Here is a 72,089-nt window from a genome sequence, read left to right on the forward strand (position 1 = left end):
TGGGACCTTCCAACAGCGATTATCAGGCAAGTACGCTCTCAATACGTTCGGTCCATCCTCCAAAAAGAGTCCTGCTTCCAGCCCACGCGCAGCAACGCCTCACTCACCAGAATATCCTCTCGATCGTACACCGGTACGCACATTTGCCCCCAGCCTTGTGGAAGGTCTGGCAGGTGAAGGACCTACCAACAACGAGCATCAAGCAACGAAAACAGTGGTCTGCGTATCTACTATCAGAATGTTCGCGGGCTTCGTACCAAAATCGATGACTTCTTTTGGCGGTATGCGAAGAAGATTACGATGTCGTTGTATTAACCGAAACTTGGCTGGATGACGTCATACATTCAGCACAGCTTTTGGACACCACTACTCGGTGTTCAGAACTGATCGCAATCCTCGGAATAGCCGTAAAACCCGTGGTGGTGGTGTACTCATTGCAGTTTTGGCAAAGTTCAATTGTGTTCGTGAATCTGCTGTCGTCAGTGATACCCTTGAACAGTTGTGGGTTCGTGTCAATATGACCGGTTTCATTATCAGCATTGGGGTTGTGTACTTGCCACCTGATCGTATGAACAATCTTGATGATATTCAACGCCATCTAGATTCTATCGAAACGGTTACTTCTACTCTCAGAGCTAGCGACAAGGTCTTGCTTCTCGGTGACTACAATCAATCTGCTATTCGGTGGTGTTCGGGTGAAAATTCCTACCCATCAGTAGACTTGATACGCTCTCGTCTATCAGAATCCAGTTGCGTATTGTTGGACGGATTCAACTTTCATGGATTGACCCAGATCAATCCCATTGTTAACTCAAATGGTCGTGTACTTGATCTGGTACTGGTTAATGATGCAGTGTTGCCAAGTTGCACAATACACCCTGCTGTTGAGCCGCTGACACCTGTAGATGTCAACCATCCTCCGCTTACCTTGGAGGTGTCGTACGTGCCGCCCATTACCTTTGAGTCTGGACATGATTCGAGCAGTTATAACTTCCGAAAAGCAGATTACTCTGCACTGAATGAAATGCTACTTGCAGTTGATTGGGATTGCATCAATTCTTTCGATAACGTCGACGATGCCGTGGACTTTTTCACCGACAGTATGGTTCGTGCATTTGCTATTCATGTTCCGATTGTAGGACCTGCACGGAAGCCTGCGTGGTCCAACCACAGATTACGAATACTTAAACGTCGCCGTTCTTCTGCACTTCGTAGATACTGCAATTATCGTTCCACGTACAACAAGCAGCAGTTCAATAGTGCCAGCAGTGTATACAGAAGTTATAATCAGTTTTTGTATTCCCAATACATCAGCCGCACACAACGAAATCTGCGTCTAAATCCCAAGCAATTCTGGAAATTTGTTAGGTCCAAACGGAACGAAGATGGTCTTCCTACGTCAATGCAACTGAATGGTGTCTCTGCTGACACTCCCGCTGACAAATGCGAGCTCTTTGCTACACAGTTCAAGACCTCCTTCAACGATTTCTGCAGCTCCGCTCTCTCATGCCGTTGAGGCTTCTCGCGACGCTCCTCGTGATGTACTGGATTTAGACATCTTTCCCATCAGTGAGGAAAATGTGTGCCGGGCGATTCGGAAACTGAAATTTTCTTTCCGTGCTGGGCCGGACGGGATACCCGCTGCTTTGCTGCGCCGGTGTTCAAGTGCTTTTATCAAACCGTTAGCAAAAATCTTCAATCTCTCGCTTCGAACCAGAAAGTTTCCCATGCGCTGGAAATCGTCATACCTTTTCCCAGTACACAAGAAAGGGAACAAATGTGATGTAAGCAACTATCGTGGAATAACCACTCTCTCCGCTTGTTCGAAAGTTTTCGAAATCATAGTGAACGACACGCTCTTCGCTTGCTGCAAGCAGTACATCTCAACGGACCAGCATGGATTTTTCCTAAGAGATCGGTCGCGACCAACTTGACAGAATTCACAACAACTTGCATTGAGGCTCTTGATAACGGGCGGCAAGTGGATGCTGTATATATAGATCTCAAAGCTGCTTTTGACCGTGTTGATCATGGTATTCTACTTAGTAAACTGGAGAAGTTGGGCGTTTCCTCTGCGTGCGTGGATTGGTTTAGATCCTACCTGACGGATAGAAAATTGCGTGTGAAAGTCGGATCATCTTTTCGGATCCTTTCGTTACTCCATCTGGGGTACCACAAGGGAGTAATCTGGGACCATTATTGTTTTCAATATTTGTCAACGATGTGACACTGGTGCTACCACCTGGAGTGAGGCTACTCTATGCTGACGATGCAAAGATATACATTGTCGTCAATAGTCTTGAGGACTGCATTAAACTGCAAATGCTTTTAACCCGTTTAGAGGGTGGTGCGAGCGAAACCATTTGTCACTCAGTATCCATAAATGTCAGACAATAACGTTCAGCAGAAAACGAAAACCTATTATTTACAATTACATGCTGGCTGGGACAGCTCTTGAGCGAGTGCAACAAATCAGGGATCTTGGAGTTATACTTGACGACGCACTAACCTTCCGTTTCCACTACGATTACGTGATTTCTAAGGCAAACCGACAACTTGGCTTCATAATGAAAATCGCCAAAGGATTTCGTGACCCATACTGCCTGCGATCGCTCTATTGTGCGCTTGTACGATCAACACTGGAGTTTGCTGTCACTGTGTGGTGCCCTTATCAAGCCACCTGGATCTCGAGGATCGAATCTGTGCAAAAAAAGTTCGTGCGCTTTGCTTTGCGCAATCTTCCTTGGCGTGATGGCCAACATTTCACTCCATATGAAAACCGCTGTCGGCTGCTTGGGCTGGATACTTTAAATGTTCGACGCCGTGTGGCACAGGCCATGTTCGTAGCGAAAATCCTCAATGGTACTTTTGACTCTCCAGCAATACTTAGTAAGATGAATTTTTACGCTCCTATGCGTCCGCTGAGGAGAAGGGACTTCATTCAGCTTGGTGCTCGAAACAGTCGATATGGTCAGCATGATCCAGTTCGATATATGTCATCCAATTTCAACGCAGTGTTCCACCTCTTTGATTTTAATCTATCGCCAGCAAATCTACAGCGAGTTTTCACAACACACTTTCGAGACACCGTTTGACACAAACGTAGTTTGTTAAGTTCTGTTTTACTGTAGTGATTAATTCTTGTGTATTATGATTATGTATTATGTGTATGCTTGTTAGATTCAGTGATAAGTTTTACCCTTGTAGTCATTGAGACATCAGATGTCAGATGACAATTACTACTAAATAAATAAAAATAAAAATACATGAAATACGATGAAATACTTGAAGGAATTTCTGAAAATATTGCTAAACCCGAGCAGGAGCGACGACCTTGATAACATAAATTGGTATGAAGTAGCCTTACATAAGAGGTAAAATACAAAAACTTATATGCAGAATACTTGAGGCATAACATGCTTAGGTATTTCAATACCAAACGAATAATAAATTGTTATGCATTTTGCATTGAAATAGAATTTTATAGCAGAATATGTTATGCCTGAAGTATTGTGCATATTAATTGTTGGTATTATTCCTTTGGTATTTTACCTCTTATGCAGGGCTGGTTCATAACAGAGTATGGTATCAGTGGCGTAGCCACGGGGTGGTTTTGGACATAAACCCCCCCCCCCCCCCGAGACAAAATTTTTAGAAGAAATTTTTTTTTCGAACATTCTCGAATTAAAAAAATGTTCAGAAAACCCCCCCCCCCAGACCAATTTTCTGGCTACGCCACTGTATGGTATCAATAACAGAATTAGGTATTATTGAGCCAATTCCTCCTGCTCGGGAAGGAATTCGCAAGAAGTTTCTAAAAAAAATCTCCGCAGAGTTTTTGAAGTATTTTTTTAAAACAATTCCTTGAGGATTTTCTAGATTTTTTCTGTAGGATTTTTAAAGAAATTCCTTGAGAAATTTTGTTATGAATCACGGGAGGAATTTCCGATGAATTACTTAGAGTAATTTACGATGTTATTCCTGGTGAAATTTTTGAAGGTGTGCTCGAATGAATTTCTGAATAACTAACCGAAATAACTACTGGAGGTATTTTTTACGAAAAAAAAGGCTGTAGGATTTTCCGACTGAACTTTTGGATGAATTCGTGAAATATCGCCTAATGTTTGACACTTGACAGATGCGACAAATCTGAGCAATGTCAAACTTGTAGCAGGACACCACACATAATCAGAGTCAACATCGAAGAGGGCACACGCATATGGCATCTTTTCAGCAAGAAAACAAAAATCGGCATGTTTTTGTGTTTCAGAATTTTCTCATCTTTCAAGAGCGATAAATCGAAGCAATATATTGAAAAGAGGTGAGTGTTATATATTTCGTAATTTAGTTCGTTAAGTGTATTTCGTGATGTGATATTAAATGAACAAACGAAAAATGTCTATCATTCCCGGTAGTGGGCCAATAAATTACCTAAATGTAGGCCGCTGCAAACTCCACCCTTTGCAGTAGTTGCGATCGTCCCGTGAAAAACCAGCTATTTCACATGCAAGAATAAGGCCGATACTAATATTTAAAACAAATTATGTCTCCCCTCAGATTTTTTTTTAACCAAAAACAATATTTTGAGGCGGCAGCAAAAAAAATTTGGAAAATTTTAAGGTTTTTATAAACATTCTTTAACAATTCCAAGGATTTTTTCAAAAAAAAATTTCAATTTTAATATTTATTTTTTATATCCCCTTGACCTTTCGGAGAGAAGTAGGACATAATTAGAATATAATATTTGTAACGGCCTAATTTACTTTAATTTTGCAATTGAATCCCATTATTTTGTCATTTTTGCCACTGAAGTCTTCTAAAATACCTAAATAAACTTTCTTTTTTCATCAATTCATGGGCAAAAATCAACACTCTATAAAAGTAGCCGCAACTTTTTTCCGTTTGTTCGAAACAACATAGTTACTTTAGAGAAAAGTTAGCTAAGGTCTGTAGCTTTCCATTGGTGCTCATTTTACTGCATAATGTTGACTTGCGAAATACGCTACCGGGCTCACAACCGGAGACACTTCCCTACTTTAGGAAATTTCCGAAACAGCTCTGGAAGTAAATTAACAAGGGATTCGTGGGAGTATCTGAAGAAGAATGATGACGAATCAACTGCAATTCGGAGAATTTCTAGTAAAATTCTACTAGAAAATCTATTCTAATTGTGCTTTAAAATTTGCTTTAAAAATTCATTTGGAATTTCCTCCTGAAATACATTTGGGAATTCCACCAGGAATTTCTTCCAAAAATAATTTAAAAAATCATACAAAAGTTTTTTCTGGAACTCCTCAAGGAATAATTAATGAAATACCTCCAGAAATTTCTTAGTAAAACAACATAAAATTTCTTCCGAAATTCATGCAAGAATTTTGATGAAATTTATTGAAGAATAAAATAGTAAATTTTAAAGGAATTTTCAAAGCAGCTTCAACCGAAAATTACATACAATTTACTAACTGAATTTAAAAAAAAAAGGATTTTTTCTCAGGAACTCCCAAAAGAATTTCCAAATTAAATGAACGAAAGATTTTTGAAAGAATTTCTCAAATGATTCTGAAAAGATTCCCGAAAATATGCTCAAAACAAAATCCGAAGTAATTTCAAAAGAAATCTCCAATGGTCTAACGATTTTCTGGAAGGGTTGCAGAAAAAATCGCAAGGAATGACGGAAGGAATTCCGAAAAAAAAACTCAGAAAATTGAGAGGATGTTCTGAAGAAGGGAAATTTGTAAGAAAATTGAAGAAACTACCAAATTATATTCCGAAGAAATACTTAAACCAATTTCCGAAGAAATACCTAATCCTAATACAATTTTCTTTTGAGAAATGCTTTGAAAATGTCTTTGGAAATATCTATCAAAAATATTTCGGAAACTCCTTTAAGAATACCTACGGAAATTGTTTCAGAAAAATCTCCCGAAATTCTTTTAGCAGAATTCCTTTCATGACTTTCTTTATTTAGGAACTTTTTCCTTTTTTTAAAAATCCCTTCAAAAACTCTAGGAGAAAATTCTTGGAACTCCTTTGAACTTCATCCAGGAATTCTTTATGAAATAATTTATGAATTTTATCAAATTTTAATAAATTCTTTGAAACTTTTGGAAATTCTTCCAGAAATCTCTCCAAAAATACATTCAGAAATTCTTTTAGGAATCATTCGGAAATTACTTCAAGGGTTCCTTCGAAAATTTCATGTTTCAAATGTCCCTTAAAAACTCTTCCGATAATTTCTTCACGGGGGAAAGGACATTGGCAGGTTTTGTTCTATTTTTGTCATGGTTTTTTATGACTGATTGTGCTCAAATTTGGCCTAAACATTATTTTCATATCAAAGAATATTTTGGCCAAATTTCATAAAATTCGGTCGACAAAACCCCTGACAAAAATAGAACAAAACCTGTCAAAGCCGTCTTTTCCCTATTTCAATCTTTAATAATTTTCCAAAAAAAAAATTCCAACAACATTTCCTAAAATCCAAAGGAATGCCTGGAGGGATGTCGAAACGAATTTCCTGGGTATATTATTGTTAGAGAAGTAGAAACAATTTCTAATAGTTTTACTGAAGACATTTTCGAAGAAATTACTGGAATAATTTCAAAAATTGAACGAAAATTTGAAGGATTTTTGAAAAAAGAAAATTGAAGGAATTTCTGAAGAAATTCTTACAGAAATTCGAGGAGTCGAAATATTGCATTAGGTAAAATTGGCAAATTGGAGGAAAATCAGTTTTTTTTAAGAACAATTTGGCGTATTTATAAAATTTCATGGAAAATATTCGATTTGATGGGCCAGTAATTATAAAAATTGGCGGGAATAAGTTTGAAATAAGTGTTCAAGATGGCGGCGAATGTAAAAAACGCCGTTTTTATGCAAATATTAGTTAGACTCTCCGACTACTTTGATTCCGCCCACAGGAATTTTGGTTCAGTCGGGGTAAAGTCGAACCGTCTGTGGCCATGTTGTATGGCTGTTGGACAGTACAACGATACTGGGTCATTAGGCCGAAGGTCATTAGACCGAAGGCCATTAGGCCGAATGGTCCGTGCCGCTGTTGGTAAAACTTGATGGATGTTCGAATAAACGAGAGGTGGAGTCATTGTAGGTCAAACTGCTTGACCGTGTGTACGCTCCATTATACTTGTGACAGATATATGATGCGAAAATCACTGTACAGCATAAAATCATATATCTGTCACCCAGAATCACGGTGGTATTACCCGAGCAATGATGATTCTACGCTGATACGTACCCTGCTCTGCGCCCGTTGTATACAACGTTACAGGTACAGCGCAAAGCAAATCTGAATGCAAGCAATGCTAGTAACGCATACAATGGCGCCATCTAGTTGCGGTCACTACCCATCATTAACGTTAAAGCATATGTTTTTTTTCTTGTTGGATTATGAAAGCGACCAATGAACGTGTTCTTCGGCGATATATTTGTAAATTCCATTTTAATTCAAACTACTTATTTTACAAATTTGTATCCCACATCATTTCACTAAGTTTACTAAATTATTTGTTCAGACGTCTCGGATTATGCAGTACAGTCCCGGATTTGAATTGCCCGGAAAATATTCCGCATTACCACATGATGAATTTGTAAATTTTGGAGAAGCTATGGAATTCGTAAGAAATTGGATTTATAAAATCCGAAAATCAACAAGAAAAAGAAATCTTGGACACTCTAGAGGGTGTACTGAACTTGGAGAATCAACAAAAGATGAAATAATTTGCCAACTCTGAATAACGCAGGAATCTAAGGAATCGGAAGTATTTGATTACCCGGGAAGGTTTAATGATTGTGGGAATATTAAGAATTTGTATGATTTACGGAGTTAAACGTGTCTGTAAAGTTAAGGTCATGACAATGATCCAATAGAAGCTCTAGAATCCAAAAAATGGGATATCAGAAAATGTGAGAAATCTTTTTGGAGTATCCTTAAGCAAAGATCTACAAATCTACAAAGTCAGGAAAACGCCTTCAAAACCGAAGAATGAAAAATTCACAGTGATTGTTCAGATTGAACACTTACCTACCTATTTTGTAAGACAACGGACAATGCACGGTAGACTAGTTAAAAAAAATTTGCACATCGAAGAGTTTCCACGATTGGAGCGGGAACCGAACCCTCAGGCGTTTTTATTGGGATTTTTTTGGGCGTAAATAGGGATTGTGTGTGTCTTGAACAACAATAAAAATGTTTAAAATAATCAGCAAAAGGCCGGATTTTGACGAAGTAGGGTAGAGAACCGTTTGAGCAGCACCCATATTCCCGTCCGCAATGTTCATTACTCGAGCGCATTACAACCGAATTACTTGTTTCTTAGTACGGAACGCGGTTGAGTTATTAACGTTGCGGACGGGAATAAGGGTGCTGCCTAAATAGTCCTGCTCCTATGTATTTACATTTTAATAATATATTTACCGGTCATGTAAAATGGATAATGAATTTTTATTATTTTGTTAGAAAATCTATATGTAACGAGATAATACTATAGTAACGCAGCGAATGGTAAAAAAATATGTGTGTCGTCCTGCTGCTGTACGCCTACTACATGGTACGTGTATCACTGTACCGAAATCATATGTCTGTCGATAGTATTACGTTGTTATGTTGGAGGTGCGGCCGCCCGACCAGTGCCGGCGACCGACCGCCTTCCCCTACCTTTTGGAGTGCCCGGAGTTTAAGGTCACTCCTGACAGAAGCCAAGTTTCAAAGTGCTTACGATACGGAAGCAACGCACAACTGTCATTTTTATTTTTTCACGCATGCTGCGATGCAGCAAAGCTAAATCAACAAAAATGACAGTTGTCCGCCGCCTCCGTATCGAGTGGTGTGCCCCCGAAAACGCGAGCACTGTGAAACTTGGATTCTGTCAGGAGTGACCTTAAAGAAGTTGTGGTAGAGCCAATAAGTAAGTATTGGAGTCAACTGGTAATATTTTTTTGTAACTTTAATTTTTGAAAACATTAAATCCTTACATCACAAACAAAAGGCGCCTTCAAGCATCTCTTATGGTCTTTTGGTATTCATTACTAGCTTTCTGGGGAACTTGCGTTAGATTACAAACTTTTAGATTTTGTTTATGAACTTTTTTCGCAATATAAAATCTTATCTATGACAGTTTTGGGTATTGAATTATTAGTTTATGATTATGGGTTTCGATTTGTGTAAAAGAGCAGTATATTGGTCAAACTTTATGGGGTCAAAATTGTGATAAAACCGAGAATAGATTAATTCGGCAATAAATATAATCCCCAAGCAGCACAAGTCTAATGAAACTGGTTACAGCAACCTAATTGTGACTAAAACGGGTCACACATAAATCACTGTGATCTATGTACAACATGTGTGCTGCTCGAATCGTCACGTGATCGAATCAAATAACTACTAAATAATATAGTTTGAGGTTAATGACATTCCCCCTTGTATAAAATTTTGGTTTTTCGAAATAACTGATACAAGAAATACATCGTTGTGCATATTCGATATCAATAAAACCTTCAAATTTCAGGCTGATTCCAAAAAAAAAGAACATCAAAGGCCAATAAATTCTACTTGTTATTGTTCGACAGTCTCATAAAAATTACACTTGTCCTTTATTTAATTCGAAAAATCTCCTTTCTTCACCCAATTCGTCTCCAGGCTTGGAGGATAAAAAAAACCTTTCCAAAATGATGTAGCGCCGATAAGTGTTATTTATTTTTATGATCCTCTAATACCACACAACTCAACACGTAGTCCATAACCAATAACACCGAAAGGAGACAATAACGAGCGATAGAAAATGGGCTGTAGAATCAAAACAGAATTCTGAAAGGCGCAGCGCGATCAGGCGACGATCTCTCCCGAATTCAGTCGGGGTCTCCGACGACGCTAAGCATGGGACCCAGAGCCTGGGAAGAAGAGTTATGGCAGATCTCGTTTAGATTGGAACATAAATTTCTCGACCGAAACAGGTACCGTCCTACACCTTCGGGAACTCGTTTTGGGAGGGGTGCGGGGGTAAAAAAAACGAGAACGAGCTGAAACAACGAAGGCTCATAAAAGCACAAATTAAAGGAAGAATAGAAACGGTTCCTGCGCTCCTCCCGGTCCTGAAATTGGGTGAAAACGAACCTCGTTCGTCAGTTTTCCGTTCATCGACACATTGTCGTCATTATTTTTTATGTGTTCGCTTTCGCCGTTGATTCATTACGTCGATTCTAGGAAAAACCGTTCCCCTGGCGAAGGGAATCGCGTGATGTTCTTTGAATCACGGGATTCCATCGGATTGGTGCCGTTGCTTAGAATTTGGGCTCCCGTGGAAGAATTTCACGCATGCATACAGTGTGGAATGGTTATTCTTCTTATTGGTAGGATGGGAGACCATCTCAGGGGCCTAATGAGGTAAATACACATAGCATTTGTCTTAGCAAACAGTAGCTCATATTAATTTGTTGATAATCGGATGTACTTTAGTTCTCTTTGGTTATCACTCTGGAAGTGGGATGTTTTTGTTGGTTTAGTACGATTGCCTAGAGGTATTCGTATTAAATTTATTGAAAACTTCACTGCATGAAAATATTCTTTCGGTATTAAAATTTGCTTCCCAGCTACAGAAGTTGAGATTTGAAATAATTTTGCTATCATTAATATCTTGAAAAATAAAAAGAAACTAGTTGATATTTGTTGGAAGATTGTTCCTGATACAAAATTACTACTAAGTGAAATAATTTTGGTTTGCCACACTTGACTACCATGACTAAGAATAGGGATCGGCTGTGAAAAAATGAATCATTCTGGCACCAGCCCGGCACCGAAGCGAATCAAAATCGAGATCAAGATCGATGCAGATCCCTGCTGTTCGTTGAAGTTCCGTGATGTCATTCGCTTTGCGGTCTGCTGGGACCTTCCAAGCAGATAGTGTAGCGATGTTTATGAAGATTCTGCTTGGGGGCGCTCTACATCGCTTGCAACGATCTTGAATGACTGCCGGAGGAACAGCGTTGTATGCGATTTACCGGTTATTGACCCATTCACTGCGAGAGGACGGGTGGGTAATCAGACGGGAAATAGCATGCAATGGTCCGTTCTCCAGAAGCAACTTGCCGTCATCCCGAGGAATGCAGCATTGTTATTAAAAAATGCCTTCAAAGGTCGGGCGGTAACAAGCTGTAAAATGTTTAGCCAATCATGTCGTTGTCATTCGCTGTGAGAAGTGGTGTTGCGTTTTTTGTTCCCTGCCCGCGGTTCGCGTCGTTCCCGAAGTGGTGGCCCTCTGCATAGCGCTCGCCCGTATCCACTCTGGGGCCCAACATCAGCCGTACATAATTCGATGTCATTTCATGCTAGAATCAGCAACACCAAAGGGTAGCTTGACACAGAAAACGGTCTGCTGATGCATTGAAAGAACAATGCTATCTCCCAACGATGGCGATGACGAGGGTAACGAGTTGTAGGAAGAGGTTTCAACATGCGACATAGGGTGAGCAAACAAATTACCGGATTTTTTATATTGCATTACACGTTCAGAAAAGATCTACATGTTACAGTAAAAAATCATTTTCAACTTTTGATTTATGCACATGCACAAAATAAATTGTTCGCCCTATGGTAAAGTGATTCTTTGCTGTATTCACTTTCAACGGCCATTGGTAAACGTTCTAAACGCGCCCTTCAATGCGGTGAATAGTACGTGCTGGTTCACTGTGTTTTTATTGTAGGTTAGAGTGGTAATTGCTGGTAGACTTGAAAATGTGAAATTGAATAAATATAAATTAATCCACATAGTGGTGCAGATATCTATACCTAACCTATGATGGTCATAAACTCCGTGTAGTCCATAGCAAAACCGAATATTATGTCATGGCAGCAAAATAAAATTTCATAAAGAATTAGAAACCTTCCATCAAAAATAGGAAACTTCCAATAAAGAAATCAGGGTATGAGCAAGAAATAAATACATATAAAGTTTTCACAAATAATGCTAAATTTTTATAAACAATTAAGAATTATTCCATTAAAAACAAAAACACAAAATTTCCATAAATAAATTAATATTAGTAATAACCAATTACAAAATTTTCAACAAATAAAAAAATAAAAACTTTTCACGAAATAATTAATAAAAAGCAATAACAAAATTTCCATTAAAAATACATAAAGCAATGAAATTGATTAAATTTTTACATGAACAATAAACGCATTTATACAAGAAGGGGTCATCTAGTTTTATGCTTAGTTTATTTGCTGCTTAGTTTTATTGCTTTTTGCCTTTCGCGTATACAAAGTATACGTAAAGGCTATATGTTCGCTTCAAAAACAAACTTTTTATAGAAGGCCCGGATACCCATGGTGCTAAATATCAATCGACTCAGCTCAACAAATTCAGGTGATGTCTGTGTGTGCGTGTGTGCGCGAAACAATCTCACTCATTTTTCAGGCACTTATCCTCAATCGATTTACTCGCAACCAGTTGCATTCGACGAGGAATCCTGTTCCATTGTTTCCTATTGAAAATTAGCCTCGCAATATGGGCTCAAAAGTTATGGCCAAATTAAAAGTCAAACCCGTGCAAAAAACTCATTCATTTTTAGGGAACTCATCCTTAACCGATTTTCTGGCAACAAGTTTCATTCTACGTGGAATCCTGTCCCATTGTCTCTTATACTCCATTGCATGATGACGTCATGGACCAGTACTTGTCAAATTTGACAGGTAGTGGTAGTTTTTTAATTTTTATCTAATTTAGTGCAATAATCTATTGAAAATCGACCCGATCGCGCTATGCGCTCAAAAGTTATGGCCAAAATACATTTTTTTTATAGTTAAATCAAAGTTAATTTCCTATATTCCGGGGATTAAATTACCCGACTTGAAGATTAATTTACAATTTTCTGAAAATTCATATGTGAATATGTACATTGTGTGGAAGATATTGATTTAAAAATGTATTGAAGGTCACCAACTTTCCCTTCGATGGGACTCGAACCCACGACCCTTTTATAAGAAAAATCCGTGCAAAAAACTCACTCATTCTTAGAGCAACCGATTAACTTGCAACAAATTACGTTCGGCAGCAATTTTTACAATGCGATCATCACCGATAGGTGGAATATATGGGTTTTAATATTTCTTCAGAAAAAAAATAAATATTTTTTATGCTTGATTTTTCGTGGAAAGTTTTAAATTTTTTGTAGAAAAAATATTTATTTTGTGAAAAGTTTTGCAATTATTTACTGCTAATATTGATTTATTTATGGAAATTTTGCAATTTTTGCAATGGAACATTTTGATTTCTTAATGGAACAATTGCATTTTTGCTTTTAAAAGTGCCAATTTATTTTTGTTTTTTGTAAATTTCTTAATTGTCTTTTTTTGTAATTTTGCATTATTAAGAGACATTTTTAATTTTTTTTTATTATTTATACCCTGATTTCTTCATTGGTAACTTCCAATTTTTTTTATGGAAAATTTCTATATTTTTATGGGGAGTTTTTATTTTAGTCATTATGTTATATTGTAGGTGCGAGTTCTTTGGCCACCAATCGCCAGTCTCATTGCACACCGGCCAGTGTGTCTTCTTTCTTCTATTAAACACCATTTTTACTGGTCTCTCTTGCGGCATACGCACTACATGTCCAGCCTACTGTAATCTGCCGTATTTTTTTCAGCCTGTCTGCATTTTTGTACATTTGGTACAACTCGTGATTCATGCATCTGCGCCATTCACCATTTCCCACCACGCCGCCAAGTATTGAAGTAGAAAAATTCGATTCTCTTTAATTATCGTTAACTGAATGCAGAAATTGAACGCGTGGACCATATTAAAGATTTATGGACCCTCCTTAGCCGTGCGGTAAGATGCGCGGCTACAAAGCAAGACCATGCTGAGGGTGGCTGGGTTTGATTCCCGGTGCCGGTCTAGACAATTTTCGGATTGGAAATTGTCTCGACTTCCCTGGGCATAAAAGTATTATCGTGTTAGCCTCATGATATACGAATGGAAAAATGGTAACCTGGCTTAAAAACCTCGCAGTTAATAAATGTGGTAGTGCTTAATGAACACTAAGCTGCGAGGCGGCTCTGTCCCAGTGTGGGGATATAATGCCAATAAGAAGAAGAAGATATTAAGGATTTGGGAATGATCTTGGATACCTATTCCAGTTCGCAAAGCGAACGGTCGTGGGTTTCGCTCGTGTATTATTTCAAGTTTATTAATTTTTCGCTATGAGGTGAACCGGTCAAGGGCCGAAAACCTCATTAATAAAGACAATAAAAAAAAAAAAAAATTTTCGCTCGCTCCAAGCTTCTCTCGAGCAACAAGTTCTCCGCGCTGAAGGACGGAGATGCAGACGCCGGCAATCCGCTTGAAACAAAAAGAGGAAGAAGCGGCAGCCGCTGATTCAATCAAATTCCCCGGAGCTGAAGGAGAAGTGCCTGCCGATTTTGTAAAAGGCGACCCAACGGACGTGCGATCCGGCTTACGAAAGCTTATCGCCCCAAGTACTGGAGTACCTGAATACGAAGTGAATCCAGCACTACACGCGCAATGTTCCTGACAGCGAACCACTCAAAGTCGTGCTGCATGGCTTGGATGATATAGACTTGACTGAACTGAAAGAAGCTCTGGAGGATAGCGGACTAAAGCCTTCAAACTTCCACAAAATCGCCCAGCGTGCCAAATCTCGATCCAACCGGGATCAGATTGTATCTACACAGTTCGAACAAAACCTATAAATTTCCGTTCAAGTAGATGTAACAAATTGACCTCCGTGTTTAACAACATAAAGTTACCGTGGGGGACCGAAATCCGTACAGCACCGAAATCCGTCCACCTCATGAGAAATCAACAAATTATGGGGGGTTGAAGGTAATTAATTTAGAAATAATTTATCTTATCCTGTTCAGATACTTGACAGTAAGCTTTTAGGGCATAGAAATGGAACGAAGGCTTTAAAATTAAAACAACAAAAATCAAAAACAAATCGTCACCCACCAAACGCGGAGTTTCTGCCGCTATTTTGTTTTCGGTAGAGCATAATTGCAGCAAAATTAACTGTGTTTTATTTGATAATTGCGAATCGGAATGATGAGCGGTGAGCGATGAGCGGAATACAAATCGAAGGGATCGCTTCTCAAGGTGCGTATTGAACTATTTACAGTGGTAGTTTAGTGAATCGAACTGCTTCAATTTAAATATTCAGTTGAAAAATAGCTGTACGGAATTTAATCCTTTGATTCGAAATCCGTCCACGGTGGACGGATTTTGAATCATGTTTTTCGTAGTTTTTAACGAGTAAATGTGAATCACTTCAAAAGTAGAAGCCTTCATGCTCCTGTGTCAATGACAAACGTTTTATTTACAATCGATTCATATTTTCTAATAACTTTTTCATATACTAAGGTGCTTACGTGTACGGATTTCGATGCCCGGTTCTATAGGAATAGGTTCTTTTAAATTTAGACGTGCTGTAATTTATTTGTTTATATTTTTATTTTTATTGGGGAATAAAAAACTAGTCAAAACATGAGGAATGGAACTTCGATCCGCAGAGTGAGAGCCTATATCGATAGCCACTCGAGGATTTCCACTTCTTGAAAACGAGCAGATCCAAATAGAACAGGTCAAGTGTATTAGAATATCAAACACGATTTTCTGTTGGTTCTCAGAGTATATTGTTCATTAGTTTCCATCGTCATATTACATTAACAAGTTATTCTACATTATTGATATATAAACATAATTCATAATTCAACTAGTATATCCCAGTGACTCTGGCAACACTTCTACCAATTCTGGTTTGTTTTGATTACTCATAAACATTTGTAGTGCAATCCAATATTGCTAGTGATGTTGCATGCAAGTCCAGGGTGGGGATAATATTCTGACGTTTATTTGACAAGACGTCATTCAGTCTGTTATCCAAATTGTTTGTTGTGATCGCATATTCCGCGACGATCGCGATCACCTCGCGAAAAGTTTATTTTGTTTTATCCGCCGGGATTTTCGCGTATTTTAACACTTCCCCGCAATTTGGATGTTGAGACGTCCCAATAACCTTCGATGTGCGTCTTTCGGGAGGCCCTTGGTGAATGCATCAGCCGGTTGATCCTCGGAACGGATGAATTTTAGTTGTAATCTTCCTTCCTTGATGTGATCCCGTATAAACATGTATTTGATGTCCAGATGTTTCATTCGTTGGTGTGATCGAGGTTCCTCCGCGATACTAATACATGGAACATTATCTTCCATAATAATGAATGGAATGCTACCCACATCCAATTCTTTGAGGAATTTCACAAGCCATATTGCTTCAGTTACAGCTGTGCAAAGTGCAATAAGTTCTGCTTCTGTTGTTGACAAACTGACCGTTTGTTGTCGTTTCGTTGACCATGAAACTAAGCTTCCAAAAATTTCGAAAGCATATCCTGAAACCGATTTTCTATCATCAGGATCATTAGCGAAATCTGCATCCGCATATCCCTTGACAATGTGTGTGTAAGGTCTCTTCTCATATTTTATCATTGTATCCGTAGTCCCTTTCAGGTATCTAAGAATACGTTTCAAACCAACCCAATGAGCATCAGTCGCACAACTCTGATATTTACTTAGCGTATTGACTGCCGCGCTAATGTCAGGTCGAGACGTTAGTGTTAAATATTGCAAACACCCAAGCAGTTCCTTGTAGGGATGAGCAGTTTCTTGCTGATTTGTTTTAGACCATTTTACATTTGAATCGAGCGGTGTCCCCACAGGTTCACAATCAATCATACCGAAACGTTTCAAAATCTTCTCAACGTATCTTGATTGTGATATTTCTATCGTTTGGTTGTCAAAATCTCTTTTAATTTCCATTCCTAGAAAATATTTGACCTCATCAAGGTCCTTCATTTGGAATAACCTTCCAAGTTCTTCTTTTATCCAATCCAAATTTTCCTGATCGTTGGATAATATCAGTATGTCATCCACATACAAAAGCAAAATAATTCCTTTTGCTTTGGATCTATATACACAACAATCACTTTTAAGGGAGAAAATCCCAATTCTTTGACTGCATCGTCAAACTTCTTATTCCAATTTCTGCTTGCTTGTTTCAATCCATACAAGCTTTTATGCAAACGAACAGTCTTCGCTTTACCATTTTCGTCTGCTGGAAGTTTCATAAAATATCTTCATCTAGATCACCGTACAAAATGCCGTTTTTACATCCATTTGGTGAACAAGCATTTTGTATTCATTTGCAAGAGCCAATAATAATCGGACGCTGTCCATTTTTGCTACTGGTGCAAATGTTTCACTGTAGTCAAACCCTGGGCGTTGTGAACATCCCTTTGCTACAAGTCTTGCTTTGTATCTCCCATCTTCTTTCCTTGTGAAGACCCATTTTGATTGTATTGGCTTGATGTTGTTTTTGTAGTTGACCACTTCCCATGTTTTATTATCGTCTAGTGATTTCATTTCATCGTCGATTGCCTCCGCCAGTGCTCCCAGTCTTCCAGTAGTTTTAATTCAGTGATTGATTGCGGAATGCAACCATCAATAACTGGCGCTATTTTTGCAGAGAAATTATGAAACGTAGTCTGTTTTCTGTTTCTCGTGCTTCGACGTAATTCTAGCTGTTTCTCTGTGGGTTGTTCGTAATTATCTGACTCCGATGTATCATTTGCTTGTTCATGATTATCGTTTTCGACGATTTCTGATTCCGATTCTTCGAATATGCCATCATTTTCCACAGAAATCGTTTCTTCAGAATCTTCCCGATCCTCTGATGCAATTTCTTCTGGAATTTTAGTTTCCTCGTTGCCATATTTCTCATCGGTATTCTCTTCACAAGTTTCTCTTGTAATTATTTGAGAGAAAACCAAATCATTTGAACCTGCAGACTCACCGATATATGGTGTTTTCGATTCATCAAATACTACATTCCTGGCAATTTCAATTTTCTTCAAAGCGCCATTCCATAGCCTATAGCCATTATTCGCGTAGCCCACGAATATCAATCTTTTAGATTTGGAATTTAATTTTGTTCTCTTTTCTTTTGGAATGAGTTTGTATGCTGTACATCCAAAAACTCTAAGAGATTTTTAAGTTTGGGAGTTTTCCAAACCATTTTCATATGGCGTCTTATTTTCTTGTAATGCTACCGTAGGGGACCTGTTTGTAAGGTATGTCGCTACATAAACAGCCTCTCCCCTTATTTTCTTAGATAACCCACTATCATGAAGCATTGCGCGTACTTTTTCCATCAATGTTCTATTGAAACGCTCGCTTACTCCATTTTGCTGAGGAGTATACGGTACCGTATATATCATCTGAATTCCTTTACTTTTACAGTAATTCTGGAACTCTCTATTTTGATATTCCCCACCGTTATCTGTACGAAATTTAGACAGTTTCTGACCGAAATGTGCTGTACTAAATTCGTAATATTCCTTAAATTTTTCGAAGACTTCATTCTTTGATTTCAGAAGATAAACCACGGCGAAGTGCGTAAAGTCATCGATAAATGTTACCAAATAACGATAACCATCATGAGTTGCTACCTCCATAGATCCACAAACATCGGAATGAACTAGTTCCAATGGTCTAGTAGACCTTGGCAACTGCAAACTATTAAACTTGTTGCTAACTTGCTTCCCCTGCAAGGCAACTTTCGCAAACATCTGGCAAACTGCCAACACTTTCTTCACCACAGTCGATACCTTCAACCATGCCATTTCTTACTAATTTCAGCATATTACTTTTGCCTAAATGTCCCAATCGTTTATGCCATGTTTCGACATTTATCTGGTCCTTTCCTACTAATGCTGAGGTTACATTGCCCTCCAACTCCAATTGCAAATAATAAAGACCATTCTCCATTATCCCATGGGCGATAACCTCCCCACCATCATGGATTACGACATCCTCATACATAAAAGTAACTTTCTTTCCCATAGAATTCACCCTTCTAACTGAAAGGAGATTCACATCTAGCTCCGGAATAAAAAGCACATTATAGAATTCGAGTTTCTTTATTTTGTTTTCTCCGACAACACTGCTCACTCGTACCTTACCTCTCTTCGTACCCCGAAGAGTTGTTCCTGATTTAGCAGTTGCAATGACGACTGGCTTCTCCAATTCTTCCACATCTTCCAGCATTCGCTCGTCATTCACCATGTGGTCGCTGGCTCCTGAATCGACCACAAATCTCACTTTCCGTGATGTTTCACCGTTGCCGCTGGTTTGAGTCATCAGTGCATGATGGCGACTCTGGCTCTTCCCTGCCATCGGGGATGTTGACATGCTTGTTGACCATTCCATTGTCCTTTCTTCTTCTTTAACGGGCATTTGTTTTTGTAATGGCCAGTTTCTCCACAGCCAAAGCAAACATTCACGTGCTTTTTGTTCGACTTCAGTGCGACGTCATCGAACCCTCTGATCCGCCTTCCACCCATTGTCTCACCATCGATCATTTCTGCATCCAAATACATACGTTTTATCTTGCCTAATGGTTTACGACACAACTCATCGTTTGGTAGCACAGTCAATGCACCCTCGACATGCTTAAATCGGTTTGGCATCGCAATAATTAGAGCATGAATCTTCTCCGCTGGGGTGAGTCCAGCTGGCATTCTGTCCGGCTCTCGAATGATCAGATCGTATTCATCAAACAAACGCTGAAGGCTATCAAAACGTTTATGTTTGAGATTGAATAGACGATCTCGCATCGTGATCATTGCTCCAGTTCCAACTTTCTGGTATGTGCTGACCAACACATCCATCACTTGCTTCGCATAATCTAGGCCAATCAATTGATTTAAAACCTGATTATTCACCATCAGCACTATTTCGTCTAAAGCGTCCATATCTTCTTCCATCCGTTTCTTCATTTTTTCTTTCCTCGCTGCTTCTTCTTCAGGTTTCGCTCCCGGCACCGGGTGGGCATATTCTTCTTCCACGGGAGTCCTCAACAGCGTATGCACCAGACGCATCTTATTGAGATGGTGCTCAATCCGCCATTTCCAAGCAGGGAAATTCGCTTCGTTCCCGTCGAATACGCACGAACGGTCTCCACGATAGAGCGCCGCAACGGACGACGGCCCTCGCTCAAGAGGAATGCGTTCCGTCTTGTTGTTTACTACTGGTTGACCACCAGCTAGTTCCCCATCGGTAACCCCGAGGGCAATATCTTCCTTCTTACCAGGCATCTTCTTCAACTAATCGCTTTAGAATAACTTCACTTGACTCGACTTTCTACCAGTTAACCACTGGGCCCATAACCTATTAGAATATCAAACACGATTTTCTGTTGGTTCTCAGAGTATATTGTTCATTAGTTTCCATCGTCATATTACATTAACAAGTTATTCTACATTATTGATATATAAACATAATTCATAATTCAACTAGTATATCCCAGTGACTCTGGCAACACTTCTACCAATTCTGGTTTGTTTTGATTACTCATAAACATTTGTAGTGCAATCCAATATTGCTAGTGATGTTGCATGCAAGTCCAGGGTGGGGATAATATTCTGACGTTTATTTGACAAGACGTCATTCAGTCTGTTATCCAAATTGTTTGTTGTGATCGCATATTCCGCGACGATCGCGATCACCTCGCGAAAAGTTTATTTTGTTTTATCCGCCGGGATTTTCGCGTATTTTAACAAAGCGTTCTGGTGATTCAACTACTCTCTAGAAGACTAAACGATAGCTTAAATTTACACGACACGGAATCTCTTCCAAAACGGAACTGTTGGAGATTGAGTTGGCTCAAAGCATCACAGATTTCTCGTCGAAATAGGCAACATACAAAGAGTTACAGTGATGAAATGCAGCGCAATAAAGGCTGCTTTGTTTTTATATCTCCAGATATCCATTTTGGTTGATGCTTATATGAATAAAATTGATGCCAGCTGCGGTTTGAATGAAACGCAATGAAGTTTGTTTTGATTTGTTTTGACAGCCACGTGCTGGCTCATCAAGATTTCTGGTAGAATCATGTAAAATTAAGATAAACTGAATTGAAATTTTAATTATTTTATCGTTTCCATCACAGAACTTAAAATTATGGTCTGGTACACATTCTGTTACCGAATTTTACATTCAATTATGAGTTCCGTCGTGTCTAATTTTCATAATATTTTACTGTGTAGTGCACCTGGAACACGGTTCAACGAGCTTCAAAGGACTCAAGAAAATCAAGGTCATTAATAGTACTGTCATCGAGTGGACCAGATACGTTACTCAATGCATGAACTCTCTCCGGTTTGGCCATGGAACTCAGAACTGCTTCATGCACGCTCGATGTACCCGGTGCGGTGGTGACCGCGGAATCGAAGAATACTAGCTGGAAGTGCCCCAACTGTGCGGACAAGCACCGGGCTACCACGAAGGTCTGTCCGGAGCGTGCGGAGTTTTGCAAAATCCGCAAAAGGCATCCACCAAACATTGCCCAAGCCAGAGCTCTGTCCCACCGCTTGACGAGCAACAATTTCCAGTAGTTCCGCCCCCTCCAACCAACCCAGACCAACTCCGGTCCTCCCACCGCTGTAACCACAGAGGAGACTGGCAGCTGCTGATGCTTCGATCCCTTCCCAAATCCCAAATCCAGCAACATCTGGTCCATCCACTAGTGAATGGCAGCCGCTCCCACCCTCTGGATTCCGCCGACATCAAGATGAGTGACCTCCACCCCCGGAGGATTCCGCACCCCTTCTACACGCCGGAGCAGCTGGCTCCGATTTTCTGCCAACTAGCGGTTCGTCTTCGAAGCTTCAAATCCCGTTTTGACCAGATCTACACTCTGGGCATTTTTGTCAATGGCGACTAGGATGGGTCTGGTCAATTGGAACGCTGGCTCTCGAAAGAGCAACATCATCGAACTCAGCGGTTTTCTCGAGGAAAAGGAGATAGACTTCATCAACATCACTTTCATCACTGAAACCATCCTGAAAATGCAGCAATCCTGGATTTCAGGATAGTGAGGTTAGATCGAACAAGCTCCAGAGGGGAAGGATTGGCCATCGCATTACGAAGTAACACCGCCTGCCGCCTGCTGCCGTGCTTTAAACTCAAGTCGACCCAAGTACGAGATACTGAAGACGGCCTCACAGTTGAGGTCGGAATACGTATCTGCAAAGATTACAAAACGTGGTGGAATTAAATGGAACGTGCTAAACTCGTCTTATGACAGTTGTTTTCAAACTAAAGTTTATCGAAGCGGTTGGAGTGGAAGTTACCGTGCGACCACACTCGATCCAATCGAAATGGCGTGATCTGATGCAACGATGAGCTGGAGGACCATTACACCATAAACCATACTAAGCCTGTGGAGCTTATTGTGGGAATAGGCAAGCGGGAGTCTGCTGGAAAACTATCACTGCTGTCTGCGATGGTTCACCACATGTCTTTGACTGGCGGCAAATTGCCACGATTGCTTTGATTAATATTTTGGTGGCTCTCCGTTGTCGTTCATATAAAGCCTACTTCGTTACTTTCAAATCTATTGGATTGGATTTTCCATAATTAAAACCCAGCGCCATTTCACTGCCACACATTCCCCTCTTCTAAGGATTTGTTTTGTCATGCAAAGTAACATTCTAAAACACTAACGCCAGCTAATGCTGTGTTTGGTTGATTGACGACGAGCATCAAATTATTTCAAAGGCAGGCATAAAGATTTTTTTCTTTTATTCGGCATAACACAGAAAAGTGATATAAACACAACATACTCAAAAACTTATTAAAAAAAAATCTTGTGCTCATAAAAAAGGTTAATTGGCGATAATTAGTATTCGTTGAACAAGAACCTTTCACCCTGAATGGGCACATACATTAAGGAGAACCAAGGTAGAGTTCAGAAATGTCTGCCACACTGTACGCTCTGACATTAAGGCACAAATTTTAAAAAAATAAGTTATCAACACATTCACAAACTATGTATCAGTTTTCGGCCCATTCCACCACACCACCATTATACAACAATGGATCACTTGATAACTCCTGCAGAGAAGGGTGCCGAAATAGGTCGTCACTCCGCCAGCTCGCACAATCTTGGACAGAATAACGTCAGTCCATACGAAGCAGATGTTAACGAGTATACAAACAACATTCATCTTACTCCCAACGACTTCTCGGAGGAGTTGGAGATCTCAGCTGATGAATTGACGGCGTATATCAAATCATCAAAAAACATGAAGGCCTCAGGATTTGACAGTATCCCTAATCTCGAGCTTATGAACCCATGAGTGCTCCGTTCTTCGAGCACCTTTCGCTGATCTTTAATCAATAACTCCGTCTCAGCTATCTCCATCCGGAAGCCTGGGAAGGATCCTTCGTCTCTCAAAAGCTATCGACCCGTGAGCCTTCTCTCAGGGTTATCAAAACTTTTTGAAAAGGTGATCTATCGCCTGCCACATGAGCCGAAAATCAAAACATCTTGCTCGAGGCACAGTTCGGTTTTCATCGCGGTCGATCAACCGTACACTCAGATGGAACTCTGTCTGTCTCAAAACCTCCGCCATGGCTTTACTCGATGTCGAGAAGGCGTTCAACAATGTTGTCCATGACGGCCTGGTGGACAAACTGCATCGCTACTTTCTTCCCAGCTACCTGATGAGATCATCCAGAACTATCTTTCGTCCAGGATATTCCGGGTCACGATCAGAGGAGTAAGTTTCAATGCCCACGACATCATCGCAGGAACCTCCAGAAGGCGGCATACTGTGTCTGTTCGCAGATGACATCTCTCTCGTTCACGAAGGTAGAGTGATCAGACCGCTAGGGGGAAGCATCGTTTGGCCAAAACTCATTCGGCAGAAAGCCACTACTTACTTCTCATTTGTCATTGATCCCTGTAAAAAGTGAGAAGCGTGAAGTGAGTTGCGAGACGTCTCACTACTCAATTTTTTTTATTTTTACAGCGCAAAGTGAGAAATGTGGAGTAAGAAGTGTGACGTCTCACTTTATCGCTGCAAGAATTGAGAGCTGGTTGGGGCCCTGCGAAAGCAGCAGAAGATGGATGGTGGTTTGAGCCTCGCGGTTGGTGTTCAATGAGCGTTTGTTTTAGTGCGCCGTCTCACTTCTTACTCCTCATTTCTCAATTTTCACTGTAAAAAGTGAGAAGTGCGAAGTGAGTGGTGAATGAATTTTCATAGTGAAGAGAGTAGTTGGACGTCTCACTTCTCACTCTTCATTTTTCTCTTCTCACTGTTAAAAGTGAGCAGTGCGAAGTAGGTAGTGAAGTGAGAAATGAGGAATGAGAATTGAGACGTCTCTCTTCTCACTTTTCAAATGTCCTATTCTGTCAAATGTCCTACTCGGCCAAATGTTTTATTCGGTCAAATGACCCTTCCGGCCAAATGACCCTTTCAGCCAAATAACCCTATCGGTCAAATGACCCTTTCGGCCTAATGACCCTTTCGCCCAAATGACCCTTTCGCACGAATAACCTTTTCTGCAAAACGACCCTTTCGGCCAAATGACCCTTTTGATCAACCGACCCTTTCGGCCAAATAACCCTTTCGGGCAAATGGTATATTCGGCCAAACAACTTTCGGCCTAGTGGAATTCGGCCAAATGGCATTCGGCCAAACGGCCCTTCCCCGCGGCAAAGACCCACATAGAAAAAATAAAGAACCTAAAAAAAAGTTTAAAGAACTCAACTTAGAGTACGAAGTTCAAATTTTTAACTCAATATTTGGTAGTTTTCTCACTCCCTCTCATCAATGATATTATAAACAAAGCTGTTCCATGGAAGAAGCCAAATTTTAGTTGTTTTCACCATAGTCTCGGGTGAGTGAAAATAACATAAATTTGAGTTGGTGAAACTTCATAGTGGGTGAAAATTCAACACGGGATTAATAGCAAAGTACTTAACGGATTTTTTCGCATTTTACTTATTTTTGGCTTCTTTCACGCAAGGGTGGATTTGAATGAAAGGAACCGTAAAGAGAGGTTGTTTCGCGGTTCCATGCAGGTCATCATCTTTCTCCCTCAAAATCCCAGGCTTGTTTCGGCTGAAGATTGTAAAATCACCCTCAATGGCACGACAATCGAATGGACCAATGCAGCAATTTACCGTGGCTTGACGCAAGCACCACTACCAGAGCGGTTTGGTGAGAGTACAGATAGAAATGTGCATTAGGATAACAAATTCCATAGAAAATACTGTTGATAAACAAAACAATAGGAGAAGTGAAGATGAAGTGCCCAAGGGCAGTATAACTTATACAGTAAAATGTTTGTACAACAAAACTAAAAGACATGTTTAGAATCGCTAGAAAAATCCGACATCTACTGCCTACGTAACCCTTCACTGCTCCTTATCACGTTCCATCTTAGAACATTGTTCTGAAGTTTGGAGTCCAAACTACAACAATGACGATGAAAGAATTTAGTCGATACAACGCAGATTTCTACGCTTCGCATTACGCAAGCTGCCATGGACAAGCCCTAAACCAGGGCTGCCCAACGTACGGCCCGCGGGCCAGATGCGGCCCTCGGCTCCATTTCTGATGGCCCGCGGAATGTAAGGAAAATAACTTTATAATCGGCCCGCCAGCTTTTCTATCTGGCTCGAGAAGCTCTTTTTTACTATTTATTATTAAATACGTAAGATTTAAATCCATGATCGCGCTGCAAAACCATTGATATGAATTTGAAACGAAGAATAATATTTTATTTAGTTTGAAATGTTTGCATTAAGCGACTCTATGACACATAAGGTTGATGTGGAACATCGCGTTTTCAATAAAGATTAGCCGGAATAGTTTATGTTTACGTTAAAAAAGAAAGGCCGGTATGCCTCATTTGTTCGGAAAGTGTTGCTGTATTGAAGGAATAAAATCTGAATCCAAGCATTCTATGAAATATGATATTTTGAAGCACCCAGGAAGGAAACAAAAGTTGATAGAGCTTTAACGGTAGGGCGCTCGATCAATTTAAATTTCCATTTATTGATTCAAATTATTGGTACAGTGGATTATAGAAGCAACAAATTCTCTTCACTCGACCAGATAAAAAGTCAGAAAATGTAGTACGGGCCAGTTTCGCTGTTAGTATGATTTTGGCAAAACGGATGATACCTGTCCTGGACGGGAACTTATATTAACGCATTTCGGTTGTTGTTAACATCGTGTGTCCTAAGGAAATAGCCACCATCAGTGGCATTGGTTTGCGCGGAACACGCGGTGAAGAATAAAAGTTCTCACAGAAGATTTAAAAGCTACGTTACGTGGAAAAGCCGTATACTTTATATTCTACTCTCTCGAAAACGATGAAAATACTGACATGAAAATCATGGAAAATAGTAGAAATTTATGGTCATATTCGATTGACAGAAAACTTCTCCTTCGAAAACTTAAGCGGCCTTACGATTGATGGAGCATGTCGAGCACTAGCAATGACAGGAAAGAACAATGGCGAAATTTTCATTTTATCAACATGGTTTAACAATGTGAATAATTTACTTTAAATATTTTTAATTGATCTATAATGCAACGACGACAACAAAATAAACAAACAAGATAGTTTGAACGCAATAAAATCGTGTTTATTTTTTCTAGAAAATGGAAAAACACCGATTATATTGACAATATTTAAAAGTTATCTACCGAATATTTTTGGCCCGCCAACAAGTGTGAATTCTAAATATAGGCCCGTGCACTATGGTCCAGGATACAGATTTACGCGGAAAGATGAATTTTACGTCAAAACTATATTTTTTAGAAAAAAAAACTGTTGTTCTACAAAATTGTTCGAAATAGTAAGGCTATCATTATGGTGCAACCCAAAAATAGGGTGGCCCATCATATATAAAAAAATAGAAAATACTTTTTTTTATTTCTCGGAATATTGCATGTTATGTTCTACAAAGTTATAGCGCAGCTTATTCTAATCAATTTCACCAAAAAAAATTTCTGTAGCTTGTTGGCTGATTTAGAGCAATTTTACCTGATTGGATTAGGGTGTACCTAAAAAAAACTATATGTATTTTTAATCTACTTTTTTTATTTTGGATTTCTCGAAAAAGTCGTCTTCAGGTGACTTTTAGAGCTCAAAAAAAATGCAACTTTTGATGGGTAAATATGCTCAAAATCTTTTTCCGATCAAAAGTTATAATCGTTTTCCGTTAAAATTAATTTTTTTTCATAAGTTGATATCTCCGGTTAGGGCAAACCAAAAAATATATTCACGGCATCTGAAAAAAAATTAATATTCTTTATTATGTCAAAAATTAAGGATGTGTTATTTTTTATCTCAAGTTTCACCAATTTTACTAAAATCATGTTTTTTCAAATAAATTGATATAACTCGACAACGGAAGAAGATACAGACGATATTCTTATAGCAAAACACGCGTATTAAAAAGCCTCAAAATTTTTCAGAAGGTGACATCCGTGAAAAATGAAAAATGAAATGAGCAGATCATAAATATTCTTTTTTGAGGGACACCCTAATCCTGGTAAGTAAAATTACTCTAAACAAGTGAGCTTGAGAGCTACATAAAAAGTTTATATAGCAAAGTTGATGCGAAAAAGCTGCGCTACAACTTTGTAAAACATTTTATGTCAATTTTCCGTAAAATAAAAAAAAAAAATTCACATTTTTATAAAATGGCCCACCCTATTTTTCAGTAACTTTATAGTAAAGGCCCAAGTATCCAGAACAACTTTGTAGAACAAATTTTGTTTCTTCAAACTATGCCTCAGACCAAAAATGCATTTTTTCTCGTAAATCTTGCAATACGATGATAATGATAAAATTTATAAAAAGTGTTTAAGCTGTAGATTTTTTATTTTCCATTTCTCACGAATGTCATCTTCTGAAGACTTTTGGGGCTTTTCAAAACGCGTGTTTTGTCATAAGAATATCGTCTGTATCTTCTTCCGTTGTCGAGTTATATTAATTTATTTGAAAAAAACATGATTTTAGTAAAATTGGTTTAACTTGAGATAAAAAAATAACATATCCCCAATTTTTTGACATAATAAAGAATAATAATTTCTCTTTCGAATGCTGTATAAATACATTTTTTTGGTCTACTCTAACCGGAGATATTAATTTATGAAAAAAAAATGTAATTTTGACAGAAAAACGATTATAACTTTTGATCGGAAAAAGATATTGAGCATATTTACCCATCAAAAGTTGCATTTTCTTGAGCTCTAAAAGTCACCAGAACTCGACTTTTTCGAGAAATCTAAAACAAAAAAAGTAGATGAAAAATACTGTTTTTTGAGGTACACCCTAATCCAATTAGGTAAAATTGCTCTAAATCAGCCAACTTAAGAGCTACAGAAAAAGTTTTTTTAGCAAAAATGATTGGAATTAGCTGCGCTACAACTTTGTACAACATAACATGTCAATATTCTGAGAAATAAAAAAAATATTTTCTAATTTTTTATATGATGGGCCACCCTATTTTTTGGTAAAACCATAATGATGGCCTTACTATTTCGAACAATTTTGTTGAACAACAGTTTTTTCTAAAAAATTTAGTTTTGGCGTAAAATTCATCTTTCCGCGTAAATCTGTGTCCTGGACCATAGTGCCGTGGCGTGAAAAGGTTGGGCAGACCTGCCCTAAACGATTAGTTGCTATGAGTGATTAAAAAGGCGCATTGTGGATTGAAAATCGGTTCTTTTGAGGAACACTCTTTTATACAAGAGAAAGTAGAGCCGAAACGATTTTTTTTTTCCAAAATGGGAAATCACAACTGCTTTGCAAGGGTAGAAAGTGGAAGTTGAAAGCACTAAAGCCGCTTGTCAGAGGGCAAAAATTTATTCGCACGGATGGCGTCTATCGTGTTTCAGCGGTAAATCATCGAGCGGCCAACGTTGGCGTCCAGTAGCAGTGAAGTGAAATTTTTTTTTCAAATTTTGATTTTCTGCCTGCGAGATACGCAAATACCTCTCCTCTGTGAGGTGGCTGAGGCCTTGAAAGGGGTTGTTAGAGTCTCATTCACTTGGAGCTGGTTTACTTGGTGATGAATGGCTTTGGTTCCCACCGAGATGGCGTGATGGCTGAGCGCTGTCTGAACCTCGCGGCTGGTGTTCGTTGAGCGTTTGTTTTAGTACGCTCAAATATGTCGTTTATGAAGCTGTTCACAATGCTTATCGCCTTCGACGAGACGCCACGATACAGCCGCCGTAGCAGCCATCGTCACTGTCGCCTTTTTAGCTGCCTTTCCGATGCTAGCTTTCGGTGCCAAGGTGTCAATGGTTCTTCCGAGCAAAACCAGGGTCAAGCTTTTTCATCAAATTGCAAATCATAATTGTTTGGCGTCGGTAAGTACTCGTCGGAGGGATTTCTTTGCGTGGATGGTGTCCATAGTGTTTCAGCAGAAAATCATGGATTCGCGGCAGAGGCAGTCATGTGAAGTTTTCTTTCAAGATGCTGATTTCGGTTTCTTTCTGTTCTGATTGGAAAGGCGCACTATTGGAAACAAAGTGATTTTTTTCGAATCGTCATTTTACGCAAGAGTTAGCTAAGAAGATTTTTGTTCAAAACGCAAATCATAATTGCTTTGAGATGGCTGCAAGCATTGATTCGCATGGATGATGTTTACCGCGTCTCAGCGGAAAATCATTGCGCGGCTGACGTTGGTGACAGTAGCAGTCAAGTGAAATTTAAGATTTCAGGATTGTGAGAAGCTGCAAAAATGTATTCTCATCGACGGGATCAATCGCGTTTTAGCGGCAAATTATCACCACCATGAGGGTGATGCAAATATGACGACCACCACTTTTTGAGATTTCTTGACCCCCTCCTCCTCTGTCACGCATTTTTGTATACCTAGTACATGTACTGTCACAAAATCTTAGACCCCTCCCCTATAACCTGTGACATCATTGTTGAACAACCCATGAATGCGATAGCGGTCAAAGCAGCCTAAAATCAGCGCCAGTAAACATATTCAGAATTTCAAAATTTAATATTTTACACTTTACGTAATCCTACGTCGATTTGACGGTTGTGTCTCAGATGCAACCTTACTTTTTCTTCGATCTCTCTTCTTGATCTGAAGAGAAGATGGTTGGGAGATAAAGTAAGTGGCGGTTACGAAGCAAACCAATACTCGATTCCCGTCTGGTACTTTATATTTTTATTTCAATAAGGCCGTTACAAATATTTAATTAAAATTATGTTCTACTGGTCTCAAAAAACCTGTCCTCGGTTTTATTTTTGTTGCCCCCTCAAAATATTATTTTTGAGTAAAAAATCCAAGTGGGGAGAGATATAATTGTTTTGAAATATCTGTACGGCCTAATGCAGTCGTGTAAAATGAAGGTGGAACTGAGGGGGCAAGGTCGTTTGGCCGAAACCCATTCGGCCGAAAGCCATTTGGAGGAATGCCACTAGGCCGAACAAACCGTAAGGCCGAAACCCATCTGGCCGAAAATCATTTGGCCGAAAGGGTTATCCGGCCGAATGGGTCATTTGGCCTAATTGTTCATTTGGCTGAAAGGGTCTTTTGACTGAAAGGGTCATTTGGCATTTGGCCGAAAAGGTCATTTAGCCGAATAGGACATTTGGCCGAATAGGTCATTAGGCCGCATAGGTAATTTGAAAAGTTAGAAATAGGGTGTGAAAAGTGAGATGTTTCACTTCTCACGGGGAAGGGTTGTTTGGCCGAATACCGTTCAGCCGAATGCCATTTGGCCGAAGGCCACTAAGCCGAAAGTTGTTTGGCCGAACAGACCATTAGGCCGAAAGTAATTTGGCCGAAAGGGTCATTTGGCCGAATAGTACATTCACTTCTCACTCCTCATTGTGAAAAATGAGAAGTGATTAGTGAGACGTCTCAGTTCTCACTTTTCACAGCGAGAAGTGAGAAATAAGTAGTGAGAAGTGAGTGCACACCCTATTTCTCACTTTTCAAGCGGCCTATTCGGTCAAATGACATATTCGACCAAATTTCTTATTCGGCCAAATGACCCTTTCGGCCAAATGACCCTTTCGGCCTAATGGTCTGCTCGGCCAAATGGTATATTCCACCAAATAACTTTTGGCCTTGTGGCCTTCGGCCAAATAGCATTCGGCCAAACGGCCCTTCCTCAAAGTTGGCGGGACTTTTCAAGCCTTTTTGCATAAACAAATTATTTTGCCCATAACTGCTGATCCCATCAGCCCGATTTTCAATAGGAAACAATGAGATAAAATTTCCCGTCGAATGCAATTTGTTACGAGCAGATCGATTAACGGTACTTAACCATAAAAATTAAAGAGATTTTTTGCGCACATACACACACACACAGACATCACCTCAATTCGTCGAGCTGAGTCAAATGGTATGTAACACTATGGGTCGTCCAGCTTTCCATAAAAAGTTTGTTTTTGTAGCAAATATAAAGCCTCTCGAGAAAGGTAAAAACGTTTGCAAAAAACGGTATGCAAACCAATTTCTTTCTTTTTCTTTTCAGAATTCCCTCGTCGTTCAACACGGTTATTCGCACAGTAAGATAGGATAGGATACAGTACGATACTCTGTAATAGGAGATTTGACTGTTAATGTGCTTCTAAACGAAGGAAACCCGATTGAGAAAAGTCAAAGGACATAATTTATTTCACTGCTAAACATGTTGGGCGACAAAAAATATCACTTCACTAGAATGTAAAACATGATCCCAGAGCAATAATATCAACCAATGCAACGCGCGTCAACCGTCATGCATAAAAAGTAAAATTATCCTCCGCAGAACAGATTGTATTACATAAATGCTAAACCAAAGCCAATATCAATTGCCAGTTAACAAATGTTTAGTGCAACTACGCTACATTTACCTGTTCGGTTTTTTGTTCCGTTGCTCGCGTCATGAAATATTTCACATTGAGAATGAATAGTGCGAAACTCCCTCCCTGCTTCCTCCGAACAGAACAATCTTGCCAGCCTAGAATAGAACGTTGAATCAGAGGAAGGTTAGTGAAAAAATCGAAAGCAAAAATCCCATAACAAGACGGCAAACATTTTATACTCGCATTCAATAGCCATAGAATTTGTTACACGTTTCACCCACCACATCCAGAACCAACCATCCTGCCCGGTCAGGGCCCATCCATCGAGGAGCTAAATTTTGCAATAAAAACCAGCCCCAGCAAATATGAGTGTGCACATATGAAAATGCACGCGAAAAAGCCAATACCATAAATTTTGCATCGGCATGCTGCTGCTGCTGCTGCTGCAGTTGATGTTGTTTGCTGCTGGCTGGTGCTTTGGTTGGGAACTGTGCGACGGTGATCTCTCAGTACAGTACAGTAAACCAGGGTGGGATTGTTACGCGGAGTAATTTTTGGGATGAAGAAAGAAGGATTGGAGATGGAGATCTTCTAGATACTGCGCTATATTTATCGAGTGGAATGGAGAGGTTATCTACGTGTCGCTCAGGTATGTCAGACTCGATACCACCCCCACCTACGGTATCCCACGAGGGGACTTCGATGAGGGCAATTCTTGCGCTATTGAGTGAGCTGCCCGTCGCGCCGTCCTCGTTGGCGAATTCAACAAGTTCAAGAAGCTCACCGGGCTGAAGGTGAAAACTAGCGAAAAACCTGTTGCTGCCTTCCGAAGAGGCAGAAGGTATGCGCCCTCCATATCGCGACCAAGCTGGGAGGAATTTTGTTTTGCCGTGGCAAAAACAAGCCCCAGCGAAATTACGGCGATAAAAGAGCGATTGTTCCAAGCTTGCAGTAGTGAGGGCGAACCGGCCGAGGGAGACCTTGCTCCTTGGTTCCCTGGTTCGGTTGATAGCGCGCTCGAGTGTCGAGACTACGGGTGAGGGTCAAGGGCTTTGGCGATGATGGTGTGGCCCCCTACTGTGGTGGTTCCACCGAATGGAGGCGACGCAGACGGTGATTGCGATGCGACGAGGCGAGGAATAAAATTATGATTTTATTGAACCGACTGGCAATAATAATTAGGTGTAACAAACGAGCGCGCGCGAACTTGCGGCACAGCTTGGACCTAACGAAGAATCGTGGATCAAGGAATTATGCATGCCGTTCGAATTGGTATTGTGCAATTCCCTAACAAGGAATCCACCGGGCAGACTCCAATCCTCGGTACGTGTTGATTTTAAATTATTCTGCCAATGACACTCTCAAATTAATCGAACATCTGCCTGCCGCGGCCAAGCCCCTCCACATTATGCGGACTTCAAGGTTCCACTTCCAGTTTCAGAACTTCGCAACTGTCATAAATTTCCTCTCGCCAAAACACGGCTCGGCTAATCCCGACTGCGATAAAACAGATTACCATGTCGTTCGGGCCTGAAGAAGAATCCTCATCAGCATTCTATTCAAACTAACGTGAGATTTCCACCTTTGGGTTGCCGCGGTCGCTACCTTCTTCTGTATCTCGCCGATGAACGCCGTTGGTTTCTTCCTCTCTGCAGGGAATCGTCGCCACTGGAACTTAGACAGCCTTCTACATTTTAGTTCTCATCCCTCATAGTTTAGAACAGTGAATAAAATGTGCCCTAAGTATGAGATGTTTGGTAAAATGAAACAATTTTACGATTTTTTTCATATTAGTCTCAAGGTCAAGACACATTTCGGTTGACTGAGAATAAAAAATATCATGATAAAGCAATTTTTTTAATTCCTTGTCCATATTTCTGAACCCTCAACCGATAGTTCCGCGATTCTTCGCACTTAGCTACTCCAAGGCCCCTGGTCGCTTTTACAAATCCCGCATCATCAAACGGCAGCAGTGTCGAAAATTCTATTAAAGAACGACCATAATTTTAAATTTGAAAACAATCGACAATGTTTCATTCCGTTTCCTCTCATCGAACCACTTTTTCAAGGCGGGCATTTTTTTTCTTTGCTCGAAATGGAAGCCTGGGCTTAATAAATTATCCGCCAAATTTCCTTGTCCAGTTTGGGTCGGCCGCTGCTCTGCATTCGTCAACCAACTGGACGGAGAAGCGACCTCGTTCGCCACAATTTATTTATTTACATTTTTTTTGCCTTGTGGGGAATTCTAACTCTTCCGCGAGGAGATGCGTCTGACGACGCGACGTTGAGAAAAAAAAGTCAGCTCCCAGCCACAGCGTGGAAGAGTTTAGAAACAAAATTTATTTCTTCTTTTGCAGTGTCGAAGTTCCAGGGTTCGTCGTTTCGGATTTTTTCTTTCCTCTGGACTAAACAGGTTGATGGAGACTCTTGAACGGTTGGTGGACTAGTCGCCTATTGCCACCTTGGTTTGGCGATGGCTCGATCGCAAAGTTGAGAAAATTTAAATTAATTTGATATTTCAACGATACGCGAAATAAAGAATGTTTCTTATGGCTCCAGACAAGGGCTCCCGATGTGATAAACGAGCGATTGTGCTTTCCGAGATCATGATATGTGAGGTATTTTTAACGAATATTCACAGCCATGTTCATTCAGTAACTGTAGATTTATGTTAGAGATTGGTTGAAATAAATCTAGTTTCGAAACTCCTAGACTTCACATTATTCGATGGTGATTCAACATTTAGTTCCTTAGCCGATAGTCTGCTAATAATTAGGGCAGGATAATTTGGAATAATTTCGAAATTTAACATCTTTTGAAATGACGCCCACACTTTAGATCATGGTAATATGCGATCCTAAACTCTGTAATGGTAAAATGCTTGTGTGCGAATCTGTGTCAAAAGGTCGAAGCTCAAAAGGTCGAAAGGACAAAAGGTCGAAAGGACAAAAGGTCTACAGGACAAAAGGTCGAAAGAACGAAAGGTCGAAAGGACAAAATGTCGAAGGACATAAGGTCGAAAGGGCAAAAGGTCGAAGGTCAAAAGGTCGAAGGTCAAAAGGTCGAAAGTCAAAAAAATGAAAGGACAAAGGTCGAAGCAAAAGAGGGTCGAAAAAATAAAAGAAGGTTGAATGAAAAACAGGTTGAAAAAATAATTGGGTCAAAAGGTCGAAAGGATGGAAGATCGAAGAGACAAAAGGTCGACAGTAAAAAATTTGAATAGATAGATATTGGAGGTTTCATTGTATTAATCATTAACTGTTCTTACGAGGGATGCCTGATATTTTAAGCAGGCGCTATTCTTTAGAGTTTACTTAACCCTATAACACCACATATTTGATTTTTCTCATTTTTTTTTCTTTCTTAAACCGATCTGAACACATTTTATGCAAAACATTTAAATTGACGATTTCATCACTTTCGCCTTTTTAAAATTTCGTTTATAAGTCTAGAATTAATGAGGTCAAAAGGTTGAAGGGACAAAAGGTCGAAGAGTCAGAAGGTCGAAGGGACAAAAAGTCGAAACAAAAAATCTGAGTCAAAAGGTCGAATGGACAAAAGGTCGAAGGGTCAAAAGGTCGAATGGACAAAAGGTCGAAAGGACAAAAAGTCTTCCTTTTTTATTCCTTCTTTCTTATTTCTTCTTTCTAATTTCTTCTTTCTATTTTCCACTATTCTTTTTCCTTCTTACTTCATATGTTTCCTTCTTCAATTATTTTTCCTCCTTTCTTCTTTCCTTCATCTTTCTTCCTTCTTTAGACCTTTATTCTTCCTTATTTCATCTTTCTCTTTTCCTACTTTCTTGCTACTTTTTTTTCTTTCCTTCTTTTCACCTTTTTCTTCCTAATTTCTTCCATCTTTTGCCTTCTTTTTTCTTACTTGCTTTCTTCTTTCTTTCATCTTTTTTCCTCCTTTCTTCCTTATTTCTTCTTTATCTCTCCCCCTTCTTTTCTTCCCTTTTGTTTCCTGTTATTCGTTCTTATTTATTTTTACTTTCTTCCTTTTTTTTCCTTCTTTACTCTTTAATCAGTGATGAACTTATAAAACCATAAAAAATCACTTTAATAAAGATTAAAAAAAAATTCTTTACTCTCTCTTTTTTGCTTCTCTCTTCCTTCTTTCCTTTTTTCTTCATTCTTGCATCCTTTTTTCTTCCTTTTTTCCGTTTTTCTTCTTTCTTTTTTCATACTTTCTTCCTTTTTTCCGTTTTTCTTCTTTCTTTTTTCATACTTTCTTCCTTTTTCCGTTTTTCTTCTTTCTTCCTTCCGTCTTTATTCCTTCTTTCCACTTTCTTTCTTCCTATTTTCTTTCTTCTTTTTTCCTCCTGTTCTCCTTCTGTCTTCTCTCTTCCTTCTCTCTTTTTACCTTCTTTCTTCTTCCTTCTTGTTTCCTGGTTTCCTTCCTAGTTTTTTTCTTTCTTCTTTCTTTTTTTCTTTCATCCTTTTTCATCCTTTTTTTACCTTCTTTCTTCCTTACTTCCTTCTTTCAACCTTCTTTCTTTCGTCTTTCTTCATTATATCTCTCTTCTTTGTTCCTCATTTCTTCCATCTTTCTTCTTTATTTCTACTTTCTTCCTTGTTTCTCTCTTCTTTGTATCTCATTTCTTTCATCTTTCTTCCTGTTACTTGTTTCCTCCTTTTTTCTTCCTTCTTTTTAGCTTCTTCCATTTTCCTTCTTCTTTCTTTCTCTATTCTTTTTTCTTCTTCTATTCTCTTTCTTTCTACTATAATATGCTTCCTCCTCTCTTCTTTCTTTCTTTTCACTTCTTATTTACATCTTACTTCTTATCCTCCGTTCCCCACTTTTCTTTAACTTTATTAATGTGTTTTTTCTCACGTCACATTTCTCACTTGTCACTTTTTACTTCTTATTTCTTCCTCTCCACTTCTCATTTTTCACTTCTCACTTCTCACTTCTCATTTATCTATGATCACTACTTCCATCTTGCATCTCACTTTTCACTACTAACAACTCCCATCTCATTTCGTGTCTTTTTGTTCTTTCGACCTTTTGTCCTTCGATGTTATGTCACATATTTGAACTTTTGTCCCTTCGACCTAGAAAGAAGCAGGAAGAAGAGCAGAGAAAAATGAAAAAGAAAAAAGAAAGAAGGAAAAAGAAAGAAAATATAAGAAGAAGGAGGAAGCCACTACAAAGAAAAAGAAATAAGAAAGAGGGAAGAAAAGAGAAGGCAGAAAGAAGAAGGAAGAAGAAAATCAATTAGGAAGAAGGAACAAGCAAGAGGAAGAAGGAATAAGCTAAGACAAAAAAACAATGAAGAAAGAAGGAGGAAGTAGGAAGAAGGAAGTATGAAGAAGAGAAGGAAGAAGGAAGAAGGAAGTATGAAGAAGAGAAGGAAGAAGGAAGAAGGAAGAAGGGAGAAGGAAGAAAGAAAAAGGAAGAAGGAAAAAGGAGGAAGGATAAATGAAAAAGGAAGAATGAAAAAGGGAAAAGGAAGAGAGAATGAAGGGGAAAAGGAAGAGAAAGAAGAAAGAAGAATGGAGAAAAAAGGTGAAAGTAGAAGGTGACGAAAAAAGGAGGAAGGTAAAAGAAGGAAGAAGCAAGAATAAAGAAGATAGAAAACGGAAGAAGGAAGAAGCCGAAGGAAAGGGAAAAGGGAAGAAGGATGAAAGAAGAAAAGTGAAAAAGAAGGGAAAAAGATAAGAGAAGGATATGAAGGTAAAGTAAGAAAGGCAAACGAAGGAAGAAGAAAGAAAAAATAAGAAAGAAGCAAGACGGAGGATGAAATAAAGAAGAATGAAGAAAGAAGATGTAAAAAGGAAAAAAAAGAAGGAAGAAGAAAATGGAAAATATACGAAGGACGAACGAAAATGGAAGAAGGAAGAAGAAAGATGGAACGAGGAAGTACGAAGAATGAAGAGAAACGAAGGAATAAAGGGGAAAAAACATGCAGAAAGTAGTAGTAACGAAGGAAGAACAGAACAGAAGGAACAACAAAGATGTGTGTGGGTAGAAGGAAGATGAACAAAAGAATAGAGAAGAACGAAAATCAAGAAAGAAGGAATAGGATTATTTTCTTACTTTTCAAAACTAATATCTCATTTTCGCTTCTTTCATTTCACATCCCACTCCTCAGTTTTCAATTCTTACTAACTCTTCCAAACTCGATGTTCTGTAACTCAATATTTTCCCTTACTCGATGAAATTCAAAGTCCCTTGAATCTGGCATACTGCGTTCCCTCCGTAAGTCGATATCTCTCTTACTCAATATTCTCTAAGTCGAAATAATTTTCCAATGTATTTTTTCCTCGCTAACTCGATGTTATCTGAAAAAGTTACATGCACAATATAATAAGAAGTTAGAAGTGGAAAGTGATAAGCGAAGAAGTGAGAATGAGAAGTGGGAAGTGAGAAATAAGAAGTTAGAATTGAGAAATGAGAAGTGAGGAGTGAGAAGTGCGAAGTAAGAAGTAATTAGGGAAGATCCCTTAATTACGTAATGCAAAATTTAGGCTTTTTCAGCCACCCCGCCTTATGTCAAACTTTTTGTATGAAAAATCCCCCTCTAAGCGTTACGTACTTTGTGGACGCTCCCTTAGTGGCGATTGAAAAATTAAAAGTGAGAAGTCAGAAGTAAGAAATTCTAAGTGAGGAGAGAAAAGTGAGAAGTGAAAAGTAGTAAGGTAAAAATTAGAAGCTAGAGGTGAAAAGTGATAAGTGAGAAATGAGAAGTCAGAAGTGGAATATAAGAATGTATAAGTGAGAAGCGCAAAAAGAAAAATGAGAAGTACGAAGCGAGAAGTGAGAAGTGAGAAATGAATAGTGAGAAGTAAAAAGTTTATAGTGAGCAGTGAGATATTTGAAGAAATTAGAAAAGTGAAAAAAGAAAAATGAGACGTGAGAAGTGAGAAATGAGGAGTGAGAGTGAAAAGCAAGAAAGGAAAGTTATATGTTAGAAGTAAAAGTAATAAGTGAGAAATGAGAAGTCAGAAGTTAGATATAAGAAGGTGTAAGTGAGAAGTGAAAAGTTAAAAATGAGAAGTATGAAGTGAGAAGTGAGAAGTGAGAAATGAATAGTGAGAAGTAAAAAATGAATAGTGAGAAGTGAGAAGTTCAAAGTGAGCAGTGAGAAATGATAAGAAGTGAGTAGTGGGAAATGGGAAGTGAGAAGTTAGAAGTGCGACATTTCAGTGCGAAGTAGTAGTGAAAAGTGAGATGTGCGAAGTGAGAAATTAATAGTGAAAAGTGCGAAATTAGTAGTGAGAAATTAATAGTGAAAAGTGCGAAATTAGTAGTGAATAAAGGAAAGAGGGAGGTGCAAAGAGAGATGTAAGAAGTTAGTAGTGGGAAATGAGGTGTGAGAAAGGAGCAGTGAGAAGTGAAAACTGAGAGCCTAGGAACGAGAAGTGAGAAACGATTTTTTTATGTTTCCTTCTTCTTTATGTCTTATGTCCCCCCACTCACTTCTCACTAGCCAACACCGCACTTCTCACTACCCAATTATCATCTCTCATTGCTCACCTCTTGCTTCTGTTTATCTAACTACTCATATCACACTATCCTCACTTTGCAACTATCACATCTCACTTCTCACTCCTTACTTCTTATGTCTCACTTCCCACTACTCACATGTTACTGTATATGTATACAATTGTTAAAATTTACGATAATCTGTTCAAATTGTTCATCGAGCAGCTGCAGATATTTCGGTAAAGATTCACCAAATCTGCAATTTATTTCGAAGGTATATTCTGAACAAATGCCATTTAGTCGAATAGTTGAATTTGTTTCCTTTCTAAGTGTGTGAAGTAAGATATAAGAAGTATGAAGTGAGTAGTGAGTAAGAAATAAGTAGTTCAAAATAGGACGCAAATGGTGAGAAACAAGAGATAATAATTGGGAAATGTGATGAATAAGGTGAGCAAAGAGACTTGATAAATGAGCTGCGCGAAATAAGTTAGAAGGAAAATGCATGAAGAACAAGTGAGAGAGGAAAAAAAGGAAGAACAAAAAGAAAGAATGAAAAAGGAAGGAGGATGAAAGAAGAACAAAAAATAAATGAGGATGACGGAAAAAAAAAGAAATAAAATTGAAGTAGAACTAGAAATAGGAAAGGATGTAGAATGAGAAGGAATAGAAAGAAAAAGGAACAAACAAAATTAAGAATAAAGAAAAAAAACATGATTAATCCAGCTAGCGGCCTTTCTCGTGCAAAAAATACTATGAGTATTTTTTAGCGTGTTTTGGGCATAAAACTAGTATTTTTCCATAACTTCCCATAGACAACTTCCCATAAACAACTTGTTTGAAGAAATCTCAGCGTGCAAATTTATAACAAATGTTCAGCTTCTGATTTTTAAGAATATAACGGTAAATCGCACATCGACAATTATATTACTCAAATTTTCAGGGAAAAAAGAGGAATAATAATATAATAAATTAGCAATTATTTGTCATAAATTCAAAAAATTTGTAGAACAACGACTTTTGGGGGAAACAGTATTTTTAGGCACTTAAAAGCTTGAAAATCACTTTTACATGGACAAAACGTGAACGAAACGAATAGCAATGTTCACAAGACTTGTAGAGCACACCAAAAGCTTCCGTATAGAGGATGTTGCGATAGTTTTCGACGTTTATATCTTTTGTTGGATTTTTTCCAAAAATGAAAATAGCCCAAAAACACTAAATCGACTTGAGCCACCTCGAAATTTTATCCGAATTAGCTGAAAATTTGACAGGAGACTTATTTTAGCATAAAAATTGTTATTCTGGGCTGACCGGTTGAATTTTCGATACTTTTTGAAAACATGAAGAGGTCTAATACACACATACAGACATCACCTCAATTCGTCGAGCGGAGTCGATTGGTATATAACACTATGTGTCTCCGGGCCTTCTATCAAAAATTCTTTTTTGGAGTGATAATGTTGCCTTTCGGTACAACTTTGTTAGATGAGAAAGGCAAAAGGATTAAGGAAAGTTAAATAACCGAAAGGAACTGCGAAGAAATAATAAGCAACAATAAATAGTAAGCACGTACAGGAGAAAGACTAAATGGAAGAAAGAAGTGAAAGGGAAAAAAAAGAAGAAAGATCAAAGAAGAAGTTAAAAATGATGTACGAAAAAAAAAAATAGAAAAAATAAGGAAAGAAGAAAGTAGAAAAAAGAAGGAATAAGGAAAAAGATAGATATGGAAACGAGAAAAAAGAAAATGTAGAGCCAAGAAGGAATATGGAAACAGGGGAAAGAAAAAGAAGATAAAACTTGATTTTTCAAGCCAGTAAACTGTTACCCCTTATCACATAATCAACCATCATCGTAAGATAGGGGAAGAGGCTCCAAAATGCCCCCCAATGTAAAACGTCTTTTGGGTATTTCCTATATATACAGAGTTTGATATGGCCGAAACAAAACTACACCTAAAAGAATGTAGGTTAGGTAAAGAAAGTGTCCAAATATCAGATAGGAAGGTGGTAAAACCTAAATTTTTCACATTTTGCTAAACAGCTAATATTTTGGCGAGGCAAAATGCCACTATTATCATCTGATTGCTAATTCGTTGAAGCTGCCAGCTAAAAGGCTTTTTGCATCATGAATTTTCCAGCAACGATTTATTTCCACTTTTGTAAAATGAGTTTTATCAATATTATTATGATTTCCTACAATTTTAAAATAGCATCAACGAGGTGCTACTGTTGCATGCAAAAATGTCCATTCAAATCGTATTTGCTTCCCTAGGGTATATTGCCCCCTCTCCCCTACATTTGTCTCAAATCGATTAAACTTCTTCCTATTTTGTCTATTTCTGTTTCAGTCGATTCCATCTCACAACTTCAAATCTCATTAATAAAATTGTCATACATCATATCTATAAATTTGTCAAAAAAAAATCATCCTACCAAACGTCCGAACCAATCATCCCATCAACCAAAACCCCACACCAATGGCTGGCCACGGCGAAGCATCTTGAAACTGAGAACATGAAACCCTCAAGCCACGGTAATGTCACACACGGATCAGACTTGGCGCTGCTGCCCGCTGCTGTCTGCTGCTGGCGTAGAAATGTACATCCAAGCGCCTGGCAGACAGTGAGTAGAGCGATCCATCCAAAGGGACAACGGTCCGTGATCTTTGCATTGGCGGTCGGTCACTATCATGCCGAGGGGGGATGTGAAACGTCCGAAGTGGAATAAGTTATGAGATGAGGAATTATGCGTAAGCATCAGCGAGAGGGTGATACCGAGCTGCGCTCTGCCCTCTTGAGTCAGTCTGAGGCCTAGGTCTCACCCGGTTGACAGACAGACACGGCCCGGTTTGTCGTTGTCGTCGCGTCGCCGTCGTCGTGTGATCCGAACGGATTGTGCGCCCCTGCACTCAGACTGGGAACTGTCCGCGCTGCGTTGAAACAAAATCCTGTCGTTTCGGGTGTAGTTGATTGTCGTTTAATCTTGTCGCTTTTGGACAGAATGGAGATTATGTTTTGAGATGGATTCGGGTGGGACGGAATCGGATGGCGCAATAGTCGTAATGCGTATTGGCAGGCAGGTGAATCAAACACGAAAGAGCTGCAAGAAGGTGAAGAAGGAGGAACTGTAGCTTCGAGTGTAACTCCTTCAATGAAACTAATATTTTTTCACTTAACACATTAATCATAGAAAATAGAAAATGATGAGATTCGATTAAAAATATCCGTACAATTAGAATTTGTGACTTCAATATATTTATCTCCTAATCAGTCAGTCGATGAGGTGGGATCAAACTCTAACAGCAAGGTATAAAACGTGGCAAAAGGAACCTGAGGGAATTCCTTCTAGACCCCAGCATCCGTCGATCCACTTCAGTGGTGCTGGTCAACGTTGGAGTAGCTCTCGCCATGTGGGTGGTGGGCGTGCCCAACGCGCTTGACATGAGCCTGGAAGCCATTGTGGTGATCGGATTTGTATTCAACCTCGCGGTGGGTACCGTCGGCTTCGTCCAGGGTGTAACCCCCCTCGACCACATCCCCATCTCGGTGTTCCCATTGGCTTTTGTGGTCTCCCGTGTGTCCATCCTTAACACCGTACTCGTACTTGTACTTCGGATGGTCGTGGTACTCCTTGTGCTCCAAAGTGTGATGGCCATGGTGCTCCCCTCCGTAGTACTGGGCGGAAGCAGCAACAGCCAAACATGCCAGCAAAACGATGATCTTGGGAAGAAATTTAAAATTTTAATCAATCCAAGTTTCTTCAGGTGATTCCCATCTTACAGGCTACCTACCTTGAACATCTTGAATCACTCAGAACGCTGAAGCACTGACTGGCAAAAAACGCTATTGGAAGACTGATGCTCTTCTCACGGAATGCGTGGCGTTTTATACATGTTTTCTATCCGCACTTGAATCAGATTTACCTTCAAAGTTACAGCGAAAAGAACGACTCGACCTTTACATATGTGATCGCACATGACAATGTTCGCAAGATTTGCGCTACTCGGTGGATTACCTACTTTGCTATAACTGTTGGCGCTGTGTGGCTTTGCCACGCCACGATGCATCATGCAAGGTGAAACGGACCAGACGGTAGCATAATTGATTTTGCGAAACGATGCGTGAGAGCGATGAGATGCAACACGACTTTTTTTCCTCGATGTTCAATGGTAACATTGGTTTTGAGGCCTCCAAAATAATGAAGTTTGTTTGGGGATGGTGTCTGATTTTCATGGGTGTTTAAAAGCAATAAGAAAATGATCAGACATTTATAGTTACACCAATTTAAATTTTAGGAGCGAGCATGAATTTTGCTGGAGCACCCAAGAGTATATGGGCATTGTATTACACAGATCACATTGAATTCTCATAGAATCGTATACAAGGGGATTATAAGTATAACATATGGTATTTGAGCTAGGAATGAAGGAAATTATAAAAACGCAACTCTATCAACCTGGCTTTAAAGCAAATAACTTCAGGCTCAAGAGCGCTTAACAGTCAAGAACTAAATTGATATGAATTTCAATTGCCAAGAATTAGATTGCAAACGCAATGAAATCAGATCTCTGAACAAAAAAATAATTCGAATATCATATAAAAAAAATATGTTAAAAGGGTAAAAATCAGTATTTCAATCTGAAGAAGGCTCATATAAAAAATTGAAAGTATCTAAATAAAAAACGACTGGTCCATTTCATTTCAATTGCAATGAAGTAAAAATAAGACATGTACTAAAAAAGGTATACTAAAAGTTCAACGCAATGGAAGCAGTGGTTCATACCGAACAGCAAATAAAAAGACGGAGGCTAAGTGGACGTTATTTACACAGATCTTAAAGCTAGATTGGTTTAAATCAGCGCTTAGTTTTGGTTCCGTGTCCTTGGTAGACCTGTGTGCTGCAGCTGATTTTATCACGCCGCCGCCGTCGTCAAAAATGAGTCGGCGCTCCACCGCATGGAAATTTTTCACGCCGTCGAATATTTTTTCCACGCCGATGGCTATTGAAGGACTAATAAACCAGTAGTTTCATGAGTTACATTTTGTTATAATAGCATTTTTACTGGTAAGTTCATTCTATCGGAAATACATATTTTCAGAAAAAATATTTAAGCTATTTTAGTGGAATGTCTTCAATTGACTAAGGCGAGTTTAGTACTTTCCAAAACGTAGTGGAATTAAATGGAAAGTACTAAAGTCATCTTAGATAGTTGACATATTTTTAGTCAGCATTTTTTATACGGAACATCGGGAAAATTGGTATAAGGTACGCCAAGGCAAGTGGGACCTCAAAAACGCTAGTTCAGCAAAATTGTTAACGCATATTTAGAAAACAGGGTATTTCAAGACATTAACCACGGATACATTATTATATGCTTCCGTTGTTCAAGTGTAGACGTGTTGTAAGCCATTTATTCAATTACAGTGTTGGTAAAATCACTCATAAATCTCAATCAACGAGCCCTCCCGTGCGAACGAAACCGTCTGCGATTTTAAAGGAATGCATCACGCTTGAATTTTTCATGCTAAAACGCATCATTTCACTCATTTGCCAAAAATCATTTTAGTTTGAAAACGCATTTGAAATCAATTTGGGGGTAATTTATTGCTTATACATAAAAGAGTGTCAAATATTTTATGCGACAAACGTCAATTCACTGTTTTTAACGAAGGAGAACAAAAGAAAACCTACGATGATTCAAATGGATGATTCAACTCATCCATGAGTTTTTAGGTGCTGAGTTGGGTGTGTTTCAACTCACGCTTGATTTGAATCATCCATGAGTTTTGAGATTTTGAGTTTTTACCAACACTGTTCAGTTACAAAAATATTGGAAGTGACATACATAAATTTACCTGTGGGACTCACTTACCCCTTGTATCGGGGGAAGTGGGACCTATTCTGCTTTATACTGTCGAACGAAACTAATTTGAAGAATTTAGATATAATGTTCATGTAATTTCTGAGTCGTAGTATTTCAGATAATGAATGAAGGTTTATTGCTTATCAGACTTTTGTTTTTGCAAAAATAAAGGGATTACAATGTTTGCGGATATAAAAACAAGACAACAGCCAGTTTATTGTTTAATTGGCTGTTGCCTGACTTTCCATTAGCTTACTTTCTACCAAATGTGTTAGATGGAAAGGATAAGCAAATCTTTGTTCACTTTTCAGATGAATGTTTCTCTGTTTAGAACACAAATTATTACATAAATTAGAACTTCAAAATGAACGTTTTTTTTTATTCAGGCGATGCGCAGTGTTGTAAATTTGTAATAGAACGAAATACCCAATTTATGACTTCAGCATACATAAACCTGAAAATGTGTTAATCTGATGCGAAGTTTAAAAATAACAAAACGCAAGACAAAACCTGTTGATCTATTGTAGAATAAATAGATTGTTTGCACTGTAAACGAAAAATTTCGCATAGTTATAAACCATTGTTTTTTTTTTTCCATGAGGGAGATAATTTTCAGAAAGTAAAATACACATTTGGTAAATCAATTGTACACTACTTCATAACAACGAAACCAACGATATCAACTGCATTTGATTCAGATCCATATATGATATATGAGTGTCGAAGTTATTTTTCACTAGACAACAATCCAAAAACAAGTAAAATAGCTCTATCGAAAATGTTGTTCAATTATGTCCCTTTGCTAATGTGTGTTAAAACTCAAGAGCAAGTGAAAATTGCAGATTTTGACTTTAATCAAAACTTTTGAATCGTTTTCGATGTCACACAATTATTAAATTGCTCAAAATATTCACTCTCCACATCAATGATGAATTTAGAAACGGCTATTTTGTTGGAAATTCCTTGAATTAAAATAAAAGTAATAGCTTTTGCCGGTAGTTTAAAGTAATGATTGAACGATACCATTAGTATGGTGCCGCAAAATGGTTTTGATTCCAAACATTTTTGTGTTGGGTGAATTCGTTGATAGTTCTGCTTCATAGTTCTAGAACATTGTTACCGTTAAAAACGTTCACCAATTAATCGGCAGCCATAGTACCCACTTACCCCGTATTTTCACTTGGCCCGGGGTACCTTATCGGAAAATTTTTCGATGAAACCCATCCTTTTAATATTTTTTACATTTAGCTTGGAGTTTAACTTTACGGTAAAACATTGATATCCCAAAAAACAATTTAAGTTGAACAAGCAAGTTTTTTTTTGCTGAAGAAGCTTATTTTCTATGAAATAAGGCTTTTTTCAGCGTCCAATGTTTGTTGGGATGGGATGTTTTAGGCCTTCAGAAAAACTTCCGAAGAAACTTCCAAATTTTTTTTGGGATCGGAAAAACCGGGAAGAAAATTTGTAGGAATTTTCCGAGCAATTCCTAGAGAAGCTTCTCGAAGAACTCCTGGATGAGCATCCAAACAAATTCCTGGTGGAACCATCGGAGAAATTCCTGTAAAAAACTCTAAAGGAAATCATGGAGGAACTTCCAGAGGAATTCTTAAAGGAACTTCAAGAGGAATTTCTGGAAAAAAAAAATCGGGGGAACTTTTAGACGAATTATATAGAAAACGATACTGAGGACCGAACATATTTGTTATATAATGCAAAAAAATCCACTGCTTACCGGTGGGAAATGAAACCACACCTGTTTGAGAAGCAGTGATGGAAATCTGGGAACCTTACTCACAAAAACGAGAAGTACGCAATGCAAAATACTCGAGAACATTTGTTTTGCCTTTTTCGTGGTAACCTAATATTCGCAGAGTAAACAAAAAAACGAATCCCGAAAAATGTTCGTGATGCTTCGCGAGTCATTCGGGTTAATTTGCAAAAAGTCATAAAACATCCTCGGAACGTGTTTATCACGGATGTTCGCGCAAGAACACAGTTGTTTATTGTTATTGTGTTTTTGTCAAGTCAAATTTGTCCAATGTATTCGAAGTAACCACAAATACCCGCTACCGTGATTTTTACTCCCGAACAAAATACTGCCCTGCTTCTTGTCATTGTTCTGCCCATACTCATGACCAAAGCAAGCGCCAAAACAATTCAGGTAGTAGGTTAACGCGAGTGTGGCATTTTTGGTAGGCCCAATTACACTCTTTTCTTACTCGTGAAGCGAGTATTTCCACCACACTGTTGAGAAGAGAGCAGAGCATAGTGGTAGAACACCCGTCTAGCGTACTGGGAGGTGTGGGTTCGATAGACAATGAACATTTTTGCATATTTCATAAATAATCTCCTCCTTAAAACACATGTTTTCGGTCCTCAGTATCGGTTTTCACATAGAAAAAAAGTATGAGAAATGTCGATAACCCAAATTTTTTTTAGAAGAACTTCCAAAGAAATTTTTGAAGAAACTTCCTAAGGAATTGCTGGAGGAATTTGGATGGAATTTGTTAGAAGTTTCGGAAACAATTTTTGGAGCAACTTCCTGGGTTATTTCTGGAGGAACTTCCAAACTAATTCTTGGAGGAGCTTCAAGAGAAATTCCTGGAGTAACTTAAAAAGACATTCTTGATGAAATATACTGAGGCATTGCTGGATGAATTGGATGGATTTTTCAGGAATTGTGGGAACAATTCTCGAAGAAACTTTTCTAGGAATTCCTAGAGCTTTCCTAGAGCTCCCCAAATAATTCTTGGAGAAGCTTTCCGAAGAATTCCTGGTTCTTGTGAAAAGTGCATGGAGGACCTTGCCGAAACATTCCCGGAAGAGCTACCGGAGGAATTTCTGGAGGAACTGAGGAATACCTGAAAGACATTACGAAGAAATTCCTCAAGGAAGCTACGAAGGAGTTCATGGAGGAATTTTCTTGATGAATTCCTAAAATAACTTTCGGAAGAATTCCTGGAAGAACTTCCAGAGGAATTCCTGGAGGAACTTCCGGTGGAATTACTGGAGAAACTTCCGGGGGAACTCCTGGAGGAACTTCCGGAGGAACTCCTGGAGGAACTTCCGGAGGAATTTCTGGAAGAACTTCCGGAGGAATTCCTGGAGGAACTTCCGGAGGAATTCCTGGAGGAACTTCCGGAGGAATTCCTGGAGGAACTTCCGGAGGAATTCCTGGAGGAACTTCCGGAGGAATTCCTGGAGGAACTTCCGGAGAAATTCCTGGCGGAACTTCCGGAGGAATTCCTGGCGGAACTTCCGGAGGAATTCCTGGCGGAACTTCCGGAGGAATCCCTGGCGGAACTTCCGGAGGAATTCCTGGCGGAACTTCCGGAGGAATTCCTGGCGGAACTTCCGGAGGAATTCCTGGCGGAACTTCCGGAGGAATTCCTGGCGGAACTTCCGGAGGAATTCCTGGCGGAACTTCCGGAGGAATTCCTGGCGGAACTTCCGGAGGAATTCCTGGCGGAACTTCCGGAGGAATTCCTGGCGGAACTTCCGGAGGAATTCCTGGCGGAACTTCCGGAGGAATTCCTGGCGGAACTTCCGGAGGAATTCCTGGCGGAACTTCCGGAGGAATTCCTGGCGGAACTTCCGGAGGAATTCCTGGCGGAACTTCCGGAGGAATTCCTGGCGGAACTTCCGGAAGAATTCCTGGCGGAACTTCCGGAGGAATTCCTGGCGGAACTTCCGGAGGAATTCCTGGCGGAACTTCCGGAGAAATTCCTGGAGGAACTTCCGGAGGAATTCCTGGAGGAACTTCCGGAGGAATTCCTGGAGGAACTTCCGGAGGAATTCCTGGAGGAACTTCCGGAGGAATTCCTGGAGGAACTTCCGGAGGAATTCCTGGAGGAACTTCCGGAGGAATTCCTGGAGGAACTTCCGGAGGAATTCCTGGAGGAACTTCCGGAGGAATTCCTGGAGGAACTTCCGGAGGAATTCCTGGAGGAACTTCCGGAGGAATTCCTGGAGGAACTTCCGGAGGAATTCCTGGAGGAACTTCCGGAGGAATTCCTGGAGGAACTTCCGGAGGAATTCCTGGAGGAACTTCCGGAGGAATTCCTGGAGGAACTTCCGGAGGAATTCCTGGAGGAACTTCCGGAGGAATTCCTGGAGGAACTTCCGGAGGAATTCCTGGAGGAACTTCGGAGGAATTCCTGGAGGAACTTCCGGAGGAATTCCTGGAGGAACTTCCGGAGGAATTCCTGGAGGAACTTCCGGAGGAATTCCTGGAGGAACTTCCGGAGGAATTCCTGGAGGAACTTCCGGAGGAATTCCTGGAGGAACTTCCGGAGGAATTCCTGGAGGAACTTCCGGAGGAATTCCTGGAGGAACTTCGGAGGAATTCCTGGAGGAACTTCCGGAGGAATTCCTGGAGGAACTTCCGGAGGAATTCCTGGAGGAACTTCGGAGGAATTCCTGGAGGAACTTCCGAGGAATTCCTGGAGGAACTTCCGGAGGAATTCCTGGAGGAACTTCCGGAGGAATTCCTGGAGGAACTTCCGGAGGAATTCCTGGAGGAACTTCCGGAGGAATTCCTGGAGGAACTTCCGGAGGAATTCCTGGAGGAACTTCCGGAGGAATTCCTGGAGGAACTTCCGGAGGAATTCCTGGAGGAACTTCCGGAGGAATTCCTGGAGGAACTTCCGGAGGAATTCCTGGAGGAACTTCCGGAGGAATTCCTGGAGGAACTTCCGGCGGAATTCCTGGAGGAACTTCCGGAGGAATTCCTGGAGGAACTTTCGGAGGAATTCCTGGAGGAACTTCCGGAGGAATTCCTGGAGGAACTTCCGGCGGAATTCCTGGAGGAACTTCCGGCGGAATTCCTGGAGGAACTTCCGGCGGAATTCCTGGAGGAACTTCCGGCGGAATTCCTGGAGGAACTTCCGGCGGAAGTCCTGGAGGAACTTCCGGCGGAATTCCTGGAGGAACTTCCGGCGGAATTCCTGGAGGAACTTCCGGCAGAATTCCTGGAGGAACTTCCGGCGGAATTCCTGGAGGAACTTCCGGCGGAATTCCTGGAGGAACTTCCGGCGGAATTCCTGGAGGAACTTCCGGCGGAATTCCTGGAGGAACTTCCGGCGGAATTCCTGGAGGAACTTCCGGCGGAATTCCTGGAGGAACTTCCGGCGGAATTCTGGAGGAACTTCCGGTTGAATTCCTGGAGGAACTTCCGGCGGAATTCCTGGAGGAACTTCCGGCGGAATTCCTGGAGGAACTTCCGGCGGAATTCCTGGAGGAACTTCCGGAGGAATTCCTGGAGGAACTTCCGGAGGAATTCCTGGAGGAACTTCCGGAGGAATTCCTGGAGGAACTTCCGAGGAATTCCTGGAGGAACTTCGGAGGAATTCCTGGAGGAACTTCCGGAGGAATTCCTGGAGGAACTTCCGGAGGAATTCCTGGAGGAACTTCGGAGGCATTCCTCGAGGACCATCCGGAGGAATTCCTGGAGGAACTTCCGGAGGAATTCCTGGAGGAACTTCCGGAGGAATTCCTGGAGGAACTTCCGGAGGAATTCCTGGAGGAACTTCGGAGGAATTCCTGGAGGAACTTCCGGAGGAATTCCTGGAGGAACTTCCGAGGAATTCCTGGAGGAACTTCCGGAGGAATTCCTGGAGGAACTTCCGGAGGAATTCCTGGAGGAACTTCCGAGGAATTCCTGGAGGAACTTCCGGAGGAATTCCTGGAGGAACTTCCGGAGGAATTCCTGGAGGAACTTCCGGAGGAATTCCTGGAGGAACTTCCGGAGGAATTCCTGGAGGAACTTCCGCCAGGATTTCCTGGAGGAACTTCCGGAGGAATTCCTGGAGGAACTTCCGGAGGAATTCCTGGAGGAACTTCCGGAGGAATTTCTGGAGGAACTTCCGGAGGAATTCCTGGAGGAACTTCCGGAGGAATTCCTGGAGGAACTTCCGGAGGAATTCCTGGAGGAACTTCCGGAGGAATTCCTGGAGGAACTTCCGGAGGAATTCCTGGAGGAACTTCCGGAGGAATTCCTGGAGGAACTTCCGGAGGAATTCCTGGAGGAACTTCCGGAGGAATTCCTGGAGGAACTTCGGAGGAATTCCTGGAGGAACTTCCGGAGGAATTCCTGGAGGAACTTCCGGAGGAATTCCTGGAGGAACTTCCGGAGGAATTCCTGGAGGAACTTCCGGAGGAATTCCTGGAGGAACTTCCGAGGAATTCCTGGAGGAACTTCCGGAGGAATTCCTGAAGGAACTTCCGGAGGAATTCCTGGAGGAACTTCCGAGGAATTCCTGGAGGAACTTCGGAGGAATTCCTGGAGGAACTTCCGGAGGAATTCCTGGAGGAACTTCCGGAGGAATTCCTGGAGGAACTTCGGAGGAATTCCTGGAGGAACTTCCGGAGGAATTCCTGGAGGAACTTCCGGAGGAATTCCTGGAGGAACTTCCGGAGGAATTCCTGGAGGAACTTCCGGAGGAATTCCTGGAGGAACTTCCGGAGGAATTCCTGGAGGAACTTCCGGAGGAATTCCTGGAGGAACTTCCGGAGGAATTCCTGGAGGAACTTCCGGAGGAATTCCTGGAGGAACTTCCGGAGGAATTCCTGGAGGAATTTCGGGAGGAATTCCTGGAGGAATTTCCGGAGGAATTCCTGGAGGAACTTCGGAGGAATTCCTGGAGGAACTTCTGGAGGAATTCCTGGAGGAACTTCCGGAGGAATTCCTGGAGGAACTTCCGGAGGAATTCCTGGAGGAACTTCTGGAGGAACTTCCGGAGGAATTCCTGGAGGAACTTCCGGAGGAACTTCCGGAGGAATTCCTGGAGGAACTTCCGGAGGAATTCCTGGAGGAACTTCCGGAGGAATTCCTGGAGGAACTTCCGGAGGAATTCCTGGAGGAACTTCCGGAGGAATTCCTGGAGGAACTTCCGGAGGAATTCCTGGAGGAACTTCCGGAGGAATTCCTGGAGGAACTTCCGGAGGAATTCCTGGAGGAACTTCCGGAGGAATTCCTGGAGGAACTTCCAGAGGAATTCCTGGAGGAACTTCCAGAGGAATTCCTGGAGGAACTTCCAGAGGAATTCCTGGAGGAACTTCCGGAGGAATTCCTGGAGGAACTTCCGGAGAAATTCCTGTAAGTTTTTGTGAGTATCTTCCGGAGAAATTTCTTTGAGGAACACTCGAAGGAACTCCCGGAGGAATTTCTGGAAGAAATGGCAGAAGAATTCTTATAATGGTTTCCGGTCATTGGTATTGAAAGGGTTTCCAATCGTTTTATCAAACCGGAAAACGGCCATCTTGAATTAGCAAATTGCGGCAAATAGATTTCTGGCTTCTACTCGTCGAGTCCATTCCGTCAATACCCATATTCCATGGGTTTCCAGTCGTTTTAACGAACTGGAATTCGGCCATCTTAAATTCCAAATTGCTCCAAACATTGATTTCCGTATTCTATTAATCGATCTCATTCCGGCAATACCCATATTGCATGGGTTTCCGGTCCTTTTATCAAACTGGAAGTCGGCCATCTTGAATTCTTCTTCCGGCTTCTACTCATCGAATCCATTTCAGCAATACTTATATTGTATGCAGTTTCATACTCTGCAAAACAATCGTTCCCACATCCATAAAATTATTCTAAGTGTTTTCCATTCAAAAAGACTTAGAAAATTTTCGACTGGGTACCGTGTTAATTCGAAAATCCGTGTAAAAAAACCTGGGTGTATAATTATGAATTAGCTCGATGAAGCTGAGAGACGAAAGTAATATGAATATAAATTAATTCCCAATTGTACCCCTAAGGAATAAATACTGGATTTAAGAATCAGTGCGTTTAATTGGTAGATTCGGAGATCTTTTGGGTACGAATGGTCTACATAATAATACATCGTGGGGCCTCAAAATCTTAAGCACACTTAAGCATGCCAGTATATGGAAACGTTTGTCGTTGATACAGGAGTACGAAGGCTTCTATTTTGATGTGTGAAACATTTGCACATTAAACGCTACGAAAAAAAAATGAAAAATAATTAATTAAATCAATAACCCCTGAATCGAAATCTAACCATCGTGGACAGGTTTCGAATCAAAGAGTCAAAATCCATAAAGCTATTTTTAAACTAAATAATTAAATTACCTTGAGAAACGATCCCTTCGATTTGTATTCCGCTTAGGGTAAATGTCCCAATAGTTCCAATACTATTCATTTTCACAGAATAATATCGAATCTAATTTCACTTACCTTTAATATGCATTCGACATCTCTCCGCTTCCGTTTTAATAGTAAAATGTATCTGGTGGAAAAGAATTCATTTATCAAGCCTAAAATTACAACTCCAATTGCTGATACAATGTTCCAATAGTTGCGATATTTCTTAATTTGCGTTCCTATAGTTGCAATCAGTGTTGTAAAATGTCATTTGCATTCGGTTGCATAATTTTCCCAGAACTTTTTTCTGAAGGTAGCCATCATTCCTGAGGTGTGACGAACTTATAGCGCTTAAATGTGCCTACAACTTTGTCTAACAAGACATTGCTGTAAATATGTAATCTGAGGCGTGGGAGGCAAAATGTCATTCAAATGACATTATGTCAAATGACACGTGACATTTTGGAGAGTTTTCACTATCCAGCCTCATATGTAATATTTAGAGCAATGTAACCTTAGACAAAAATATAACCCTACACACGCGTTATGCGTACAACTAAAATTATGGAATAAATTTTGATTCTGAAGAAAGTTATGAACAAATTAGTCAAATGACATGCAGATGACATTTACAAGCCTGGTTGCAAATCCCACTGTTTTCTAATGGGACTCGCACCTATAGGAACACTACCGCAATTATTGGTGTATAGACGAAAAAATGTTAAGGTATTTTGATGATATTTACCAGTTTAGGAGGGACACCAACCAAAGATATTGGGCTCGGTTTGGAAACTGACAGATATACTAACTCACGGTATACAGAATCAAGGTAGGCTCTTAAGGAAAATGACAGTTCAAAAGTGACGTGATTGCTATCGCAGTATGAATGAGTGCAAAAGAAGGCCAAACTCAATCATAGAGCGTTGGCTTGCTTCGTCCCTACCAGCGATAGCAGTGACGTCAATTGTTTACAGTTAAAAATTGATGTTTACGTACATGACGATAGTGCCTTGTTTTTGTATGCCGTGTACTAACTGTTTGACAGTGTGGGTTGCCACGATGGATTTGTAAGTTTTGAGTATACAATACTACCGCAACTATAGAAACACCCACTCCATCGGAACTTTTACCCTATCTTGATTTATTATTTGCAAGTTGCAATTAAAACACCGTTAATGTTGGTGCAATTATGTTCAACAGGAAAACAAATGGCGCCAGAAACTTCGCGTTGGGTGGGTGGTGATTTGTTTTTGATTTATGTTGTTTTAATTTCAAAGCCTACTTTTCATCTCATTGGCCTTAAAGCTTACCGTCAAGTAAATCAACAGGATAGGATAAATTATGTTTAATTTAATTACATCAAACCCCCTACAATTGAATAATATCTCGTGAGGTGGACGGATTTCGGTCCCCCACGGTAACCTTTAATTTCATTTGCATCTTTCACCTTGTTGAATCAACTACTTCGAAGTATAGACCATTGAAAAATGTGTCAATCACTTTGCTTCAAACACTGTTGGTTAAACTCTGAATCTCATCATTGGAATTTCATATAATGAATTTCATTCGTTTTAAAAAGTTTACCATACTTTTTGAATTAATATCTAGCTTCTGAGAAAAGTTCTATGAAAATTATACAAATGCCAATTAAATTTTACAACGCTGGCCCTAATCACTCGTATTAGTTTTAGCTTAGCCCCTACGACGATGGACGGAAATACTTCCGTGTACTACCAAGAACAAGTTGCAAAATTTATTTTATAAATAATATGCTTGTGATGGATGAATACTATTATGTTGAGCATCATAAGAATACATGCCATTAAAAATAAACATACTATTGGATAAACGTCTTTTACCTGAACAGTTCCACATTCTATCTCCATACAACATCAACCACCATCGCGGCGGGGTCTACGAGAGTTAAGATTTGACAAATTATGTCATCTGTCCCACCTCTCTTCCGGTGAACTTTTCCCCAAAAATCATCTTGAGCTGTTGAACTGCCTCCTCTGTTTGGTTCGTTCGTACGTAGGTGCCGCCGGTGAATTGAGACAATTTGAAATGCAAATCGGTAATCTGATTTACGATTACTTCGCCCGGTGTGGATATGTTTTCAACACCGACTCGTTAACTCTCGCAGTCGGTGCCGGTATCGCTGGAAGTCGTTAGCGAGTGGAGAAATACGGGCAGTGGGTCTTATAATTTTTCGAAGGGTTGCCGACAGTACGAGGTAACGATTATGGTGAAACGAATGTTGCTTGTTATCATTATTTTTTGACGCTCCGCTGGTCTTTATGTCACTCTTTGTAGGCGTTCCTTTTTCCAAACGTTCGAAATGATATATTTATTCGCCTTTCTGGTCCTTAATTTGGGACCAGTCACATCCAGGGCCCGTTCAGTCGATCCTAAATTTAGTATTCCAAGATACGACATGTTTGGCACTTATGTGATATACTTTTCGATTTTTCTCCCTTTTATATTCTTAAGTACCGAGAGGTTTGCAAAATATCATTATGGCCGGTCCGTATCTTATTCTGGATCAGTTCAATTAGGACTGACTTTAAAATGTTAAATTGAGCCAATTTTGGATTTATATACTACCTTTCAAATTAAAAGAACAGCCCTGATCCAGTAGTGTAAAGAAAGTTTGACTTTGTCCGTGGTTGGAGAGTCAGAGTTCGTTATAATCAAATCGAATGGGAAGGAACACTCATCATCCGACTGGGGGTGTGCCACAATTTATCACTAACCGTTCGTATGCCGTACCTGTCCGATAAACAGCTAGCCTGGTATGCAAAAAGCACCATCAGATGAGCTTTCACTTCGACTCGGAAGTACGGTTGCAGCGTTTCGCTGTGTTCGTCATAGGGCCACGGTGTCTCGCGGAGGGTCACTTTGAAGAGTAGAACTAATCTAAACTAATAGTCTGTTTGTACGGGTCGCTGATCAAATGCTGCCCGAGTGGAAACTCTTCCAGCAACATAGCATCGTTTTGCTCATTTCCGTGTATCACATTTTAATACAAGCTATCAACAACCAGCGCAAAGCTAGGGAGCACATGTAGATAAAAAGCATGAAATGAAATTCACACCATTTTACCCACTCGGCACTGATATGCTAAAGGGAAAGGAATGAAGCGTTGAAAGAAGGAGATTGCATTTCAGTTCAGTAACCTTCCAGGCACGCTGGATGGAACCGGGATGTGTGCAGTCATCTGTGCGAACAGAAAACGACGATGTGTGAACTAACGCAGATATATCGATTTATCATCGATTCCTTGATATTAAATTAATTAGTTTCTCAGTTTGTGGGACCGCGATCCCGCGTCCAGCTCCGGTTCGCCTGTCAATTGCAATGACCTTAAAGTGTGACTGGTACCTGTTCCGTGAAGATCCGAGATGTGGTGGCGGGCAAGACATGTGATCCCACAGCGCGAGGAGGCGGACATTCACTTCTCAGGCCAAACCAATCTCCAACCTACCGGGGAGGGTATCGATTTGCATTCGATGGTAATGCAGTTCTGCAATTCAGGTGTAACTCGTCGATCGCGCAGAGGTGCTGCGGGGCCAAACACTCGGCTCAACCGAAAGAACTTTGCGCCAATAATGAATAAATAATAACACACCTGTCAAGGAAGGAGCCGGGCCGGGCAAGTTGCGCGCAGCCACAGCCGACGGGCATTCGAAATGATTTATTTGGTCCTACATCGGTTCAGATTGTTTGCGTTTTAATTATTACTGACACTTGGTTTCCGATGACAACTTTGAAAGGGACGGCGTGCGGGATTTGCCGTTGTGCGACGGAAAATGTAAGCCGGTGCCGGATTAATTGGTACGAGTTAGGTGTCAAGTCACTGATGGGCTCTTGGAATTGCGAGCAAAGTGCAGGCGCTGGGATTGGCAACTGCAAGTATGTGGGTGGGAGATGTTGCTCGCTAGGAAAAGGTCAGCACATGGAATGGTTCTGTTTTGATTGAAACTTGGAATGTGAATACCCGGTCAAAGACCATTTAATGATTCATTGAATTGCATAAATATTAAGCATTCGAATAACATGTGGTCGGGGTTCAGCCAATCGCACCAAGCGCCAACGAAAAATTACCCATTTTTCTGCACAAACTTTCGTTTAGCAGATTTAATTGGTCGCAAATCGTATCAGATATCCCTCAACCACATAACTGATGATATCCTACTGCAAACGTACGCCTAAATTAATATGAAACTATTTCCGTTGTCGTTGTACTAACAAATTATCACAAGTCAGTCGAAAAGCCGCTTGGTGCGGTTTGGCTGAACCCCGACCATGTAATAAGAAGAATAGATATGTGATCTGAGATAAGTCAAACAGAGACTAAACCAAAAGTTGGTGAGTTAAATATTTGGATGATTAAAGTTTGGCGAGAATAAGGAACAATTCGCGATAAAGCCTTTTTTGTAATCTGCAAATGCTTAACAGATGACGTCCGAGATTCAAGAGATGAGGTGTGGGATTCATGATTTTGTGACAGTGCTTACACTTACTATCAGGGTTCGTTCGTTTCGTTTCGATGGTATGAAATCAAGCAATTTTCGAGTCGAATTAGAATCTTTTTTGGTAGTTTGTGGTGAAACACATCTTTCACTCACATTTTTTTTTCGCCAGAACGATCCTGGAAGATAAACGAAAATCGTACCTACTTAAAGCCTGTCCACGTTAAATTTCGGACAGTTAGATAATGTTCAATTGATTTGTCCCCATTTCATCAACTTGGACAAGACCTAAGACATGCTGAACGCAGCAGTAAATCGAAAAGATTGAGCTGTCATGTAAATAGATCGTCTCAGTGGTTGGTAAAAATGTTTAAAAATCGCGTTGGAAGATGGGTGTCTGAAATTTAACGTGGCCAGGCTTTAATTAAATTCTTTTTTTTTTTTTGTTTCATCATTCTCATGCCCCACTCACTTTTCGCGAGAATTTTTGGAAGCCAATTATGGAAATATATGACCGCAACTGGATTCGATTCTCAACTGAACATCAATCAATTGCGATGGCAGGCATTGCGATGCTGTCACTCTAGCCATACCAGAGAAGTGAGCAAATGAGCAAACCAACTTTTCGCAGCACTGCTAGTGAGGGAAAAATGTTAATCTCTCATGAGTCTTTTGACGTAGGATTACGTCTTTCCGGAACATTGAGGGATCATTCTGCAGTTTCAAATTTGAGACCGTCACGAAAAGTGGTCAGGAAGTATGGGCTAATAACTCAGCCGTCTTTCAACCGATTTTAAAGATTTTGGTGTTAATCGATCGACGAACTCTTTAAGATTTTGCTCAGCTATCAAAAAAATGCATTCAAAGTGCTGAACTATTGGAAAATTGAATTTTACTAGGCACTGAAAATCGGTAAACCAACCAATCGCGATGTGCATCGCAAGCACAGACATCAAAATCGTGCAACCTACGGGCTCGACTCCAATCCTCAGTTCAACTAAATTTTCTCGGAGAGCGGGCACAACGATGACGCCCGTAGAAGCAGTCTCAGCAGAAAGTGGAACATCGAGAGGCCATCGCTAAAAGCAACAATCTTCGGACTATCGTTTAGTTACTGTTAGTGGCGCATTTTGGAAAGAAAACCGGTTCTTCTCAGGACCAAAATTTTATTAGAAGATAGAGTTGATTGCAAAATGGCAGCGATTACGGTCCCCTGCATACCAGTGGCGTCACTGAAAATGTTTTCTTAATAGTGACTATTTAGCAGAAAAGTGAAATTTTTACGCAAAATACGGACTATCGTTTGTTTGCTATGATTGATTAGAAAGGCGCATTGTGGATCAAAATCAATTCTTGGCAAATGTACTATTGAGAGGTAGAGCCAAAATATTTTCTTCAAAGTGCACATCATAACCGCTTGGCGACGGTAGAAAGTTGGAATCTGCTATCTATTAAAAGTGCAGAATTAAACAATGATGACGTCCACATCATTGAGTTGCGTCAAATGAGATTTTCCCAAGATTCTGATTTCGGCGTACTTGCTGTTTATTATTGGAAAGGCGCGTCATTGGAAACAAAATCATCTTTTTACACGGGAGAAGGTTGAACTGAGACAAAATCTGCAAAAATGCAAATCATAATCGCTTGGTGACGGGCAAAGTTCTTTGGCTGTAGCAGCCGATGCGCTCCTTGCATGGAGACGTTCCAAAACAATGTATTAGGATGGATGACTTCTATCGTGTTCCAGCGGCAAATTCTTAATTGGCTGACAGTGCATCAGTAGTGGAAATTCATTACAAAATTTTGATTTCCGGCGTGCACGGTACGAAAATTCCTCTCCTCTTTGAGTGAGACTGTGGCCCTGAAAAGGGCCGTTTTAAGTGAAGCTACTTCCTCGTTCATTCATTAGGAGCTGACTTACTTGGTGACGACTTTGGAACCCTCCGAAACGGCGGGCTTGGCCAGCTCGACACGCACGAAGATACTCGACGCCTTCGATGAGACGCCCTTCTTCTCAGCCTTTTCACCGTCGGTGATTTCTGGTCGGCGCTGCGATGTAATTGTCCTGTCGAATTTCCGAGAAGTAGTAGTAGTAGTTTATTACTACTGATGAGACGCCCTTGATGATGTTTTTTCTCAGCCTTTTAACCGCCGGTGATTTCTGGTCGGCGTTGCGATGTAATTGTCCTGCCGATTTTCCGAGTAATAAATTGTCCTGCCGATTTTCCGAGAAAATCAGACTTCGGCTGGTCAGAATACGTTTGCATGGACTTCGAGGCCCCGCCCTTTGAGCGCCGTATCATTGGCATCGGCTTGCTTGCTCCGCCTTTCTTTCGTTCGATGCCAATGCATTCGTACATAACAAGGGCCTCTTCTTCTCCTTCTTCTTCTTCTTCTTTACAAATCAAATTGCAAATTATGATCGCTTGGCATCGGCTTGTTTGCTCCGCCTTTCGTTCGTTCGATGCCAGTGCTTTCGAACATAACCAGCGACTCTTCTTCTTCTTCTTCTTTACTTCTTAAAAGTGCAAATTACAATCGCTTGGCGTCGGCAGCAGCGCAAGCGCTCTTCGGAGGAGATGCTGCGAAAATTGATTCGCATGATGGCGTATGTCGCGTTTTAGCGGTAACTTATCGAGCGGCTGACATTGGGGTCGGTAGCAATGAAATGAAATTTTTCTAGATTCTGCTTCGGTTTTGTTGCTGCTTGTGATTGGGAAGGTGCATTACTGAAAACAAATGGGTTCTTTTCAGAATCATAATTTCACACGAGAGAAGATTGAGCCGAGACAAATGTTTTCAAAGTACAAATCATAAGCTTTATTGCTGCTTGTGATTGGATAGGCGTATTGTGGAAAACAAATTGGTTCTTATAATAACTATCATATTACATGGGAGTATTTTGAGCTGAGACGATTTTTTTGCAAAGTGCAATTCATAATTGCTTGAGAGCAACAGAACAACGCCGTATTTAAATAAATATGAAAATTGCTAACATTTGAGTAAATTTTCAATCGAATATCATCTCTAATCCCAGCACCTACTAAACAGGGGTATTCTTGAAATAAACATTTTCTCACCAGGTTCAACTTGGCATTCAATATGCATGTATTCTCTAGCACAGACATCACTTTTCAATAGCTAACGTGATGCAATTTTCATATTTTTTCGATATACAGTTAGTGTCTCGTATCACATCGGTGAAGTGAGAAACATTAGTTGTGCTTAGAAGAAGTTTATTCGATACTAGTGAATACAGTGCGACGTCGCAATAGTTGGCAGCGAAGTATAAACGCAATTCCAGGAAGCGTGAAAGGGATCAACAATCGGACGCACCTCAAAGCTTCCAAGGACGGACGCTGAACAGGCACGGAGTTATCGGGCCAAGTTGAAAGCGGCCAAGGGTAGTACGTCGTCGGCTACCGGTTGGGACGCTGGCGAAGGGCCCTCAACTCGAGGTAGGAAGTTATTATTAGCAGCAAATGTGTAAATACATATCAATAATGTGAACTAATCTTCAAATTCTATGATGACAGTATAGAAATTTTGCATTTTATCATTTTATATAGCAGATTTATCTATAAATGTGAAATTATCAACGAATATTTTCTATTACCTATTTTCTATTACGAATACCTCTATTTCTCTTTGCTTGTCGTCGAATGTATTACATTGTTATTACACATTATTTATATATTATTTTCAATAAATGTAGCATTGACAACATGGTAAGTACTTTTAACGGCTGAAGTTCTTCAAGTACTTCGAATTATATACTGCAAATGTTTACTTATTAGCTTATTTAGCCTGAATTGTTTGTTGGGTTTTATAAATCGCTAAACGATAAATGGAACAATATAATTCCAATCCCAAAAGCCCAAAAGTTCTTAGATATTCAATTTGTTAATATAGTTCCGAATTCATTCACTTGGTAGGTTACATTAGCCTGCCAGTAGAGTTGAAATCACACAATCAGTAAGATTTGGTCCTTTGATTTGGTGTTGAATTAAATTTGCAAATCGATTGTGTTTGAATTTTGCATTCATGTATTAATGGATAAGATTTGAACCGAATTTCTATTTTGTCTTGAGTTTGAATTTCGATATATTTTTCGGACATATTATTTAATTGTTCTGAATTAAATTTGGATTAATTTGGAAAAATTTGGATTAAATTTGAATTAAATAGTTGGAGCTTCTCAAATATTATTTTTATTTAATGAATTATTGGGTCGTATTAAATCTACGGTGTCTTTTACTTGTTTATTATTTGATTCAATTGAATTTTGAATTTAATATTTGGAACAATAACATATTAGATTCCAGCGAATCGCAAAATTTTAACAAATAGATTTTTATGACATAAAGTTAAGATTTACTTAAACTTTTGGATAGTGTGTTTTGTACAAATATATCCTAAACACATGCTACTTGAATTTTATATTACTATGCTATTGTTGTTTATAGTACGCTTGGCAATAATTTTTCATTTAATCTTTTATGTTTCAGTTGTCTTATTGTACTTGGTACAGTCATTTTAAATGCGAATGCATCTGTCAATTATGTATATCTGTCTGTCAATAAGGATTAATCTTCCCGTGTTACAATTTCTTCGAGTAGAATTCAACTTAATCCGTGCTGATACGGTCGTAAACTCTGATCATGAAGATTCCGACGCCGGTGAAAATGTTGTGATGCAGTCCGCAAGAGCAGATGTCGATGATGAGCGTGGTGACTTTGAAGAAAACGTGTCTGCTGTCGATGATGATGGCGAACATATTTCTTCGCTTTTAACACAAGACAAACCCAATTGCGATCGTGCTGATCACGAGTTCCAGAAACGTTTCGTGGAAAACGATTTCGGTTGCGCTTGTGATGTGTGTGCTAGAATCTGGTTCAGGAATGATTTGAAACCAATCTCCGACTCTAATGCTGCCGTGTTACTGGCGACAAATTATTTCGAACCGGTGGAAGGATTTTTGGCGTGTGCTACTTGTCGAACAAGCCTGAACCGCGGATCAATTCCCACATTGTCGCAATCGAATGGCTTTACATATCCCAAGTTTCCGTCAATTTGCCTCCGCTAGACCCTCTCACCACAAGACTGGTGTCTCCCAGGATCAATTTCATGCAGTTTCGTCGTTTGCGGCATACTGCAGGTTTGTGGAAAAGTTATTTTAACTTAAAATGTATTACATCAAATACATATATGATTTTCCTAACCTATTTTCATTAACATGCAACAGGTAGTTTGGCAATAATCGGCCAAATTATCAACATTCCAGTCGACGTGGCCCAGATGGTAGGCGAACTTCCCCGCCACCTGGATGACGACTATGCTATCAACGTGTGCATCAAGAAACACTTCATACACAAATCAAGTTACTTGTCCGGCTACGTGAAGAAAGGTACCGTTAAAGCATGGCTGAACTATCTGGTTACTACACCGCTCTACAGGCGGAATGGAATTGTTTTCAATGAAGAAAACTTGGCTGCGATCGGACAAACAGAGCAGACGGATATTTCGGAGGAACGTAGGGCAGTAGACCTTGAAGTCGTCGACGAGATGAACGAGGTAGAAATGATGATTGGACAACAACATACGCTCATGTGGAATGAAGACAAGTGTCTGGAACTTGCACCGGCACAAAATCAGAAACCGCTTTCCATTATCTACGATGAGTTTGCTGAGGAGCTGTCTTTCCCCGATATTTATCTTGGTCATCCGAGATGCTTCAACCGTGAAGTCCATGTGACAGCGTTCATGATGGCTACTAGCGAGGTGCGACGTCGGGATCGGCGGGGCGCGAGACCGGAGCATATTTTGTATATGGCCATGAAAATCATGCGGCTGCGGGTATCGGAAGGATTGAACAATACCTTTAAATGCATGGGCACGGCCAACATAACAAGGGCGCAGTTGCAAGATCGGGAATTTTGGAAAGCTGTATTGAGCGTAACCTCTCTTTTCTGAAATCTATTCCGAACTCCGTTCAATATTGGCAGCAAAGAAAACGGGATGTTTTCGCCATGATCCGGCAGCTGGGAAACCCACGATGTTTTGACGATGAGTGCAAATGAAATTAGATGGCCTCACCTACTAAGCATTCTGCGGAAGCTTTCTGGTGGCTCTAACATTGCGGAAATGGACGATATTGTGCAACAGTTGTCTGCACTCCAGCGTGCTACACTTGTCAGCGAAGATCCTGTCACGTGCTGTGCATATTTTCACAAGTTGGTAAACATCTTTCTGCGCCTTCTGTCATCGACCAGGTTGAGCCCGTTCGGCAAATACCACGTTGTAGATTATTTTAAGAGGATCGAGTTCCAGCATCGTGGCAGCCCGCATGCACATATTCTGCTCTGGCTGGCGAACGATCCCCGTGAGGATGTTTCCGAAAGAATGCCCGCTACTGTTGAGTTGATCGATTTTCTGTGCTCCATCAGATCGGAAGATCTGCCTGAGACATATGGCAATCAGGTGGGTTTAAATTTCGCATAGTTTCTAGCAAGTAATCACTCACAATGTCAAACCCTTTTAGGTTCATAAACACACGTTTACGTGTTTCAAGCGAAACGATAAACGTTGCCGGTTTAATATTCCGTTTAATACTGGCCAATGGATCAAACCAGAATTCTGATCCCCATTACAGCCGGGGATGGCCGACTTCAACAGCTAAACAGAAAGGCAGCAAAAATGCGGGAAGCTCTTGAAACGAAGGTCTACGATAGCCTTGACGCGTTTCTCGTTGATAGCAGTTGCACGTACGATTACTACTTGGACGTGATTCGCTCTTCCATTCGCCGACCAACAGTTCTGCTGAAACGTTCCATGACGCAGCTTTGGACCAATCCATTCAATCCTTGGATCGCTGAGAAGCTCAAATCCAATATGGATTTGCAGTTTGTGCTGGAGGAGTTTTCATGTGCTGCTTATGTTGTGGAATACGTAAACAAGACCAACAGAGGCATAAGTAGTTTACATCGTGACCTCATAAAGCTCCAGGAAGAGCATCCAGACCAGGACTACCCTGGATTGTTGAAGAAGGTCAGCATAAAAATGTTAAATTCCGTGGAAATGTCTGCCAAGGAGGCTGCTTGGTATTTGCTTCGGCAACCGATGTCAGAAGCCAGCCGCAAGGTACAATTCATCAAATGATATAGTTTTCACAATTTAGAATTCAATTTCGTTTTAGGTTGAGTTTATTGCGACAATGTGGCCACAAGAGCGAATAAAATCCAAGAAGCGGAACAAACAGATGGACGAAGAGGATCTCGACGACAATTCCACCGATGTGTGGACGCTAAACATCATCCAACGGTATGAACTGCGCCGAGGAATGGATGATATCTGCTTGGCGGATTTCGCAGCATATTATTCGGAAGAAAGATCCACGAAGCATTCATATAGACTCCGTTTAGTTCCCCGTGTATTGCGTTGGTGCTCATATAGTATGGCGGAAATGGTCGACTATAAGCGTGAGATGGTTCTCCTCTTCCTACCGTTCAGGAATGAAGTCTGCGATGTACTTGATCGGAACAAGTTCCTGAAGTTGTATGAAGACAACGAGGCCGCCATTTTGGCAAAGCACAAGGAGTATGACTGCGAAATGAACTTGGATCAGGTTGTGGAGGAATACATCCGCATATGCAGCGAAGACGACGAGCAGCAGGTGATTGCCGACCAGAAGCGCGATGAGTTCGTCCGCACGATCGTCATGGAGCCGAATGATGACGATATTCACAACTTGCCAACAGGACCCTTGGCAGCTGTCGTCAAACAGCGATCAAATGTCTTGTCAAAGCAAGAATATTGTGAAATGATGCGTGCCACGAATGCAGAGCAGCGGGATTTGATTGTGCAAGTAATCCACAGCTTGCATTCCTCTGAAGAAAACTGCAAACCAGTGCAAATATTCTTCACTGGCCCGGCGGGCTGTGGCAAAACGTTCACTTTGCGCATTCTAATGGAGACAGTGAACCGGTACAGCCAAGCTCATAATAAGCAGCACAACGCTTATGTAGCATGCGCATCCACTGGAAAAGCAGCGGTTGCAATAGGTGGAACAACAGTGCATTCCGCATTCCGGATTTGCATGTCGCGTAGGCAAAGCTCAAAGCTGAGTTTCGAGGCATTACAACTGTACCGGAACGCCTTCGCCAACGTGAAGCTCATCATTATCGACGAAACAAGCATGCTGGGTGCTGATGTCCTCAACACAGTACATGTCCGGCTTCAAGAAATCACGGGGAACTACGACGATCCATTCGGTGGAATGCCGATCGTATTTTGCGGCGATCTTCGTCAATTGCCACCGGTCAATGCGCGGGCGGTGTTTAAACCGAGCATAAACTCCATGCATGGCGCCGTTTTATGGCAATCTCTCGACTTCTACCCATTGGTTCAAGTTATGCGACAAACCAACGAGCAGTTCTCCGGCATTCTCACAAAATTGGCAATGGTGAGCGGATGTCGTCTGAGGAAATCGAGCTTATTGAAAGCAGGTTCCGTACGGAGGAGTGGTGTCGGCAGCATGTCCCTCGAGGGATCCGGTTATTCCATCGGAACGCTGATGTCGAACGGTATAACTCTGTGGCGTTGATGGATCGAGAGGCTGTCGAATGTACTGCAGATGACCTATACTCTGGTTATAAGGACAATTCCCAGCTGGCCAGTGCTCGCACAAAGGTGCATAAGATGAGTGTAGTAGAGACTGGTGGCTTACCGTATCTGTTGCGTCTTGTTCTTGGTACACCTTATATGCTGACCACCAACGTGGATGTCGAAGATGGCATCGTGAACGGAGCGATCGGAGAGTTCATGCATGTTGAGTACAACGAAGGAAACTCGCAGCAACAGGCTATCACGAGGCTTTGGATGGCATTCGAAAATTAGTCCATTGGGAAGATGTTGGGAGTGAAGGCCAGACCGCTGGTGTATTCGAGACCTGGGGTGCTACAAACAGGCTGGACTCCAATCGTCAAACGATCGGCGAACGTAACCCTCAACGGTGGTGTTAAGTGCAAAAGAGTTCAGTTTCCCGTTGTAAGTGCGTGTGCCCTTACTGTCCATAAGTCCCAGGGAGGCACATTCTCGGAAGTCGTATATAATTACGATAAGGGTCAGGAACAGCAGCTAGTTTACGTTGGTCTTTCCAGGGTTACATCAATCGACGGATTGTATCTGACGAATGCCAGTAACTCATTCCGGTTCCACCACGGAAAGGGTTCTATGACCCTAGAACGAACGACCTTCGGACGGAACTTGAACGTTTGAGTAACCATCGTATGCGCACCATTACAGACGATATCATGGAAGCTATAACCGCAAACAAGTTGGCTTGTACGTTGATGAGCATCAATGTACAAAGTTTGAATGCACACTCGTCGGACATTGCAACAGATCGGGTGCTTACCGCCGTTGATTTGCTTGCAATGAGCGAAACTTGGCTTGACAACGGCACAACCACAAACATCAATGGATACCTTTGTGTTTGTCAAGAGAAGCGTGACGGAACAAGAGCGGGAGGAGTGGCAATATTTGAACGTGCTGGTTCGTCGACTATGGCCGTTTCTCACGCCATTACGAAGCTCAATGAAAGCTATGACCCAGCATTGAGTGTAGCAGACGAATATGGGGACTGCTGTGCTGCAGAGGTTTCGATCATGGAAACCCGCACGTTACTGTTTGCGGTATATATTTCACCAGGTATAATCAAATAGTAGTTGTGTTTGTATTTAAGTGTGTTGCATTAAATTTTGAATATTTACTAGGTACCACCCTGAAGCAAAAGAAATATTTCTTAGTGCGCAACCTCATAAAATACACCCATGTTGCCATGCCCGTGGTAGTGTCGGGAGACTTTAATATTGATGTGACGAAAGAGGAGAACAGAGATTTCATCTGGTTCATGAAGCAGTTTCTCTATCTGGATTGTGCTTCGGATCCAACTATAGCGACTACTCTGGGTGGCACATGTCTCGATCTAACGTTCACCCGGAACGTAAGTGTGGAATGCAGGAGATACTGCACGTACTTCTCCTACCACCGGCCTATTTTGTCGATTCTTGCGGTGTCCTGAGGTAAAACTAATGATTTAGAATTAAACATAGTTCTCTTCATCAGTTATGTTATTTTATTCTAGAACCGATGCCATCCCAGTGAAGTGAATTAACGTCACTGATCGTCGTTGGTCCGCTAGTTCATCTGCCAAAACGTTCGATTCCAACCAGAATGACCAATCATTGACATCAGCCGGACAGTCCGTAGCAAAAATAGATAATTGATCCTGAAAATGAAACTTGAGTATTTGGTAATTAAATTTATATTTAGATCATAATGTATTTAATATGAAACATTCTTTCCGTTTTGTTCTTTTCTTTGTTTTCTACAGATTCAGCCCAACAGTGGATTGATGCATCCTTTAACATTCATCGGGACCACGGCGTACATCACTTCAAAAGGCTTCAAGCCAACATAAACAAACGGCCCTTTTCAGGGCCACCAAATATTCATGGAGGAAGATGTTGTTGAGGCTGTTGTTTACCGATCTTCTGTTTCTTTAATACTCTGCTTATAGTTATAAACCGAAATGAGTTTATAGTAACAATCAGGTTTTCGCCCATTTATTTCCAGGATATGCGACATGTCGAGGATATTCCAACCCAGATTGAATATACAGCCCCATCTTCAAAAATCAGCACCAAGAAACATATTTAGAGTTTCAAAATAAAATCTTCTACACTTACGTAATCCTACGTCCAATTGGCGGTCGTGTCTCGGATACAACCTTCTACTTTTTTCTTTCCCGGAAATCGATTTATCGGTGAAAATCTGCGTAAGAGAGCATTCTGTGCTCGTGAGAATGAATGGAAATTTCGATTTCTGCTTAGTACCGCCATCGGGGGTGACAATGGGTCTGGGGGTGAGAATGGGTCATCGCTCTTACCGGTAGCCTGGAGGTCGTATAGCAAAATCGTTCAAAAAGGTCTCTTGTATTTTAGTCTCCTTGCCCACAGATACATTCAATCCACTTTACAAGCATTCTAAGTAGTTGAAATAGTGACCCATTCTCACCCCCATTTGACCCATTGTCACCCCCGATGACGGTATATAAACATTTTTATTATTTCAGCTATCGACCATGCTATTAGCAGCATAATTGGTGATTTACCTTTCTTCCTGAAGCAAATCTCTGGTTTCTTAGTGATCGTGATCGTGCATACAGTGAATTTTTTGCTGACAAATCAGGCACGTCGTACTTTGACAATAAAAATTGGGCATTGAAGACGTCTTGCGCCACATTTTTCCGCCTTCCAAGAGTGTCTAGTCCCAGTAAACGACAGTAATCAGCATACGGTGGTAAATTCAGCGAGTCCTTCCATGGGAGATGGCGCAGAGCAAACCGTACAAACTTGTGCTGCTCATAGCTGCAAACCGAGCAGTCCAATCAGCTTGATATGGATTCCAGACAGGAGAAGAAAATTCGAGTTGAGAGCGTACTAATGAGCAGTACATATAAGACTTTGAAGTATAAAGGATCGCGGAATTGATTTGAGATCTTAAAAATGAAACCGATCTATCAATCGCAGTTGAAAATGACTGCTGAAAGTTAGCCTGTCATCCAACATGAGGCCAAAATCTTTAACACGATCAAAACGTTGTAAATAGTTCTTGCAATACTATAACTGAAAACCACGGTTTCGACAGTGCGGCGAAAGCTTATTACGTAGCATTTCGAAATGGCCAGGAGGACCATCATATGACGCTAACACCAACTTTTGAATGAATCCACGAGCTTCTGCAATTCTATGCAGTCCGCCAGATTTCGAACTAAGAGGTGAATTTTGAGATCGTCCCCAAACACATGCACAGCCAGTTTTGAAAAGCATCCTGGAAATGTCGGTTGTATTCCCGAGCATTTTCTTGTCTGCATTAATATTTGCAGCATATCATAAATATGACACAAGTATTAAAACGGCCAGGCCCACCGTGCAGGCTTGAATTTGGGAGAAAATCCAGAACTCCCCGGCAATCAGATTATTTAGTAATAAATAACATGATCAACGAAGAGTTTTGAATCTACGAAAGGAAGAAACGGGGACGAATCGTTGGGAGTGACTTTGCTAAGAAGATTAATGTACACTCCATGGGTCCTCGACGTCATGGGATAGGACACAGTTTTTAGTCTAGTGCCCTGGCTTATACACTGATGGACAAAAGTATTCGCATAAATTCAGATAGATTACTATGAAAATATGAAGATTACTTATGTACATAAGTGTACATATAGGCCTAGGTTTAAGCGCCATTACTAGCTCTCTGGAACGAGACAAAGAAAAAGAAATAGAAAAAAAAAGAAAAGGTAAAGGTAAGAGAAGAAAAAGAGAAAAGAAAAGAAACAAAAGCGATGAAAAACAATCATAAAACCCATTAGACAATGAAAATATACTACATTTCCTTATGTACAACAGCTCCGTATCGTAGTCTCGATTACCCTGTCAAATTTGAAATAGTAAATTCGAAGAAAAAACTTCACATTTTTTGTTTTTTTGTGACAGTAAATTTTCTGGCCATCGAAAAAGTTTTTCGTGATGATAATACATAATTCAATTCGGCGAACCCTCCGAGAAGTTTATGCCAGTTGAGAACCACATGACGATTCTGCAAGGTACATGGATTTGACGGTCCCGATTTGTTCGGCGCAGTGCAGAATTAGACGGTAGTTATAAGCGGTGAGCTTGGTAAGGGGAGTGATAAACAAGACGGTCGATGGACGTGGCGGATTCGGTCAGCGAAGCTGATGGCCGATAAACTTGGCCACGGATCGACAGGTTGTAGACCCAGGTAAGTGACGAATAATTAATAATGTTTGACAAAAGACAGCGGAGTGCACAGAGCGGAGTTCAACGCCAACCTAACCATAAAAAAAAATAACAAGCGTGTTCGTTGTGTCCAGGTTCACGTCTGTTCGTTTTGAACAATGGCGAAACACACATCACGGCATTTATGGTGTTTGTTATTGGCGTTGAAGTCGCTTTCTGCCGCCGGAACGCGCCCTGGGGGATGAAAACCCTTTCAATGACCAATTTCCGGTTAAAACACCGACATTTCTGCTTGTTACGTCTATGCTTTCCTATACACAAGTTGCACAGCAATTACACAAACTAATAATAAGTTGAAGTTCTATAATATGCTCCCAATCCCAATCAAAGTTCTTGTTTTCAATTGGTAATCATTCCAATTGGATCTATAGATGCAGTACAGTTAAATCCTTTTATGCTTTGATTTTTTTTCATTTAAAACGACATCCGAGAATATACTTTGATAGCATGAAAGGCATTGAATCTACCCAAATTATATATATTTTGTAACTAATCATATAAATTAAAATCCATCGAAAAATTGTGATAAAAAGTTTGGATAATGAAAATGCGGCTCCAAAAAAAGTAAAATATCAGCATTCGTTTTGTTTTGTGTTGAGCAACCGGAGGTTGAAGGCATATATTTTCTTTTAAATTACTTTTAGTTAAACAGCAAATTAAACAATTAGTTCAGAAATTAACGACCTTTACACAAATTGTTGTCGTTTGTTTGTTTTCTAAAATGCATTGCCCGTGAGTAGTCATATAAAAATATTACAGATAACACGTAATAAAGCTTTCTGGAAAAGTCGCGAAAAAATGGATTTCAAGAAGTGCCTGAGCAATACGCCCCACCTTAGCCAAAGACGTTTCATAGCCCTTCATTCAATCCAATAATAAAAAGGTTACAAATCCTTATGCACTTGACATTAAAAAAATAACATAGGTCCATTTAAGCAGGTGTGAATTACATTTCAATATTTTCCATACAATTTGGAAGCAACTGCAACCGCAGCGAGGCTTGTGTCCGGTTGGTAAGGGCATATCGTCCTGCCTACACTGGGGCGTTCTGGCCAGTGAAACATGTTTTCGAAAATCATTACATTTTTGAAGATGGAAGCAATTTTATATCATATTAACCACTAAGAAAAGTTATTTTGTTGCCCAACTGAGTGTTCCAGTGCAAGTTTTGTGAACAGCATGCCAGAGTCGCTCCGGAATGTAGAGCTAACAAACATGAATTACATCAAAACTGTAACTTTTTGTATTTTGCTATTATTTTCATTGTGTAATACAAAAATACTTCCACGTTCACACAGTATGATGGGTTTATAAATACTTATAGGTACCAACTGATTTTGACCCTTAATTAGTTATAGTTTTCTAGAAATCAAAGGGGGGGCGTTTTGGCCAGGTGGGGCGCATTATACCGTCTTACCCTATATATTACCAAAGCAGGATGATAATTATCGAGATGAAGAAATTGTCAGGAAGCTAATTGTCGTTTACAAACACCAAAATCGAGTGTGCGAGATTGGAAATTTGATACCAAACTAATTTGGCTTAGTCCAAGGAAAGCGGTTCCATCGATGAGCAGACGGCTGGCAGGGGTAGTTGTCGAGTTAACCGG

At 40.4% G+C, this 72,089-nt stretch overlaps 1 protein-coding gene across 1 annotated transcript; it reads right to left on the reverse strand.

The window, feature by feature from the left end:
- Positions 1-42,382: 42,382 nt before the first annotated feature.
- LOC134224219 (cuticle protein 19-like) lies at positions 42,383-43,049 on the reverse strand. Its single transcript, XM_062703522.1, has 2 exons — positions 42,942-43,049; positions 42,383-42,870 (listed from the first exon to the last, which is right to left on the reverse strand). The coding sequence occupies exons 1-2, from the start codon at positions 42,948-42,950 to the stop codon at positions 42,523-42,525; spliced, it is 357 nt and encodes a 118-aa protein (XP_062559506.1). The 5' UTR covers positions 42,951-43,049; the 3' UTR covers positions 42,383-42,522.
- Between the last annotated feature and the right edge of the window lie 29,040 nt (positions 43,050-72,089).

The sequence above is a fragment of the Armigeres subalbatus genome, chromosome 3, assembly GCF_024139115.2.
Source record: "Armigeres subalbatus isolate Guangzhou_Male chromosome 3, GZ_Asu_2, whole genome shotgun sequence".
Taxonomy (NCBI): domain Eukaryota; kingdom Metazoa; phylum Arthropoda; class Insecta; order Diptera; family Culicidae; genus Armigeres; species Armigeres subalbatus.